The sequence below is a fragment of the Sorex fumeus genome, unplaced genomic scaffold (genome assembly GCF_029834395.1).
Source record: "Sorex fumeus unplaced genomic scaffold, SorFum_2.1 ptg000033l, whole genome shotgun sequence".
NCBI classification, from domain to species: Eukaryota; Metazoa; Chordata; class Mammalia; order Eulipotyphla; family Soricidae; genus Sorex; species Sorex fumeus.
This window is the reverse complement of record NW_026606090.1, coordinates 2,232,753-2,304,841: the sequence shown is the minus strand read 5'-3', so window position 1 is coordinate 2,304,841 and position 72,089 is coordinate 2,232,753. Positions and strand designations below refer to the sequence as shown.

Here is a 72,089-nt window from a genome sequence, read left to right as displayed (position 1 = left end):
GAGAAAGGAGAGGCCGACAAAATCTCAAGGCCGAACTAGGCTGCCACAATGAAGGAAGACAAAAATGATCGTCTGTACTTTCAATGCACATACGCTAGCATCAGATGCATCCATCGAGGACCTGATGGTACAAGCGCAAATGATCAAGTACGACATCATTGGTCTGACCGAGACAAGAAGGCACAAATCTCACCATGCCATTTTCGACACTGGAGAAGAATTGTTCCTCGGAACATGCGATAAAAGAGGTGTTGGAGGCGTCGGTGTCCTTGTCAACACAAACTTGGCCAAGAGCATTGATTCATTCGGATGCCTAACAACCCGAATCGGACGTTTACATTTGAATAGATGTGGCTCACTGCCTGCAGTTTCTATCTTCGTTGTCTACGCACCAACATCTCATTATGATGAAAGAGAAATCGAAAAGTTCTACATGGAGCTAGAGAAGTTCTATAAAGAAGACCACACCTTCTACAAGATCATTGTGGGTGATTTTAATGCCAAGATAGGACTGAGAAGATCAGCTGAAGAACTTCACATCGGGACCTATGGCCTAGAATGGAACGAACAGGGTGAGAGACTGTCTGAGTTCATCATGTCGACCAAGACCATTCATGGTAACTCACAGTTCCAGAAGGCAGAATCTAAACGATGGACATGGGAGTCTCCCGGTGAACGATTCCACAACGAAATAGACCACATCATATTCAATCGACGGTTTTGCCTGACTGATGTCACTCTTGTCCCAAAATTTCGAATGGGATCGGACCACCGTCTCCTTCGTGCAAAATTCTACTTCACAGAGCAGGGAGAAAGGGCTGCAAAGTTCAAAAAGAGAACTCCCAGAACGACCACCAACTGGGAACTCTTTGGCACTATTGTGGCAACATGGGAAGATGCCATTGTTGACAACATTGACGAGGAATACGATCGACTGGTTCAGCACCTCCATGAATGTGCGAGGAACGCCAAGAGAGAGATATCCACAAAAAATCGCCTATCTTCTAAAACTCTTGAGCTAATTCGCCAGCGTGGTTTGGCGCATGGCTCAGGAAACCGCAAGCTAACGTCCGAGCTCGCAAAGCAGTGCAGAGATGCGATCAAGGAAGACCTCAAAGAGAGAAGAGCAGAAGTACTGGTAGATGCGGCAGAAGCCGGGAAAAGTATTCGTTATGCCCGCCTGTCCTTCGCCAACTACAAGACCAAGATGACTGCCCTCCAACATCCTGATGGATCCATCACATCCTCCAGAACGGCAATGGAGAAGATTATCCATGACTTCAACTCAAATCTCTTCGATAGCCATGTCCACTTGCTGACATACCAAATTCCACAGGATGGATATGTCGTTCCCAACGTTCTCCCTTCCGAAATCCAACACACCATTTCGTCGGTAAGGAAACAAACAGCACCCGGCCCAGACAAGATCAGACCTGAACACCTGAAGAACCTGCCGTCAGTACTCATCAATACACTGGCTTGGCTCTTCACTCGCTACCTGTCTGAATGCAAGGTTCCGTCCCAATGGAAAACCAGCAGGACCGTATTACTGTTCAAGAAGGGAGGCATCCATGACATTGGCAACTATCGCCCGATCTGCCTATTGTCTGTCATCTACAAGTTGTTCACTCGAGTCATCCTAAATAGGATTGGCAGAACACTAGATGAAGGACAACCATGCGAGCAAGCAGGCGACCATATCCACACAATAACCAAGCTCATTGAGGTTTCTCGGGAGTTCAAGATGCCGCTCTGTTTAACGTTCATTGATTTAAAGAAGGCCTTTGATTCTGTTGAGACGGAAGCGGTCATTGAAGCCCTAGCCAATCAGGGCATTCAAGCCCAATACATCAGGATCCTCTGTGAGCTGTATTACGGATTCACTACCAGGATCTCACCATTCTACAAAGAAGTGATCATTAATGTCAAGAGAGGGGTGCGGCAGGGTGATACCATTTCACCGAAACTCTTCAGTGCCACCCTCGAGAACATCATGTGACCACTGGAATGGGAAGGAATGGGAGTGAAGATAGATGGTCGCCAACTACACCACCTCCGCTTTGCTGATGACATTGTTTTAATAGCACCAAACATCAGCCAAGCAGCACAAATGCTGGCCGAATTTGACCGTGAGTGTGGAAAGGTAGGACTACAGCTGAATCTTACGAAGACAATGATTATGAGAAACAGCCTTGTTCCTCACGCCCCATTCGCTCTCAATGGAACGACCATCTCCGAGTGCAACAGCTATGTGTACCTAGGTCGAGAGGTCAACATGACAAATGACCTGGCACCCGAGCTGCGCAGGAGGAAGAGAGCGGCTTGGAACGCCTTCAAGAACGTACAAGAAATAGCTAAGAGGACGAAGAACCTCCGGCTCCGGGCACATCTCTTTGATTCCACTGTTCTTCCTGCATTAACATATGCCTCAGAGACCTGGGCCCTACGCAAACAAGATGAGAACGCTATTCAGGTCTCCCAAAGAAGAATAGAAAGAGCTATGCTTGGAATATCACGTTTCACTCAAATGAGAGAAAAAATCCGGAGTTCTGACATCCGTCGACTATCAAGAATCAGGGACGCTGTCTCATTTGCCATGGTGTCGAAAATCAGATGGGCTGGTCACGTAATGAGATTTAAAGACGACCGCTGGACTAGAGCTGTTACCGACTGGATTCCAGGGGATGTCAAAAGACCGCGTGGCCGCCCACCTTCCAGATGGTCAGACTTCTTCGTGAAGATCATGAACGATCGGTTTGAGGCCCTTCATGTTCCCGGAGCGAACAGATGCCATTGGGCTATACTAGCACGCGACAGGGAGAAATGGAGACGTTACTGGCGCCCGCTCGAGCAAATCAACGACTAACAGGAAGTTAAGTGATTAAGTGATTTAAGTGAGCCAACATTTATAACTTATTATTAATCGAAGTCCATATGTTTCTGATATTTTCTTCATTTTTATTTAATGTCCTTTTTATTTTCTAGAATCTTATCCAAGACACTACATTTAATCAACACATCTCTGAGATACATCTTGAATATGCTCATTTCTCACATTCTTAAGTGTCATTTTATGACAGTTTTGATCATTTTAAGAGTGCTAATCAGGTCATTTGTAGAATGGTTCTCAATTTGGAATCTGTCTGCTGAATTTCTTATGACTAAGTTGAGATTTTGAGTTTGGAGGCTCAGAGAACCACAAATGTAAAGGATCATTTTATCTCATCATGTCAGTGTATTCATGTCAGGTCTCCCAATGACGTATCACTGTCAACTGTGACCTAGCTATCTGTCTGAGAGAAGAATTTTCAGGTTTCTCTATTGTCTTTCCTCTTACTTTTCCATGCTTCTGTACTGCTGTGCTTTGAAAGGAAATCCCTGTGCAGAGTCCATTTGAGGAGAAAAGAGCCAGGTTCCTTCCAGTCCTGCTCAGAGAGGTGTCTTTTCTTCTCTGTTTATTAATACTTGATTCCCATGTCTGACCAAACATATCGATAAGCCCATGTAGTAAAATTCATTATCATAAGTATTATCATAAGTATAAGAATGACTTGTGTATATCTACTTTACACTTTGGGGTTAAATCCAAAGCTACGTTAAATATGTATTTGTTAAAAAAGTTCTAGGATTCACCATTGGGAACTTTTCCTCTGGACTGCTGATTGCCTTTAGCAGGATCCCAGAGAGCTAGCTCTTTCCTGCTACTGTATGAGGATTCAGTCAGAAATTGTGACCTGTGACCCTTCAGAGGACCGCCCTAGAACTAGACCTGCTGGCGACCAGATTTAGAACGTTCTTTTAGAACTGTGAAAAATAAATTTCCATGCTCATAAAACACCCATACAGTATGGTCTTGTGACAACCTGCACACTTTAAAGCATAAGTTAAGATTTGGGTTTCTGCTGTGTTTTTTGTTACTAGGGTGTCCCTTCATCAAGATTCTCTCAGCAGAGAGAAGTTCATTTGTATGTATTAATGGATATATGCATATTGACAATTTTCTCTATGTGAAATCACTTGTACCTATATTGCAATGAACATAAGTCTCTACTGGAATCTATAACTCTCTAAGAATATGACATGGAACATTCTGACTGCTTCGTTTATCATGAAACTCCCTTTCCAATGGTGAGAAAACCACTGTCCTCCACCTGCCATACATTTACATCATTGTACAGTGTACCCATATAGCAACGCCAGAATGGCTAAAAATTATCCCCATGGAAAACAACTTTACCAACTGGACTACAGTATTCATGTACAGATGCTTTCCCTCTTATTCCTATGAGCTTCATTAATTTCCAAAGTGAATAGCTCAGCACCGCCCTATAGATGAGTGGATAAAAAATACTGCAGTGTACAGACATAACATAATACTAACCAGTTATAAGAAAAGATGAAATCTTGCATCTCCTTACACTTGGATGAAATCGGAGGTTGTCGTATTAAAAGCAATGAAGGACAAATGTTGAATGATCTTTCTTATATGTGGAATACAAAAACAAAAGCAAAGGGAATAGACAACAGCTAATAAAAATAAATCCTGAGATTCTGCCAGTAAGACTGAGTCTGCCCAGCAGAGTGGTTGGGGATGTGATTGAGAAGGGACCTAAAAACAAAGGTGCAGGGATGTTGGCACCCTGCTGGTGAGAGTGGTACAGCAATATTGTATGATTAAACCATGAATATTAACACTACTATAAATCACAATATCTCAACAAAAATCTACAAGGGAAGTAAAATTATAAATATATAGAAAATTGAAAAACCACAACTTAACACTACAACTTTCAAGTGCTGTATTTGAACATTTAAATGAAATGGCAAATTGTAAGGGGCTATATACATTGAAAATCTAACTTAGGAAAAAATAGGAAAACTAAGTAGGGCACAATCAATAAATAAAAATAATTAGTGTCCATGGACTGGAGCAATAGCAAAGCGGGTAGGGTGTTTGCCTTGCACGTGGTCAACCTGGCCAACCCAGGTTCTATTCCTCCACCCCTTTCGGAGAGCCTGGCAAGCTATTGAGAGTATCTCGCCTGCATGGCAAAGCCTGGCAAGCTACCCATGACGTATTCGATATGCCAAAGACAGTAACAACAAGTCTCACAATTTGCTATGAGACGTTACTGGTGCCCACTCGAGGAAATCGATAAACAATGGGAGGATAGTGCTACAGTGCTAGTGTCCATAGTGCTCCAAAGGATAATGGAACCAGATGGCTCACAGGTGTGTTCATCAAATACTCAAGAAGCCAATAACTTCTAATATCATATAAATTGTTCCTGAAGATAGAGAAGAAAAGTTTCTCAGTTATTTTGTGAAGCAGAGATAACCTTTATAATAAAAAACAAAAGCACTATAAGAAAGATAAATTAGAAGGTAATTCTCATTCTAGGAATGAAAGAATAAATCCAAGATGAATAGCTTATGATTATCATAATATTCTATATATAGCTTTGTAAATAGCTTTTATACTCTGCACAATTATATAAAATAATATTTTTAAATGCATATAAAATTAGGACCAGATGTTGATATTAGCTGTATATTTTATCTTCCCCCAAATGCAGATACAATATCATTTTTCATACACTCTCAAAAATTATTTTCCAATTCTAATGTACTCCTCTATGATCCTTTGATGATAGCATCATTTTACTTTTGAACAGTCATTTAATTTAACCAGAATCTGGAATGAGCACGAAATGGGAATATGAAAGACATTTATTCCAGCTCTCTTCAGAGGAAAAGGTCATGACATTTAATTCCCATATGATCTAGTGCTGAACCTGATTCTGGACCCCCTTTCATGCCTGCCATTGTGTTACATCCCCAGACACCCTCTGAACACTTGCAACATGCAAGGGAGAAAGCTCAGGGTGGCTTAAAGATGTCTGTCATTTTCACCTAAGACAGAGCTGTTAGGGAGTTATTGGTGCAAATCAGACATTTCTAGCCTAGCACTCATGGAATATAAAATAACATAATATGAGACTGACTGACACCCAAGGACAGTAGACACAAAGGCCAGGAATATTGCTCCATAATTGGAAGCCTGTCTCATGAGCTGGGGGAGAAGGCAGCTGGAATAGAGAAAGTATCACCAAGTCAATGATGGTTGGAGGAATTGCTCGGGATGGGAGATGTGTGCTGAAAGTAGATAAAGGACCAAACATGATGGCCTCTCAGTATCTGTATTGCAAACAATAATGCCCCAAAGTAGAGAGAGAGAGAGTATGGGGGAAATTGTCTGCCATGGAGGCAAGGGGAGGACTGGGATGGCAGGGGTGGGGGGATACTGGGGACATTGGTGGTGGAAGATGTGCACAAGTGGAGTGATGGGTGTTTGATCTTTGTATGGCTGAAACTCAAACATCAAAACTTAGTAATTGTTGCTCATGGTGCTTCAATAAAAAATTAAAATAAAAAAATACATCTTTAGTCTCACCCCAAATGAGAAACTATGGTTGAAACACATATAGAACAAAAATTTACTTTGAATGGATTTGGCTTCCACTCTCATTAGATTAACTGACGGTAAAGGTTTATGGGGTGACTGTTAAAGAGATTCTGGAGAATGACCTGATTTTAATGCCACATTTTGGTCACATGGACCCACTGGCAGTTTCCACATAGAATGACAGCTTTACTTGAGAAATGTCAACTTGATTATATGGAGCCGAAATACAAATCATCCCCCAAAGCATTCAACATAAATGTTAACATAAAAATCACTTAAACTGGGATTTAGCAATGTTTCTTTAAACTAACATTTGATTATATTCTTCGAGTTAGGTGCATTAGCCCTTAAGCCATATTCCATATCAAGGGTGAACTCTTCCCAAAAGAAATTGATGACTCTAAAGAAGGAGACAAGGTCTGGAAATATTTTACTTGTGTGAAAGAAAAAAAATTCTGACACTTGCTAAAATGGTAGGGCAGATTTTATTTAAAACTGAAAGTGTTAGGACTACTACATCAAGGGTTTCCAGGAGTGGTGAGAGATTGGGCTCAACTCCAACTACAACAATGAGAAGTGAAGATTTATAGCCTAGGAGCAGGGTAGCAGAAGGGATCAGGAGATGAAGTGCTATTCAAGTTTGGTCATTCTTACCAAAAATACCTGAAGGATCCTCGAGAAAGGAAGAGAAAGGTGAGGGTGAAGAAGTTCGGTCAGTTAATGGAGAGTTCTCAGGTATGCAATGTGGGGGCTTCTGGCAGAAGTGACTCAGTGGTATTCTTGTAAAACTGGGCCCTAGAAGACTAGACCCTAAAGATATGGTTTTTAAAAAATACTTATTTGTTTTGTTTTTGCTTTTTGGGTCACACCTGGCGATGCTCAGGGGTTACTCCTGACTCTGAACTCAGGAATTACTCCTGAGGTTCTTGGGGGGGCCACACGGATGCTGGGAATCGAACCGAGGTTGGCTATGTGCAAGGCAAACGCATTACCCGCTTTGCTATTGCTCCAGCTCCAAAGACGCAGGTTTAAATGGTACAGCTGAGTCTGAACAGTGTTAGGTCAAGGAGAGGCTTTGTACTTATTGGGAAAGGAAGTGCAAGGGGTCTAACGGAAGGGATGGGATACAGCATGGAAGGGGTACAGGCCAATGCTGTCTATTTATACTGATACAGACTAGATATATCTGAGGAGAATGTCTGGGAAGAACCAATTTTAAAGAGAAAGATCATGCTGATGTGGATTATAGATCAAAATGCCAAGTTAAAAAAAAGTCAGTTCCAAACTGTGTACTTAGTACAATTCCATATATGATCAGAACAAATGTGTTCATAAATATTAGTTTATGTATAGAGAGGAAGAAAGCATGGGAATGTAAACAAAACTGATAAAAATAGCTTGCTTTGGGGTGGGGATGTAGTTCAGTGATAGAATTCAGGCTTCATATGTATAAAGGTCTTGGGTTTTAAAAAAGTCCATTTTTCTGGGAATGAAATTAGAGTGAAGTCTCAAGTCTTGTGTTACATATTTTAGTAATATTGTAATATTGTAATATTCTTTAGTTGTAGGATCTATACCCAACCATACTCTGGGACCATCAGAGTGACTCCAATGTGCTCTGGAAATCAAAGGGATCTAGCCCAGCTAGGCACGAGTTCGAATTCTACCACTTGAACAATTTCTCAGAAATGTAAGGGTGGTTTTTTTTTTTTTGCTTTTTTAGGTCACACCCAGTGATGCTCAGGGGTTACTCCTGGCTCTACACTCAGGAATTACTCCTGCTGGTGCTTGGGGGACCATATGGGATGCCGGGGATTGAACCTGGATTGGTTGTGTGCAAGGCAAATTCAACTGCCCTACCCACTGTACTATCGCTCCAGCCCCAGTTGTTTTATTTTTGTTCTGTTTGAAAGCCAGTTATAAAAGAGTTTAGGGGGCCCCTTATGGCAATGCTCAAGGAATCATACTATGCTGGGAATCAAATTTGGTGCTCCAGCCCTTCGTGCTATATTCCTGGATTATCATTATTTTTCCCCTGTAATGAGGAAGAAACCACTTCAAAAGTGGAAAGGGGGCAGCAGGTCCCTCACACTTCCCAAACGTAGACCTAGAAAGAGTTCAACCAAAGTTTATCACCAGAATTCATGCCTACCTTGCCAGTGCACACCTTACCCACCATAAGGCACTACCTGAATCCTAGTTGTCAGCTCCTCTTTCCCCATACAAGCCACAGATGTCACTAACTTTCAACCTAAAACTCAGTCATTAGTGGGCAACTCCTGAAGTGTCAAGTCCTCAGGAAAAATCTGTGCAAAACAGAGATTTTAAGTGATGGGGAGAGTATCAAAAGCAAATACTCAATGTGCTCACCAAGCAAGCTCTCAATTCAGTAAGACTCCAACCATTCTTCCAAGTAAATTCATCCCAGTGTTTTGCATAGAAAAAGCAATTAGAGAATCTTGCAGGGAACAAGAATAATTCGTGTTCATGGCAGGGAACAAGAATAATTCGTTCTGGTGCTGGTTTTATCATAACCCCAAGTATCTGACAAAACTTTGTGATGTGGAAGAAGTTATTAACTTCTCTGACCCTTTGTACATCAGTACAATGCAGAAAATAATTTTTAAAAAGTATAATATATGTATATATATCATAAGGGAACTTTGCTTAGGTAATAACTCTTATATTAGAAACTAATATATAATGAAGTCCCCAAAAATGTGTTATTAGCAGAACAAGGTATGTCATATCAAAACAAAAACACCAAGAGAAAACTCTGCAAATGTTAAAACACAATGTTTATTGGTATCATATTACAGACACATTATAGCAGATGTAAGCATCACAGCAACTTTTACATAAGACCATACATCAGCAACTTCCCAGCAAGGGTGACATGGAATAGTATAAGACAAAATTAAAGAGGAATACTTCTATACAGTAAGTACTTCTATATTAGCAACCCTTTTTGAATGACTTCTTTATGTTTTCCCATTCTCCACAGTGATCCATGCTGAGTATCATTTGTTTCTAAAAGTCTGGACTAGGTTTTGAGTACATTTGAATTCTGTCCCCCCAGGTTTTTTTTTTTTACCAACCCAGTACTGCTTTGTTCTCCTCTGGTGAAATTCTGCTTCTCTGAAAAGGGGTCAGACTCATACAAGTGCAAGTATGAAGCCATCTGCATTGTGAGCGAGATGAACCCAGACAGGACTCACTCTGTGACCTTGAGCACATTAGGCAATTTCTTGATTCTTCAAGTTCCTTGCCTTTTCAATGAGAAAATAACAACTGTCTTCATCTCAGGGTCGTTCTGAGGATTGAATAATGATATTTCAAATTCCTGGCACTCACTGTGTGCTTAACGGTGGTTAGTTTCTTTGCTTTCCCAAAAAAAGAATCTGAGAGATCATCACCCTTCTCATTTTGCAAATAAGAGAACTTAGTTTGCTGGGAAAGGGTGGTGTGGGGAGGGGGGTGGGAAACATGTGCAAGGCCCCAATCTTTCAACTGTTGTCCTTTCTCTTATTACTCTGGTGGAGAAGAGGAAACAGTGGAATCAGAAAGGATTCTTTTCCTCTTTTTAATATAGGTAAGCCACCAAGAGATATTTCAAGTAGGAGTAACTTTTATGAAATGCAATAAGCAGTCTAAGAACTGTTTTAAATCCTCAGATATTAAAAACAGAAGTTCTGTTCTTCCAAGATTTCCATAGCAGAACATAAGTATTTTGTATGCTTTGGCACCAAAAACTCCAGAACTGAGAAATTATCTGCACATTTCAACTTAGGCCTCCTGGAATGCTTTGCCCATGGAGTTGGCAAAGGAGCTGGCCTGCAGTATTGAGTGGGGTCTGGTGTGGAGAGCATACAGCTGGGTGAAAAGCACAGCTCTCTGCTTTCAGTCTAGGAAACACACAAAAAAAAGGCCAGCAATTCAATATAAATGCCATGAATCTTACCCTGATTTTCTCTGTCTTCTTTTCCCCATACCTAAAGAAAACTTATGGGTAACCCAAGAGAACCTTTGTCATGTACATGTTGAAAGACAGGAAAAATTGGGCAGCCTACAATTTTGATGTTGGCCTCTTTACTTGAGAAAGAATGGCAAATTTTATTCAGTGGGAAGGAGATATTCTATACTGCTATTTAAAACAATTGGCCAAAAAGGCCTGTTATTTCTTTAAAGGCATGCTTTAAAAGTGATATGTTTACCGAAATAAAACTGGTAGAATTTTATTTGGTTATTTTTAAAAGATATGCCGCCTCCACTCCTCTCCTCTTCTCTCCCTCATATTTACTTCTCTAAATAAAGATCTTAAAAGATCCAGGTCACTCAGGCAACTGTGTGGAGGCCACAATCCATGGAAACTCAACCACTGGAAGTGAGCCATATCTCTGACTCAATCCAATGTTCTGGGCAAATTGCTCCTTCAGTTAACGGTATCTACTGCTAAAACTATTAAGTGGTTAAGACACAAGGTAGTCCTCATACAGTATAAATCTACAGAAGGGCACAAAGTGGGTCAGACACATGCAGGGTCCTATAAAACTTCTGTGACATGTTACGGCAGCAAAGTGCTTCCAGCAACAGCCTGTAAGTCTGGTGGCTTTTGTGGAAATTCTCCAGCCTATGTGATAAAAGTAGCTAATACGTTGATCATGTTTAACAGTCCTGCCTTCGTGTTATAGGAAGAAGCAGATGCAACAGCAAAACCTCTAAATCTTGTATGTATTAGTAGACTTGATACTATTTAGTCTAAACAATCTTTCTCAGGAGCAAAACTCTATCAGTTATAAGTATAGATATTGTGTGTTCTTGTCAAGTACATCTTAAAATAACTATTTATACAATCTAGTGCCCAGAACTACTATAGATAAGAAGAGGCTATTTGAAATGCTGGAGAGATAGTACAGCAGTTAGGGCACTTGCCTTGCACATGGCTGACCCAGGTTTGATCCTTTGTGTCCCATATTATCATTCAGGTCTGGTAGGGGTGATCCCAGGTTTGATCCTTTGTGTCCCATATTATCATTCAGGCCTGGTAGGGGTGATCCCTGAGTACAGTAGAAAGTAAGCTCTGAGCACTGCTGAGTGTGGTCCCCAAACTAAGAAAAGTAAAAACAAATCTAAAAGGGTATTTGATTATTTCCAAATTAAAACAATTTAACTGGATATTAGCAGGTATTTATGCAAATAAGGAAGAAACTGGAAACACTTGGAAAATGCTTCTCAACAGCAGTTTCTGATAACAATATCAAAACAGAGCAGCACATTTATAACATATCTCTAGATATCTTTTTTTATTTTCTAGGTTTTTCTGTCTGAATCTCAACACCCATAATAAGAATCAGTCCTCTATGAATTATTTGGTTTGTACTTTTTGTCTCGATTGAAAATTTAGGAAAATGTTAGGGGGGGAAGTATTTCAAATTCTGAAGTCTTGTGACATAACCACATTTTGTGGGGAGGTAGGGTGGCAGTTCAATAGTCCCTCACTTAAAGCCTCTAGACTGTAATTCTAACAAGCTTCAAGATGTCTCATACTTTCTGGAAATATCTATTCTGTCGAAAATGGAATGATGAGTTATATTCATTCTTCTTTTTTTAAACTGAATCTTTTTTTCTAGTACATTGTGCATTTTCTGTATTACTTCCTTACCTAACAGTTGTGAGATGGCCATAGGTATCAAACACTTCCACCTTAGAACCAATTTTTTTTGTAGTATCAATAAAGAGTCTTCTATTTCTTTGACCCCTTGAAATAATATTTTAAAACACCTTTGAAACAGCTATACGGGCATACAGACAAAGCAAATCTAAGTAATTTCATCTTTAACTTTAATTACTAAGAGCGTTTCCAAGAGGTTGAGGAGGGGGTGGAGGATTGTAAATAAATAGAGCTGAAAGTAATTTTGCCCTGATTAACCGTTCCTAGAAAAGAGGATGTCTATCACTTTGATATAGTTTTAATCGAAAGATGATGATCAAGACCAACTTTTGACTGTAAAGTCAAATATAAGACAAAATCTTCAAATCATAAAGCTATACTATATTTCTCACTTCTGTTGATCTCTCTGGATTTACAAAGAAGAGTGCTGAAACTATACTACTTTCCTTCATGTTGATTTCCTCTCATTCTTTCTGTCTTGCCCACTTCCTAATTTCAAAACAACAACAAAGCTCAAATCCTAAACTACTATTTTTTTACTAAATTTCTCTAGGGACAATACAATAATGAGTGTGCCTGATGCTTCCCAGGTCCTTCAGACAACTACAGAGGACAGCTGAAATCTGCCAGTAGTCACTTCACTCAGTCCTGGAGAAAAAACCAAAGTCAAGTTTCCAGCTGATTTTATATTTATCACACCATATCAAAATAAGGAAGAAATTGTCTGGAGGTGCTCCAAGGGACCTCCTTCTTCAAATTATATATTAGTTTTTGTTGTGTTTTGTTTTCTTCTGTTTTGCTTTGAAGTCAGCCAGGGAAGAGAGACAAGAAGGGAAGGAGAATTAGATGATCGCTCAGAAAAGATCCGGAATGGTTTGGAGGCCACTAAATCCCTTGAATTACAATAAAAATACATGCCTGCATGGTTAGAGATTCATTGAACCCCTTGAATTTTGATTAAAAAATATGCCTGTGTTGCTGGGTCTATGGAAGCTTTAATTCTAGTTTTTTGAGAAATTCCCATATTGTGAGACAAGGACAGAAGGAAAAGGAGGATTGGTCCTGGTTGAAAGCCTGCCTCGGTTGCTGGGGGGAGAAGGCAACTGAGACAGAGAAGGAACCACTATGGCAATGAGAGTTGGAAATGATCACTCTGGATAAGAACTGCATGTTGAAAGTAGATAAATGAACAAACATAATATCCTCTCAGTATCTGTATTACAAACCAGAATGCTCAAAAGGGTGGGAGAGACAGGAAATGAGAGGGAGAAAGAGAATGAGAAAGAGAGAGAATGAGAGAGAGAGAGAGAGAGAGAGAGAGAGAGAGAGACAGAGACAGAGACAGAGAGAGACAGAGAGAGAAGAAAAGGGCTCGGCAGGTTGGGGGGTGGGGCGTGGGAGGTGGTAGGAGTGAAACTGGGGTTATTGATGGTGGGAAATGTAAACTGGTGGAGCATTGAGTGCTAAAACATTGTATGACTGAAACCTGATCATGAACAGCTTTGTAACTGTATCTCATTTAAAAAAGCAAAATAAAACTATGTGCAAACCTGCATGCAACATACATGTTTTCATAGAAAATCTCTGTACATTACAATCAAGAACCATTATTCTGACTTCAACTCTAAAATTTACCAAAGTAATTTCTGATATTTTTGTTGTTCATTTTGGTTTGTGGGCCACACCCAGTAGAACTCAGGGCTCAGTATTGGTTCTGTTCTCGGGATCACTGCTGTCGTATTCAGGGAATTGAATGGGTGGCAGGGATTGAACCCAGGTTGGCTGTGTGCACGGACACCTGCTATACTATCTTTTCAGCCCTTTTATATATTCTTATACAGGGGCTCATATATAATTTTTTAATTGAGCTCACTTCATTTCACTTTACAGAATACTAAAACTAAATACTAAAAACTGTTATGTTTAAATGAATTCTTCAAATAAAGAATGCCCATGTCTTTTCCAGCAGTTTAATGCATTCTTCAATGTGTATTTTTTAAAAATCAGCTATCATGGAAGCTTGCCTCTCGAGCAAAGGGAAGAAGGCAGCTGGAATAGAGAAGGGATCACTAAGAAAACGATGGCTTGAGGAACTGGTCGGGATGGGAGATGTGTGCTGAAAGTAGATAAAGGACCAAAAATGATAACCTCTCAGTGTCTGTATTTCAAACCATAATGCCCCAAAGTAGAGTATGGGGAATGCTGTCTGCCATGGAAGCAGGGGGAGAGTGGGAAAGGGGGTTTGTGTGTGTGTGTGTGGGGGGGTGAACCGGAGATATGGGTGGTGAGGAATGTGCGCTGGTGGAGAAACGGGTGTTTGATCATTGTGTGATTGTAACCCAAATGTGAAAGCTTTAACTATCTCATAGTGATTCAATGAAATTTTAAAAAATCAGTTATCTGATAAAGAATATTGTCTATTATAATCTTTTGTAGTTTCTGATGAGCTTTAGATTAAAAAATGACAAGGCTAGAGCTGGGGAGACACTTCAATGGACCAGAGCAACACTTTCCATGACAGAGCTCTGGGTTCTATTCCCAGCACCACATGGTCCCCTAACGCCACCAGGAGCGAGACTGGGCTGGGAGTAGTCTCTGAGTTCCACAAAAACCAAATTTGTATGTCCATGTATAAGTGTGTGGTGTGTGTTATGGGTTGTGTTATTAATAAAGCAATTACAGTGTTGTAATACTGCTCTTATAATCTCAAGTTGGTGCAGCATGCAAACCTATGGGTAATTACTTTTCTCTCTGATAGTAAGAAAATAACTGAATTTTTTGACAGGTTTGTAGTTGATAGGTATAGCTTATATACATTGCTTTAAGGAAATCTTAAATTTCTTGAAGAAAAAGTTGCTTTGGGCCTGGAAAATAGCAAGGAGTTGGAGCACACATTCTGCATGCAGGTCTAGTTTTCAGCCTCACATAGATCCCAGAGCAGTGCCAGATGTGGCCCCAAACATAACAACAACAACAACAAAACATAGAAAGGGCAAATTTTTTAAAACAAATCATTTCAATAAGAGAAAAGACTTTCTTTTGGAAAATATTGCTTCAGTACTTTTATTTCTCCTAAGGAATATGTGATTTATATTCTGGTGAAGATATTGGAGTCTGGGCAATCCAATAAGATAGATGCTTCACATAAGATAACTTAATTTTTATTTCTTGGGTCTTAAATTTCTTTTTGTACTTAAAAAACAAAGATAGTGAACTTGAACTAAATATCCTCAAAGATTCCTCCTACCTTAATATGGCTATCCTTCCTAGTATTTTTATTAATTTAGAATAATCTTTTTTCTCCTGAGTTCACATAAATGCTCCTAAAATCCAAATGCATTACTACATAGAATATTTGGTTTTTTTAATCATTTCTTTTCTCTTTATTTATGAGTGATAAATTTTACAATGTGTACTAAATTTTTCTATAACTTAAAAATGTCAAATTTCACTGGGGCTATGAAAGAATTCTCCAGGCTATGTAGAAACCAACATCACAGCTGTCTGAAAAGTCAGCTTGGTTAAGTTAACTTGGCCTGGTTCCCAGGGTTTTCCAGGCATTAAGCAATATCTGAGAATTAAGTTCATCACCTTCAGAAGCTGCACTAACTCGCTGAATCACTGTAGCCCCATTCAGCACATTGCTCTATCATAATGTATATGGGAGTAATATGAGAAAGTTGATTCTCCTTCCAAAGGCACCACATTCATAACTGAGGATATAACATCTCTGGGATGCTGTCAATTTAACATTCTTCTGCTAAAATTGATTGGCTACATGACTGTTGGATACATGTTTTTAAAAATGTTAAGAATATATAATAAAATTCTCCTTTTCTTCGGGGGTGGGGGTGGGGGGTATTGGGACACACCAGTAGTGCTTGGGGCTATGTAGTACCTTGGACTGAGCCAGCATCAGTTACATTCAAAGGAAGCACATAAACCCCTTTTGGCGGAGATGTATTACAATTATTTAAATGCTTCACTATTTTGTATACACTTGCTCAATTTTGTTCTGATACCTAAACAGAAGAGTTGTATAATACATTTCCAAGGGGACACTTTTTTTCTAAGGTAAGTAGAATACCTTTCACAGGAAAATCAATTGTTTTACCTGAGCCACAGTGAACATATACTACACAGGAAAGCTGCTGATACAAGACCCCCCTATGGAAGGGGGGCTTCAGAGGTCATTGTACATGTTAAAAAATTTTATATGTCTTGGACTGGAGAGATAGTACAGCAGGTAGGGCATTGGCTTTGCATGCAGCTGACCTGGGTTCAGTCCCAGCATCCCATAGGGTCCCCTGAGCACTGGCAGGAATAATTACTGAGTGCAGAGCCAGTAGTAACCCCTGGGCAATTCTGGGTGTGGCCCCACAACAACAACAAAACTTTTATCTGTCCTCACTGTGGTCACAGAAACATGCTGTCATTTAGAATGATACCATAGCAGTCTACAAAGACCTATGGCTCATTGTTGATATTATGCAATGTCATATGTTCAAAACTATCACAGCCCTATTTTCTAGATGGGAAATGAAGACAAAGGGAGCTAGTAGACTTTTCTAAAGCGAATCCACTAAAGTGACAGTAAATTATTTTTCTGAATCCTGGTTCAATATTCTCATACCATAGCATGTATTGAACCTGTAGAAAATGAAGCCATAAAAACTGCCCGTTGGTTGAAGTTTTTGATAGATGATTTGTTATTATTGGCCTAAATTTTATCTTATAGCTAAATTATTTTTTATAATTCATGAAAAACCATAGTAGTAAGTAGCAGAAAACTTTATGTTGCAAAAACAGCAGCATCTGAAGTGTTTTCATAACTAAAGCCTTATTTGGTTGTTGCTATGTTGCTTCAGATAGATATGAAAATAATGATTTTACTAATATTCAAGCAGATCAGAAATATTTTGAAACAAATGTATATTTAAAAAATAGGAGTAAGGTACATTAATTGGTAAGTACTATTTGTAGAACATCTATCATGCAACAATTCTTGGTTTGTCCTATTCTAAATCCATGTGAGTTTGCTCACATGCACAGAAGTGCTAGCTCCTCTTCAATGTCAAAATACAAATTGTAATAACCACCTCTAATACCACAGTCACTTTAGAGTTATAGCATGCCTTTTTAAGAAAAGGGTCAATGCTGATGCCAAGTTACATAAGGTGCAGTTTGGAGGATAGAAGAGAAATTGAATAAACCAAGGGAACTGTTAGGTAAATGAACAGTATATAATCTAGTATCTTTAATTTTATGTACATGAATATAATGTATGCCAACTTTGTACATGAGATACATACAGTATTTAAACATTTTACTCAACAGATAAGAATTTACAATAGCAATATAACAGACTAGAGGACAGTCCACTTAATATACTTAAGATTAGATTTTTGCTTTAACAGGAACAAAATTTAATAGTTTACAATCATAGAAACACTGACAATTAAAACATGACTTTATAAAATAATTTATATATATCCTAGCCTCTATAGAGAAGAATGATTTGCATTTGAGGGTGTGTGCAATGAGTGGCATATTTTTAATTTTTAAGTAAATAAAATAATTTAGAAGCAGTTCATGCAGTGGTCAAAGCAAGGGATGGCAGTTCCTTCAAGATGTGTTCTAGCTTTAACATTGAGGGGCATTAGACACACACTAGGTACCACTAGGGCACACGAGAACAAGTCTCCTCCAACAATGACATATAAACATCAATATTCACAAGCTGATACCCTTCTTTCCATGGGCCAAGTACAGGTCACAACTTCTCTCAGCTGTGGGAGTAGTCAGTTTGTCCTCAAAGTGATTTCATGTCTATTCTGGAGTTCTACGTCATACCTCTCAACACAGGTAATTAACAGAACTTTCGGGTTTTCACAACCTTACTCTGATACTTCACAGAGTGACCCCCATGTCCTATGACATACACATCCAGTAGGTAAGATTTTCCAGGCTGAAGACCTTTAATTGTTTCTGTGGTCACTGCTTTTTGCAGGTTTTGACTGTGGAAATATTTACAGAGGACCTTTTCTGATTTCTTTCTCGTATCTGGTCCTAGGCATTGGTTTTGTTCTCTTTTCTTTTGATCTTCATTGTAATTGTCATCCACTTCCTTTTTGTAGATGCAAAATTTGTTCCTTTCCTGAGTGCCCAGCCAGGCTATGGTGGCCGAGGAACAGGTGCGGAGCTTGTCAAAAGCCTTGATTCTTGTGTCTTCGGGGAGTGCGGGAAAGGACTGCTTACTAGGCCTTGTGGTTGCTAGAATTTTCAACATGGAAGCGCCTTTCCTGTTTCCTTTCAGTCGAATGAGATATTTTGCTTTTGGTTTTCCTCTGAGCTGAAACTGCCGAATGCCTTCCACATTCTGAGACAGAAGCAGTTTCCCGTCTCTTCTCACCTGGATTTGGACAGCGTCCAGACAAGAGTGAATAAAGAAGGTAACTTTTTGATGAGAAGATACTGGAGCAAACCGGAGAAACTTGGCTCCTTTCCTTTTCACAAAGACATCCGTAACCTTTCCATCCTTGAGCTCAACGGTCTTCTGTTTTGCCTCTTCCTTGGTCCTGGCAAAGGTGCCCACATAAGCGGTACTCATGTTGGTGTTGCTGTTGGCCACGAAGACATCAAAGTAATACTGTGTGTCAGGCTTCAGATCCGAGACGGTGAAGAGGTTCTTGTTTCCTATGCAGATTTTCTGAATATCCACCTTGGGCCTAGAATAGATGTGCCGTCCCAACTTGGGAGGAGGCTTGGAGAGGAAGCTACGCTCTTTCCCCAGGTTATCAGAAGGAAATCCAAAGTGGGCAAAGTCAAAGGGACTAAAATCCAGACCAGGTTTGGGTGCCAGCATAAATGCATCGTCTGCACTCAGTTTTGCTTCCACTGCACAGAGACTTTTGAAATTATGCTCTTTGTTGATGACCACACAGTATTGGATGGGCTGTTTCAGCAAAGAGGCTGTGGGGCTTGGTTTCCAGGCCAAAGTGATGGTTGTGCGTCCCAGAGAGGTCACGTCTACTCTTGGGTCATAAGGTAATTCGGGGTACGGCTGATCAGACTCTGGTGTTGTGGTGGCGTAAACTTTGAAATGTGTGTCTTTTTCTGTTGAAAGAAGCTCTAACTGATATAAACCAGATGGAGAACTGGAAGATATGAAATATTCCACATCGTTGCCTTTGTAGGAGAATAGTTCTGTCCCTTCCTCATTAAGGATCTGCTGTTTTTGCTGTTCCAGAGGTTCTGGATCTCCTGGAAGACACAGAAATACAGATGACAAATCAAGACCTGTGCTGTCCTTGCCAATCTTAAACTATGCTTTTGAGACTTTCTTTTCCATTATAAAAATAATTCAGAATCTCAGAAGAAAATTGGAAAACAGAGAAAGGGAATCATGTTTTTAAGAAACATTCCTCTATGAGCCACTTTGGTTTATTTCCTTCCAGTCTTACCTTTCACATATTTGCATGCAATGAATATTGGTTTTCAGCCTTTTCCTACATATCTTTTCCTATATATCTTTTTTCTACATATCTTTCAGCCTTTTCCTATATATCTTTTATTTTTCCTATATATCTTTCACTCAAGCATGTGTGTTCTGACAAAATATCCACTTATATTTTTAAAAAGTTTTATTCATTTAGGGGAGGGCTTCCCCAACTCTGCAGGTATAACAGTTCTGTAATTCTGGGTCTACCAGAGCTACACTTGGTGATGCTCAGGAGACCACTGGGTATCAAAAATTGAATTAACCTTGGAGACTCAACTTGGGGTTCTGTATACAGGGTATGTATTCTAGCCTTTCACACTGCCTCCCTGGTCCAAAATTTCATTTTCAAATACTGTTTTTTATCACTAATATTATGTTATCAAAGTAATTCTGTAGGTCAATTTTTACCATTCTAAAAAGACTCTTATGTTTAGTAAGGTTTCTCAAAATTTATATGGTTTCTTCAGCATAGATTCCAATAAATGAAACTTTAAGTTCTTTAATCTTTATTGCCAATCTGTTTGCCAAAAAATACTATATAATCTATATTGTGTGAAACATTACACTAATTTCAATTTTGTTGTCAGAATGGGATAATCTAGTTAAAATATAGAATAGAAAGCATGAGACAAGACCAATACAATAAAGGTCTTTGGTGTATAGCCCAAATGCTTTGAAACAATATGGGGAAGCACTGAAATCAAACTAATGTTCCCTATATTTGTTACTGTTAGTACTGGATATTGCACAGGTAATGATGTGTAGACAAGTTTTCAAAACCTGATGCAAGATTTTTAAGTCAAAGAGGGAATGAGCCATTTCCAGCTTTTAAGTGTTAGGTAGAAAATGAGATATACAGAATTTATATGTTCCCAAACCATGAAACTGACAATCATCACAGTTACTCATTTTCTCCAGGTCCTCTCATCCTTCTACAAATGACCAGTATGTCCCATAGTGACAAGGTCTCCTCATCACTGCCAATTCTGAAGGGACCAGCTTCAATGCTTCACCATTCAGCTATGATGCGTTGGCCCTGAAAGGGAGCAGCATCACTCTAGGGTCTCACATGGGTGCTTCTAATTTATCTCTTTGGATTTTGTTATTTTCTTTCCTTCTTCTGCACATGTGAAAATTTGGAGGGCCACACTCAGCACTGCTCAGCTTGGTGCTCCTGGGCTACTCCCTGGTGGTGATAAGGAGACTGTTTTTGCTATCAAACCCAGGCCTTCTGCATGCAAAACATGTACTCCAGCACGTCAAGCTATCTCACTTGCCCTGCGTATTCTTTTTTAAATGGGCAATTTTTATTGAAGTGACATTGGTTTACAGTATTATATAGATTTCAGGTGTACATGACTATATAATTCGTCAAATTAGCATCTGTAGGTAGTACACTAAACTTGTCACTGAAAATATAAATCCATCCCTGACTATATGTTTCTTTTTTCATATGGATTTACTCATCCCTTTCCCCTTCCCCTTTGTGAACCACTGATTCTATTTCTGATAGTCTGAAAGGTTTTGTTTTATTTAATTCATTTACTTTGTTTCTTTATGTATTGCATGTGTGGAAATACAGTATTTGTCTTTTATCCATTGACTTATTTCACTAAACATAATTTCATTTAGGTATGTCCATGTTGTTGGAAATAACAGGATTCCCAATTTATTTTTTTGTAGCTACCCATGCCGTAATCAATATGCTAAACAGTGTAACAACAAGTCTCATGATGGAGACGTTACTGGGCCCCGCTCGAGCAAATCGATGAACGATGGGAGGACAGTGCTACAGTGCTACAGTAGTTGAATAGAATTCTATTGTGTAGATGTCATTCACTCATTTCCCCATGGGCACTTAGGTTGTTTGTACTCTTGGCTATTATGAGTATTGTCACCATGGTCATGAGTACACACGCTTTTTTTCCCCCTTAGTTACATCTTCCTTAAATGCTTAACCAATCCTCCTGCTGATATATATTTTTTAGTTTAGGATTTTCAGAGGTACTAAATGGTCAGTTTGCTTCTCTGCGTTTTCACCCTTTATTCCCAAGGAATATAAAGTTCTTAACCTTGCCTGCATAAATTAAGAACTTTTCAGTCCCAATGTCTACACTACACCCCACTAAATAAGGGACATTGGCAAACAGGATCCAGGCCTTAGATCTATTTGAAGCTCTCAGAAGTGTTTCCAAAGTTCATGCAAAACTACACACCTCAGCCAGAGGGATTCATTCATACTGTTCCTGCTCCTATTCTTTCAGTTCCTTCTTCTGACCTTTTAGTTTAATCAAGTTTAAAGTTATCTTAAGCCATGCCTCATTTCCCTCCTCTCCATCCCAAACCTGTAGCTTTATCTATGCTACCTGTTCTGTGTTTTTTCCACTAACAAGAGGCTATTTCATTAGCTTTTGGGCTCTGTATTGAAAGTGCTGGGGAAGACCTACAGCACCTTACCTGAGCCTTCGCCACTGCCCTCCTCTGGCAGTTCCTGCAAGGTCAGTGTCCACTCCAAAGGCGCATCACAGGGTGTCACAGTGACTGACAGCGGAGTGTTGTCCTCTTCAACCACAAAGAAGTACCTGTGCGAAAGAGGACCAGTTCAGACAGAGATCATGCATTAGAACACTTAAAATCAAGACCCAGAAAAAATGGACTTGGTTGACTTTTTTGTTCACTGAACAGAGCAAAAGAGCAGACCATTAGGCATAAAACCTGGCTGGTTATTCCATCAAATACTTTCAGCATTAATTGTAGAAGTTCTGCAACCAGATTTACCATGAGCAAAGTGTGAAATAATGAAATGATGCTGAACCAAACATAATTTAAGAATCAACAACTACCTGTTCCAGCGTGTTGTTTGACATAGTTCCTCCCCTGGAAAGTAAGTTACAAGCCAGAAGAATTTCCCAGTATGGGGGCCCAGAGGTACTGTGCTCTCCATAAATTTAGTGTTAAACTTGTAAGTTATCCTAAGGGCATTGTGACATAGTCACCAACTATTTCTAAAGATCATTTTCACAGCAACAGAATTCTAAAGTGTTGGTCTTGGAAAAAGTAATACTTTATTTGCTTTTAAAAAAAACAAGCAAACAAACAAACAACAACAACAACAACAAAAAAACCCAGCTTTCCCATTCCATAAATTTGGGAGGTTAGGCCATACCTTGGTAGTGCTCAGGGGCTATTCCTAGCTCTGTGCTCAGGAGTGACCTCTGCTGGTCTTGGGAGACCATAAGCAGTTTGGACCTGGGTCAGTGAAGGCAAGGCTCTTGTCTTCCAAAATTGGGGGTGAGGTTGGGTGGTAGCAGAGGGGGAGGAGGGGGGAGGAAGATTTTTTCCCTTTTTTCAAACTTTATCTAAACACTGTGGTTTGCATAGATGTTTATAATAAATTTGTTTGAGGCATTCGATGTTCCGACACCAATCCCACCACCAGAATGATTTTCCCTCCACTGTTGTTCCCAGTTTCCCACCTGCCTCCCAAGCCTGCCCCTTTATCAGGCACAAAATAATTTATTTTATATTGCTTGCTACAATAAAAAATAGATAATACTTTAGTAGCACTGTAGCACTGTCCTCCCGTTATTCATTGATTTGCTCGAGCGGGCACCAGTAACGTCTCACAACAAATTGTGAGACTTGTTACTGTTTTTGGCATATCAAATACATCACAGAGAGCTTGCCAGGCTTTAAGTGTGGGCGAGATACTCTCGGTAGTTTGCTGGGCCCTCTGAGAGTAAAGGAAAAAAATGTTTTTAAATTGTTACATCTCACTACTGGGTCAAGAAAGCCTGTTTGTTACTATTAGTTTAGCCTTATGCATTACTGTTTCTGTTTTTGTCTGCTCAGCTTAGTTGGTATCTATGCTACTTTCCTATCAGTGTTTCCTACTTTCCTATGCTCCAACTTACTCCAAATTTTTTGAATAGAAGTTACTATCATTGCAATGATATTTTTAATTGTATTTTTAATTGTAAATATATGTCCATGGTGGAAAGACAAACTTCTTTATCATTTTTTCTGACATTAATATTTTCAGATGAATAGCCTAGTGGTTTGTATGCGTATGTGGGGGGGGGTGGTCGTGCCATACTGGGAATTAAACTCAGGGCTTTACATACGCAAAGGCACATGCTCACCACTTGAGCCATATAACCCAGTCTCCTCAAAGTATTTTGTAAGGGCCTGGAGAGACAGTACATCTAGTAAGGTCCCTGCTTTGCACATGGCCCACCTGGATATGAACTCTGGCACCCCAAATAGCTCCCCAAGCCCCACTGGTGCTCAGGAATGTTCAATGAGCACAGAGCCAGAAGTAAGCCCTGAGTGCTGCCAGGTGTGGGCTCAACCTTCCCACCCCAATTTTTTAAAGGGGAATGAAAATATTGCCTAATAGAGCAGTATCATACAGTCTTAGTGGACAAAACTCAGATGACTTAATTATCTTTCAAAGTTTATAATCTTGTTAATGAGCAAATGATGGTTTCAGTTCTATCAGGCCTGGAGTAGTTCAAAGGTTCCATGGAAAAGAAGAAGGAAATTTTACCTCCTGTAAATTATATGTCCTGATATGTTTCTCTAGTTTCTCAATATTAACTAGACTCAGTTAGTACTGCTTATATATGGTAACTCCCAAGTTTAAATGATCAGTATGAAATTCTAGATAAAGTTTTTTCCCATCTTTACTGAGATAAGATGGAAATTTTCTAATTTAAGATATTTACTCAAAAAAAAAAGAAGAAGAAATTCGAATGGCAAAAAGGCACATTAGAAAAAAAAAGATATTTATTCCAAAATCTTGATTCATCTTGATTCTCTCCCCTACATAGGTTTCTTCCTAAGTCTATCCTCTCTCAGCAAATGGCAGTTCCAATCTCCCAGGACAAACATTTTAGAGTTATGTTTCCTTTTCCCTTTTAACTCCATACACACTGATCCAGCAGACATTTTTTACTCCAACTTTGAAATCACATTAAGAATCCATCATCTGGCCCCATTTTCCCTGTCTACACCTGATTCAAGCCACCATGACTTCTACAGGGCGGTTCTCGCATACACAGCAGAGCATAATTTGCTCAAAACCCTCCAAGAACTCAGAGTAAAAGTCATATTCCATACAGTGATTTGACTCCCCAGTTAATCTCTACACAATTTTCTTGATGCACTCTATCCTCCTTTGCTCAGCTCCCTCTTGTCTTTGAAACAAATGTCAAGTGCTAGATTCAGGACATTATGGCTTATAAATTCCTGTGTATCTTTTAATTTTTCCATCTTCACTGATGAAGATTTGAAGTCCAAAATATGTGGTGCAGGTATAGAGCAAGGCTCAGCTACATGCAAATTAAGCACACTAACTCCTATACTATATCTCTGGACCCAACCCTTAATTCTGATTTGATTCTCTTATACATTCCCAGAGTGTCCTAGACTTTTCATGTTGGGTCTTCATTTCAATTTGTGAAGGTATAATTGTAATAGTTTTTGATTAATGCCTTTTTACCCTACATGAACCACTTGGACATTTTCTATATAACTGTATTATTAGCACAGAATTTGTATGACAGATACTTAAACATTTTTAAGTGAAAGAATTATTAATTCAATTAAAAGAGCCCCTAAAAATCTAATATCATTGTTACTGTTCTAGCTTAACAGTACTTAAACCTATCTGTTTCTATTCTTACAGAATACAAACTGGAAGTTTACTGCAACTTATCTAAACTGAGTCTAAAAGATTAATTTCTTGTTAGGGGCATATTTTGTGAGTTTACTCATAATGAAAGCAGTGTAGAGGAAATACCTTTTTGGTGTATCTCGAAAGAGATAGCTGTTAATTTCAGCTCCATCTGGAATTACGGATGAATCATGGAAAAATGTTTTGTCCCGGATTTGCATCTGAAAAAGCTCCTCATCTCGTGTGGGTAACTTCTGGGTCCTTGAGCTGAGTGGTAAGAGCAGCCATAGCAGACACCAGTGGAGGGCCACCATCCTGGAATGATTAATTGCTTAGGTTAGTTCTGAAGGCAGACACTTGGATAAGCTGCAAACTTTCTAAAGGGTAACATTGTTCTTGAATACAACTTAGAATTCTCTTTTCTTTAAACTCTTTTCATGGGATTGAGAATGACTTCACTGCAACTTCAGATGTTATAGAGATCTTGAAACAAAAGAACTCTTGGTACATTATCTCCCCTGGGTCTCCAGAGAGAAAGAATTTCAATTTCCTTATTTCAGAATCTTGTATGGTCATTGTAGATATATACAAACCAAAAAATATGTGATAGTTAAAAATTACCACTGCACACTTTTTTCTGCTTAAAAATTCAACTAAAGATTACATATAAATATTGTTTTTATTTTCAAAATTATATTTTCATAAATCATAATTTTTTAAAAAAATTACAAACTTTACTCCCTCAGAGGTTAAGCAACTAGTCCAAAACATAAATTGTTTTATTTTACTGATGTCTAATTGCAAGAGAGGAGTTACTAATATTTCTTTCACCTTCAACCCATTTCACCCAAAACATTTTCATAGGTCCCCGTAGATAAGTAAATAAAATAAGTATACAAACTAAACACTTACTGATAATGAACTATAAATAAATTTATTTTAAAACAATTTTTAAAAAATTCATGCCCCCAAAACTCAGTGATGTGACCCTGTATGGGGTCCTGACTCACAGTTTAAGAAGTTAGGCTGCATAGATCATAGGTCCTGGACCACATATCCAAGAACTAGTGCTATTCCACAGGTTGAAAGGTTGAAAACCACTGGTCTACCAATTTGGCTTTAACTACTGGTCCAAGGATCAGTATGCAGTACAGATGACAGCTGATAGTGTCAAAAGATTGAAGAATGCTGCTATCGATTACCTGACTCCTCTTCAGTACTTATAAAAAATTCTACCATATTAAGCAGCATTGGGATTCCTGTTTTCAGATCAAGTGAGACCACTGAGAAGCTGGACCATTTGTCACTGCCTTCCATCCAACAGTACTGTCCAGTAGGATGATGTGGTCTAGGACATACCTGTTCCCCACTGGAAACCTTTGGATGGCAAGTTGTCTTCCTGACAAGGTCTAGAGAGAGATATGTTTCCTCTAAGCATGGGGTATATAATTTTTCCTCCAAGAAAGAACTATGTAGTATTGTTTCCCATTGTCTCATTGACAACATACTTCAGGGAATTCAAGCATGAGAGAATGTAGTGTACTTGAGTACATTAAATAGCAAGCTAATCAATTGCAAATATTTGCCTTAATTCGAAATGAGATGAAGCCAGTTCTATTTCCAAAGACTCATGACTATAGCTATGAGGTCACCTCTACTTGAAACATCGTATGACTTCAATTTTTTCTTTGAGTGACATCAAAATTATATTCATACAAATAAACACACTTTTGAAAGGAACAAGCTTTTCTTTCTTATGAAAGAGAGAAGTGGTTTCTTTACAGTGACCTTGCTCAAGAAGTTTATTTAATTTATTTTTTCAAAAGTTTTTTTTGGGGGGAGATAAGGGGCATGTATTCTGTAGTTTTTCTTACAATGCATCTACAGTGATTGTGAGTATTTGCAAAACAGTTAAATTCACTAACTTAACTAATCCATTACTGCAGATTAGGAAATATTTTTATTAAGAATAAATCTCCTTTCAGTTTCTGGCACCACATATAGTCAATCCCCTGAACCTCTGATCCTAAACACAGAGCCAGGAGTATATCCTAAGCACAGCTGGGCATACCTCTCCCCACCAAATAACACAACATGAAGAGGCCTCTTTTTATAGAAACAGAAGGAAAGTTACAAATCCAGGTAGATCTGACTGCAGAATGCAAAGTTTTAACCTCAAATATATCTCCAATAGAAGCCATAGTTATTTAACACAAGAAGTTTTATTGTTCAGTTGGTTTTGCTATTTTTTTTTAATTTTTAAAAATAATTAATTTTTTTTATTAGTGAAACACCATGAGGTACAGTTATAGACTTACAAATTTTTGTGCTTGGGTTTCAGTTAAACACTGATCAAATACCCATCCCTCCACCAGCGCCCATCCTCCACCACCACGGGTCCCAGCATCCCTCCCACCCCCCATTCGCCCCCCATCCCACCCTGCCTCTGTGGCAGATGAAACATCATGAGATACAATTAAAGACTTACACACTTTTGTGATTATGTTTCAGTCACACAATGGCCAAGTACCCACCCCTCCACCAGTGCCCATTCTCTACCACCAATGTTCCCAGTATCCCTCCTGCTACCCCCATCCCATCCTCCACTGCCTCTCTGTAGGCACATTCCCTTTGCTTTTTTGAGAAGTACACCACACCCTCTACTGCTCAGGGCAGACTTCTAGTGCTGTGGCTCCAGGACCATGTAGTGGGGTTTGAAGAGGCCCTCCTGCATACAAAACATATGTTCAGTCATTTTAACCATCTTCTGGGCTCTCAAAAGAGGTTTTTATTTCCCATCCTTACTTCTTAATTGGATTGCCATTGAAGAAAAAAAAACTTTAAATAAGATCTGAGAAACAAGTGTTTAATTTTTGTTCCTTACTAGACATGTTATTACAGATCACTCCAGACCTTAAATTTCTTTTTGGTTTGTTTATTTTGGGGGTGACACCCAGCAGTACTATGGATTTACTCCTGGCTCTGGGCTTGAGGATCTCTCCTGAGCTTGGAGGATCATAGAGGGTCCAAGGGATCCAAAGTACAAAGTAAGTGTCATAGCTACTGTACTATCACTCTGGTCCCCATTTTCTTGGCTATTTTTATTTTGGCGGAGGGTGAGGGAATGTGGGAGGGGGGTGGAGTTTAGGGCCAAACCCAGAAATGTTCAGGGCTTACTCCTGGCTTAATGCTCAGGGATCACTCCTGGTGGGTTTGAGAGACCAAACCCAGGTTGGCTGCATACAAGGCAAGCACCCTGCCCAGTATAACCACTCATCACTCTGGCCCTAGACCTCACCTTTCTTGAAGAATTGGATGGATAATTGGGGTTCTTCGTGGTGAAAAATAAGTATTGGTAAAGGGAAATGTGTTTGATATTTGCATGACCAAGACTTAAACCTGAAAGCTTTGTAACTTTTCCCACAGTGATTCCATAAATAAATTAAAAAAAAACTTTATGAATTTATGAATGATGACTCTGAGATGTGGGCAGGTTAAAACATATAGTAAAATGACAAGATGTGACAAATACAAGTCCTTTAAAATATGGTAAAAATGTCTGTCATGCATTCTCACACCAGCTACTTAGTCACTGAAAATTTTGTAAAGTAAACCATTCCAGATGATAAAATTATGCAGAATTAGTGTTGGGGGAGTATTTTCCTTGGATCTCTATATCTTTTTTTTTTTTTTGCAAATCTAGGAAGCAAAGCCTTGATTGTCTTTCTTGTAGGCAATTATTTCCAGGATGTTTGGGTAGTAAATAGCCTTTGAAAGATAAAGCCTCTTGAGCAGAAAGCAAACATGATTACTCCCCATTTGAAAATGTTTAAGGACTGGAGAGATAGTACTGCAGTTAAGGTGCTTGCATTTTTGTATGGGGCTGACTCCAGCACTATGTAATGTGCACTTGAGCACTACCAGGAAAGATCCCTGAACACAAAGTTAGAAGTCCTGAGCACAGCCAGAAAAAAATATTAAAAAAGAAAACTGTACTGCACTGTCCACCCGTTGTTCATCAATTTGCTCGAGAGGGCCCAGTAACATCTCCATCATTGTGAGACTTGTTACTATGTTTGGCATATCGAATATGTCATGGGTAGCTTGCCAGGCTCTGCTGTGTGGGCGAGATACTCTAGGTAGCTTGCCGGGCTCTCTGAGAGGGGCAGAGGAATCAAACTCGGGCCAGCATGGCCAGCCCCATTCAAGGCAAATGCCCTACTTCTGTGCTATCGCTCCAGCTCTCTTCGGCACTATATATACAAGAAAAGAAAAGAAAAGGCATGGATTTGAAGCTCAGGGACCCTTCATTGTAAGAAAAAAAAAAACCCAAAACTATAGGAGGGATTATTGTGCTGGTTCTGTCTTCCTTTAGAAATTGTGGATTAGGGAGCCAGTGGACAAATATAATGTTGTGGATGCTGCTATTGATCTGATTAATAAATTCTGCTATTTCTGGACAGAAGTCACAAGTGAGTTAGCATTCATAAAACTAAAACAGCACTGCCAAGAATCTGCAAGTAGAATAAAATCTCAAACTCTTCACAGCTCTTGACACTAAGCTTTTCCTCACTAAAATGTTCTACCTGACTGAACATAAATTGCCTCTGATGGGGAAAAGACTCAGCTTTATCTTCTGCTTTTATAATTTAAAACGTACAAACAAAAACCCTTATTGCCCTACTTAAATTTTTTTTAAATTTTTATTAGTGAAACACCTTGAGGTACAGCTGTAGACTTACAAATTTTTGTGCTTGGGTTCAATCATACAATGATCAAGTATCCATCCCTCCACCAGTGCCCATTTTCCACCACCACTGATCCCAGTACCCCTTCCACGCCCATCCCTACTTAAAATTTTAAGTCATGTTTTTTTGTCTGTTTCAGAAACTTTATAACCATTTTAACTATCAAGTCAATTATAGGCAAAACAGATCCTTTTCCCAAAAAAGTGATTAAAAATCATTAAAGCTCCAAAATACAGAATTCTGTAGGTTCAGTTTCTAAAATATAACTTAATAACATGCAATTATTATTGGGGTTATGTAGGATAACATTACTTTGTCCTTTCTCCCTTGCCACAAGCTTAGGTTTATCGGGTCACACTCATCAAAGTGCTCCCGAGTCACTCCCGCTCTTTTGTTTATCTGTAACCACTTCTCTATGCTCTCTTCTCCAAACAGTTAATCAGCTTATTCCCCTAATCAGTTTATGTTAATTTGTAAGGTCAGATCTTTCTAGGGCACTGAACTTGTATTGTAAGTTAATATTGCCTTTCTCCTCTCCGTATGTCTTCTGAATAGTTTACTTTAAAGCAATGTCCTTTTGTATAGACACACGAAGACAATATTATGCTTTTGTAACTTGGGATTTAATTGGCTTCAAATATTATCCATTCCAGGGCATCTGCTTTCTCAACTTAAGCCTCAGTTGCCTCACTTCCTAGCGCTCCCAAAAGCAGGGTTCTGACGAGGGACTGGATGGAACCAGGGCAAGCGGTAAGCTATGTGTTACCCTGGCATCGAGATAGGCCTGGCCAAAGTGCCACAATTCTTAACTGTAAGTTAAGAGCTTGATCATGGACAAATGCTGTCATGATCCAAAAGTAACGACGAGACTAGGACCCTGCTAGGGATAGGAAAGACTAATCTGGCCTGAGCACTGTAGTCTGAGATCAGGATGACCCCAGGAGAGCAATTCTATTAAGCTTAATGCATCTCTTACTGTGTCCACACAAAATGATTAATATTATGAATGCTTATATGTCTGTTGTACAAGGTGAGGAGAAACACACCCATGGGATTCCACCCTTGGGTGGGTCATCCTGCTGAAAGAGAATCTGTCCTAGAAGTAGCATCCTCTGAGGGAAAGAACTTTAACCATATTGATTGTGACCACACCTATATGTAAGCCCAGCCCTCATGGTTTTGTGATTTAACAAAACCAGTCTACTGTAAGAGTGAGCTGGGGGATCAGAGATCCAGAGCCTGAGCCAGAGGGAGAAAGGGGTTCCATATCAGGGGCTGGGAGAGAAAGAGAGACAGACAGGAGTGAACGGGGATGAGGATGGAATAAACAGCATCTGATCAATCAACCAGCGTGGCCCTTGCTTACTCTGCCGTCTGTCCTATGGCCCAGGCAACCCTGGCTGGGCCAGTGGCCCTGGGGCTCCCCCGAATCTGGGCGGCCAGGGGGAGAGCCATCAGGCCTCTCCCCGGCCGCCCCTCGAGATTTTATACAGGTTAAAACTTAGTTATTTGTAAAGTTAATCACTTTTCCCATTTCACTGGGTTACGGGCAGTTTTTATTTCATCAAAACATACTTAACAAAAGCCTCAAGTTCTGTGCCTAATTTTAACAAAATGTTTTCATCATTTATTCACTGATTTAAAATTTTACTTATTGTTTAAAGGGTACTTTAGGATATCATGTTATTTCTCCCCATCAGTAATATATTATCTCTCAGACATTCAGCTTAAGAATTAGTCATTCAAAATAAAAACTTGAAAATGCATTCCTTTTAAGAAAATTCCTCGGGTAAGCCAATCCAGAATCAGAGTTTTCTTCTAAGATTACAAAAGTGCCCTCTAATGGCATAACTTATCCTCTCATTTCTTTTTCTTACATTTACCTATCTAGAGCTTATTAAGTTGTCATATTTAAATTAAATAGCTTTTCTTAGAATTTCTCAGCATTATCTTTTTCATCTTAGACAACTGGTGGATAATCTGAAAATGTGTCTATTCAGCAAGAAATTATAGATATCTTTCTACAATCAAGGCTCTAATCCAAACAGAAGTAGGATGTTGCTAGGAAGAAACCAAATATTTTTATTTTGTTAGGCAAATCAATCAACTTGGTTGCACAATTTTATGCAAACCCAGAGATACTAGACAGTGTCATCCTGTGACTGAGAAGACTGACTTTGTTTAGTGAAAGTTGTGATGAATCCAGATTTTCAATGCTAATCGAAAGCTGATATTGCTCATGTTGTTGGAGGCTTTCGTCAGATTTGGAACACACCTTCAGATCCTACCAAACCAAAGTGTGAAGAGACAACTGATCAAGCAACTTGATGCCTCAATGTTTAGAAAAGGAATCATAGTGATGTGAAATAGTTTTATTCTTTGGAATGTCAATATGTCCTTGATTAAAAGAATTTTTTAAAAATTTTTATTAGTGAAACACCATAAGGTACAGTTGTAGACTTACAAATTTTTGTGCTTGGGTTTCAGTTATACAATGATCGAGTACCCATCCCACCACCAGTGCCCATTCTCCACCATCACTGATCCCAGTATCCTTCCCACTCCCCATTCCCCCATCCCCTGTGCCTCTGTGGCAGGGCATTCCTTTTGTTCTCTCTCTCTCTTTTTGGGTGCTGTGGTTTGCAAAAGTGGCAATCATGTTTGGTCTATAGTCTACTTTCAGCATGCATCTCTCATCCTAGGAGGATCCTCCCAACACCCTTTATTTGGTGATTCCTTCTCTATCTGAGCTGCCTTTTCCCCTAGCATGTGTGGCTGGCCTCCGAACCATGGAGTGAACTTCCTGGTACTTATCTTGGCTATTCTTGGGTGTTAGTGTCCTATTTGTTACTTTATGTTCCCCGGATGAATGCGATCTTTCTATGTCTATCCCTTTCTTTCTGACTCATTTCGCTTAGCATGATACTTTCCATGTAGTACCACTTGCATGTAAATTTCATGACTTCATCTTTTCGAACAGCTACATAGTACTCTATTGTGTAGTAGTACCAAAGTTTCTTTAACCAGTAATCTTTTCTCGGGCACTTAGGTTTTTTTCCAGATTCTGGCTATTGTAAATAGTGCTGCAATGAACAAACAAGTTCAGATGCCACTTCGACTATACTTTTTTGCGTCTCTGGGATATATTCCCAGGAGTGGTATTGCTAGGTCAAATGGAAGCTCAATTTCTAATTTTTTGAGAATCGTCCATACTGTTTTCCAAAAAGGAGAAATTACTTTTGAAATGATAGTCATGGGGCTGGAGAGATAGCACGGGTAGGGTGGGTAGGGGTAGGGCGTTTGCCTTGCACACGGCTGATCCGGATTTGATTCCCAGCATCCCATATGGTCTCCTGAGCACCGCCAGGAGTAACTCCTGAGTGCAGAGCCAGGAGTAACCCCTGTGCATTGCCAGGTGCAACCCAAAAAGCAAAAAAAAAAAAAAAAGAAATGATAGTCCTAAAAGGCAGAGAGTCTTTGGTACTGCAAATTAAATATGATACATTTTTATCACACACATACACAGAAAGAGAGGGAGAGAGATGAGAGAGAGTGAGCGAGAGAAAGACATGGGGGGGATTTAAAGTCAAACTATTTAGAAAAATGTTATGAGTTCAATAAATTGGTGTAAGAGTCTAGGTGAATATGCAGTGGCTCGAAAGCACTATATATATGTGTGTGTGTTTGTGTGTGTGTGTGTATATATATATATAAAAATATATATATATATAGAGAGAGAGAGCACTGTATCACTGTCATCCTGTTGTTCATCGATTTACTCTAGCGGATGCCAGTAATGTCTCCATTTGTCCCAGCCCTGAGATTTTAGCAGCCTCTCTTTACTCATCTTTCTCGTTGTTGCCATATTGGAGGCTCTTTCAGGGTCAGGGGAATGAAACCCATTATTGCTACTCTTTTTGACCTACTGAATACGTCATGGGTAGCTTGCCAGGATCTGCCAAGAGTATCTTGCCCGGTTCTCCAAGAGAGGTGGAGGAATCGAACCTGGGTTGGCCGGGTCTGCCTCGTGCAAGGCAAATGCCCTACCGCTGTGCTATAGAAACTATTTTAGTATTTTAAAAATAAAGAATATTTTAAAATCATTTCATTATTTAAAATGTTAATTAAACGTATTCACAAAACTGAAGTGAGTTTTTATTCTAACTAGGAAAATATTTCAAATCACCAAAATCTTGTCTTTAATATTTATAGACTGCTATTTAATTATCGTAGTTCACTGAGGTAAGGAATTTGCAGATTGGCAATAAAAAGATCCTTCAGGTTTAAATGTAACTGTCAAAAGCTCTCAAAATAGAAGGTGTCAAATGAAGTAAAGGCATTGTCACCTTTCTCAGTATTCAGTTGTCAAAACAGTGGCTAACAGCACTCCCTACCTGTAAGTAATATGATCAAAGCAAAAATCTTTTGTCTCTCTGCCACCCACCACCAAAGCATGGCAAGTTCCTTCCAGAAACATGTAGACACATTTGTTTAAACCTCATTAAGAGGTTTCAGAGATATCACAGGGCTTAAGGGATTAAGGGGTTAAGGTCTTACATGTGGAAAACTCCATGGGGAAAAACTGTCATCAAGCTCTTACTGATAATGCATATGATAAAACAATAAAATCATATTTATTGTATGGATTAAATGTCACACATACTGTATACAATTTAAAATACCCACAGTGTAGTATCATTAAGATTCACTTAAAAAGTATCCAAAGCATAAATCATGTGTAGACCACAGACATGAATAAATTTACAATGACCAAAAAGAAGTATGGGCATTCGGAATTTACTTGCAGCAAATGCATCTGGAATAAATGAAATCTAATGTTTAATTACAGGGAGTGGAAAGTATATGATTATAATTTAGTGAGGATAATTTCAAGGAATGGTAGGCCACAGAGATTTCTGTTATTTTCTTTTCCTTTTTAAGTGCAAATATTTAGTCTTTTAACTTCTATTTTTAAACTCAAGGGCATTTATTTTTGCTTGAATCATCCACGCCACATCTGATAATGAATTTGAAGTTTTTGATGTAGCTGCAAAGAAAACGCAGCTTTGGTCAGGGAAAAGGCCCCTGTGTCTGCTGAGACCTGCTTGCAAGCCTAGGAGAATCAGTCTGGGCACATTAATAATAGAACGAATACTTAGCTTAAGTAAACAGATTCCTGAAGGCAGAGATTTGACAATTAAAAAAATCCCAGAAGCTGTTCATTTTGTTTACTTTTGCGAACAATGACAATGTTTACTGGTGCTCGTTGGTCCTTTAATGAAAACAGAATTATCGTCTCCTGTAGTTGAGCATTTCATGAAAACAGCACTTTGAGGTTTCGTAGGCTTTCATATTTCAAAACAGTGACGTCAACTAGGTGAGCAAAGAGTTTCTGATTTACCCTAAGGAGCAGAGTCTGGTACACTAGAGCTCATATTCCACAGAAACTACAAAATATACAAGTTTCTATAGTGTCTGCCTCTTACTAAGACTACAGTCCAACAAAACAGAGCCAGGGTTAAGTACAGAATATATGGACCAAGTTCTAAACCTGGCTGTTATTACACAACAGTGGAATGATGCGCAAGGGTTTTCAAATTCATTATATCAGATACTCTATGGGTTAGACACCATCACATGCATTTCAGTTGCTATGATTCCAACCTCCTATATCACTTCTCTAAGGGACTGCCAACTTTCATTCTAAAAGGAAATTAAATTAGCATGTAAAAGCAACGTAAAATTAAAACATGCCAAGAATTGGAATAAAGTTTCCATTTGGTCATCGCCTCCTCTCTGATTCTCAGGGTGTGTAGTTCATGGTGGGGCTAAGGCTAGAGCACTCTCATTTTAAAGATAGCCAAGCCTACAGAATAAAACAGCTTGAAAGCAGATTCAATTTTAAAGTAAGTAACTCTGTATTCCTATCATCAACATGCCAATAAATAGATTAATGGATGATGAAAAGGTCAAAATGATGAACGACAGATAGTAGTCACGGACCTAGGAACCAGACTCATTTTACTAAAGAACAGATCCTCTTAAATTCATCTGATAGGTGATCAGAAGTTATGCTGGAAATTTAAATACCATTTATAAGACGAGGCTAGAGAGATAGTAAAAGATAATTCAAAGTTATACTGGAACAAAATACCAAATGTCTTCTTCATGTGAAAAGTTTCTCAGTATTTTCAACTGAGATAGCTGGAATAAATTCCACCATCTTAAGGGAAGCTAATAACTCCTGAAATAATGAAAACCCCTAAGGAAGAAATAATATGCTTGGTTGCTTTCCTTGCATTAGTTTGGCAACCAAGCCTTATTTCCTGTTGATCTGAACAAAATGAAAATGACTTCCTGAGCAATGTTCCCCAAAGCAGTGAGCCAACTGCACACCCATCCGATAGTGACATTTGGCTATGATGAAACAGAGCAGAATTCCAGGAGCATTTAGCAACTGCACACATCAGCCTTGAAGGTGTATAGTGTGAGATAATACACACCAGAAGAAAGGGGTTGCTCAGATAATAAATGCTGAATAGGATTACACTGAAAACATAATAGACTCAGAGGAAACAGAATAGGGGAGACAAAATAACCAGAAGAGGGGAGATAGAGTTTGGAAGATCTTTCAGGGAGCTGAGATACTGCAGTCAAACTGTATCAGGAACAGCCCAAATAAAGGTGGGGGTGTGGCTCAAACTGTATAGGATATGCCTTGCAGCGTGAGGCCCCTGGGTTCCACCCTCAGCATCACACATACAGGAAGAGTCAAATAACTGTTAACTGAGCAACTTTAATGTACCTAACACTCAGCTATGTGCCAATAATCCAAATTATCCTTTCTCCTAGAGGTATTCACAGTCTCTTAAGAAATAAGGGAGAAGCCAGGGAGATAGCTCAAATGACAGAGTGCATGCATAGCACGTCCACGGTTCCAAGTTTCATCTTAAGCACAGCAAGGCTCCTCACCTCCAGCACAAAAGCAAATTCTATTTTTACAAAGAATTAGAAACACTTAAAAAAAGCAAAAAGGTAATTGTGATTGCTTACTAGCTTCTTTCTTGATGAATTTCTAATGGATGCATAATGTAACTTGGGCTCTTCTCTAGTTCCAAGATAAGAAAGAACTAACTAAGGACAGAAGTAGTGAAAAACCAATACTTTCATGAGTACGTATCTAACACATATACATGTCAGTACATGTCCTGTACTGAATAGTCACCATGGTTGATTGGTCTAGGGAGCTTGTCACTGCTGCATTTAACACCATAGAATATTGGTGTGAATTTCTAATAGCATGTAAATCTAGTCCAAATCCCCTTGGAAATATGAGAGACAAGTTACTGTAGACTTACTGGGAGTTACATCTATAGTATATCTATGGGGGATTAATATTTTAGTTATTTTTGCCAGGAATATAACTGTTCACTATTATAGTCCACTATTTCTAAGGATGCAAGAATCAAAATCAAGAGAATAAGAATTTGTTGAAAACTGACTCTACACTCCAAACTAAACTGGGTAATATGAAGGTTAGAAAGAATTATCTGAAGGATTTATTTATAATTTGCTTATATAAAGACACAATTTTAGGCAGTAACTCCAACAATGTCAGTATATTTACTCATATGCTATTTTTTTAAATTTATTTATAATGAGTTTTTGCAACATTGCAAGCCTGCCTCTAGGAACTCTGAGAACTTCATAAAACCATGTTTTATTGGGGTGATGGACATACACAGGTATATCAGAGAACTATGGGCTGGTATTCCCTGCCATGAAGAGAATTATAATAGGTCTTGTGAATAGAGTGTGCTCATGGTCAGACTGAATATTCAGAGGTTTCTTGGGAAAAACAACATTGATTATAAGATATGAGCCTAAGGAAGCCAATAAAGTACATGGCCAGGAAAGAACATTTGGGGCAGAAAAGCAATTGGAACAAAGCCACAAAGGTTGAAAGAGCTTGGAGTGCTGATAAAAGGAAGGAATGGATGTGGAACTGAGTAGGCAAAGAGGCAAGAGGAAGACAAAGGGCAGACCACATAGAATTCTGCAAACAATATTAAGTAGTTTGGAATCACTTCTGAGCATAACAGAAAGCTCTTTAAAAAGGCCAGGTAAATGATCTTATCCATGTCTGTGAATTTCTTAAAAGGAATGTCTATGACACAGAAAATGGATTTTAGAAAAGAGATCATTGCAAAGACAAAAAACAACCTCATCTTCAAAAAAAAAAAAGCAGAGTATCTGAAACTATTGTGGTTATTTGTGGTAGAACTGCTGTTGTCTTCAACTTAGTAGATGAGACAGAGTAATGTGTTTTTTATATCTAGATAAGGTCACCAGATGAGCTGGAGATAGAAGTGAGGGTAATAGAAGACTCAAAGCTAAAATCTTGATATAATCTTGAATATCTTACAATGAAAAGACAGCTTCAAAGAAGTGGGTGGGGAGAAGTAAGTAATGAAGAGACAGAAGAAAACAGAGAGAAATGAATTAGTCAACTATTTGACATATTCCCAAGTAATACATGAGCTGTGGGTCATCTTAAACAAAATTTTTTAAATATCACTTATATTAAATAAGGCATTTAAAAAGACAAAAAAAGAGAAGCTGATATCTTTTCATAATGAGAAATACAAAGGAGCCCAGCCACAGTGGGAAAGAAAAAGATTGTGGGTTGAAAAAATTTTAAAAATTTACTGATTTCAACTGCCTTGATGGGAAATGGGATGTGCAGTGGGTGGATGGGAAAGTAGGTAAGATAGGCTTGAGAAATGCAAACATATACATCCACACCACCACACACTCAACACTAGACATCTAGACATCTACATACCAAACACATACACACACACAAATACATACCCCCAATTGCTTCTTTGAACTTTTTATTTCAAATGAAGGGTTTCAGAAAATTTGAGGTTGACCAATTTGTCCAAAGTACCCAGAGTTTGGAAGAAGAACCAGTATAATAGTTCTGGAGAGAATTTTTAATGATAAATGAGCTGGAAGTTAAGGCAGACAGATATGGAAGTTATGAAGGAAATATGACAAGAAAACATTGGAAGTTGGCAATTAAGCACCCAGACCTCTTCACAAGCTGTGTCCACATGGATAGGCTAAATTAAATTTATAAACTTTTTTTTTACCACATCTGCCAACTGCCACGTACCTGATGGTATAAGGTACTTTTCTGAAGAGCAGAACTGTCAACAAAGAAATCTTCAAGGTAAGGAGAGAAAATGAAGAAGGGAATAAGAAGTTGAGTTAGTTCAAAGAAGAAAATACTAGAAGAGGACCAAGTACAATCACAGAGATAGATAGGCGGGAAACAGTGAAAGCTGACAGGTAGAGTTGTTCAGCTAGATATCACCCTGTGAAACATAACATTCAAAAAGAGAAGAATCACCAATCTCTTCAGATACTTTTTTGGGTGGGAGGCCTCCCAAGTGGTTCTAAGAAGGCTGAAGCTGGTGGTTCAATGCACAGGTTTAAGGATGTGGCATTATTCTAGCAGTGCTGGGGGTCACTGGGGCCACTTAATGTTGCTAAGGGGCCTCTAGGGCTACACTTGGTGGTATTCAGAAAGCTCTGGAGTGCTGGGAATAAAACCCTGATCTTGCACATAACCCATCTACTATCTTCCCAGCCCCTCTTCAGACATTCTGCAATAAATTTTTGAGCAGTGGACCAAAGAGAATAATCACTGCCATTTTGGAAGTCAGATCTTTACTTATTTTGTTAGTATGAGTAAGTACAAAACTAAAAGATTAAAAGAAAAATCAGTAGCAGGAACAAAAGATTCTAAAAAGGGTCAATCTCCTCCATCTACAACCATCTTGAGTATTTAGACATTTTCAGCTACCTCAGGGAATATGTATTCCTTCTCAAAGGGTCTTGAAAGATTCAAAAGGCTTTTTTAGTTCTACTGACCATAGGTACTTCAATAACTCAAGTTCAAAGATTTTCCTGTTCAGATGACAAACCTGGTTTGAAAAATTCCTTGGTAATTCTGCCAGCTATGTCTGCAGAACACATGGGCTTCATGTACCATAAAGTTTTGATCAAAGAAATCTTTTATAACCCAGCTTCCAGTGATGTAATATGAAGTGAGACCCATCAACAAGGCTGTGACAACAAAAACTTTTTAAAAAGAGCCAGCCTGATGGAACTACAGAGTTCACTAGCTGATTCCCCACATATTTACAGGACACTCACTCTGAGTCAGTAACTGGCCGGTTTAGTGGGAAAATAGCCATGAACAAGATGTGTGACCTCCTTCTGTGAGCAGAACTCATGCGACAGTGGGTGTGAGAGGCAGTGAAGGGCTCTAGGAGATAGCTAAGTGACTTAAAACATTTTCCCAGCAAGCACAAGGTTGTAGTTCAAATCCTGGTGCTGCCCGCAAACCAGAAAGCACCAAGGACAAGTGTGAAATTTTTGTTGGGAGTAAAAGAGAGAAGAAGAGAAGCAGGAGAGGCAGAGAAGGAAAGGGAGTAGGAAGGAGGAGAAAGAGGAGAGGAAGTGAATCAGAGAAAGGGAGAAAGAGGGAAGGAGAGAGGGGAGCAAGAATAAGTTGACAAGTATCCAGAAGGAACCATAGCTCTAAGGTGAAAAAGAAATAAGCTGATCTCAAGCAAAGGGCATTTCAGAGGGGAAACGGGGAGAAAGAGACTTCTAGACTTGTGGTCCGGAGACTTTCAAGCTGAGTCATCAACTGACTCTGAGAATGTAAGAAGGGACACAGTGGCACACCACGAGACCACAAGTCTCACTGAGGTCCTGCAATCACTTCAGCTACAGGGTGTTGAAGGCAGGTTGACAAGATGGATGTGGAGCTGAGACAGCTTGAAGTTCCATTATCAGATAGCGGATTAGGTGTAGGGAGTCCAGCAAGTCCACAAGGGTTAGGATATCATCCCAAGGACAGTAACTGGAATTCAGAAATATAAAAGACAGTGTCATCAATGGAAAAGAGCAGTTTGAAACAGAGGAGGAGTCTAGCAGAGGACAGCCAGCCACTTCCTAGGAAGGAAGGAAGGAAGGAAGGAAGGAAGGAAGGAAGGAAGGAAGGAAGGAAGGAAGAAGTCAGTCTCCCTGGGAGACCCTCAATAGGACTGAGAAGTGTGGACTTCACTTAGATGGTGTGTTATCTAAGCTTCCTGTACACTGTCACTGAGTCAGCCAGTGTTTGTTAAGTGCCTTATTTGGGACCTCTTTTAGACCTGACACTGGTAAGATAGGACGAGAATTTTCTGGAGAAATCAACAGATTCTTTTTTGTTTTGTTTTTGTTTTAGGGACACATAAGACTCAGGGGACCATCAGTGGTGGCTCAGATCAAACCTGGGTAAGCCACGTGCAAGGCAAGCGTTTCACCTACTGAATGATCTCTCCAACTCTATGGTACTTTTGATTTCACTTGAATTAGAGATATTTTGGGATTTCTCTTGTCTATCAAAAAAAAAAAAAGCCTTTCAAGCAGCTTCCATAACCCAAGCTTTCTCAAGCAAAAGTTCCTTAGGCAAAAATGGCATTTTGTTCATCTTGATCAATGGCATTTCATTCCTTAGGCAAAAATGGTATTTTATTCATCTCAGCTTATACTTTTCTGAGTTCTTGCATAAAGTAGCACTGAAAAAACAGTTGGTTAACTGTATCACTTTCAAGAAGTTATAGCAGGAAACAAGATAATTTGAAATTTCATCATTGTTATTTCCCATCCGAAAAATCACTTCTGGTCTGCACAAGTTAGAAGTAGGGGCTGTCAAAACCTCAATTCAGATTCTTAGTTCCAGATCCATTTTTCCTATGAGTCCTGAAATGACTAAATAACTCAGTGTTGTTTTCTTCAAGCCATACGCAGAGGTCAGGCTGGATGGTGAATCTGTGCCTTCTTCCTTCTGCCAGGCCTGCTTCACACCACCTTGATTGTGGGTAGAATTCTAACCTGTTTCGAATCTCAGTTTCCATGTCTACTGACATAAATTACCTATAGTTCTAGGTAAATCTGCTAAAGTGTTACCTGAGAGATGGAATGGAAATCAGTGCCTACCTAAATTACCTCAGTGGAACAATCAAGAGCTTGCAAGTATAGCCCATGTCCTAAACCACCAACATTAATCTATATGCATTGTCTCTTTTCTCTCTTCAAATTTGTTCTCTTCTTTTTCCATCCAACAAACCAATGCTGCCAAGTATCCACTTATTGCATTTCACCTATCTTCTCACTCTTTTCCCCATTTGTCATCAGTTATTTTGCATACAATGAATATTTCCTCATAAATAAGGATATTCTACTCTTCTGATTAAAATTAAAAAGTCACAAGGCTTCACAGGAATAAAAGGGCAAAGTCCATGGTGCAAGAGTTCCTTTATACATTCATTTCCTTAAATTTCCCCACACTCCACCTCCCATGCCCAGTTCCAGTTATATGCTACTAGGTCTTTCCAAAGGCTACCTCCTGGTACCTTTTCTGCTTCTACAGGGAGCTAATTCCCTACCATTCTATATCTACAATCATTGTGAAATTTAGTTATAGATGTTTCCATGCTCATAACTCTGCAGCATATAATTTCAAATTATGTGATATTTTGAGATTCCCTGATAGAAAGGAGTCCTTTCTACATCTACAATTGTTTTAATGCTGACCAACCACACAGCCCAATACCAAACAAGCACATGTTCAAAATATTCTGTGAGTTAATAACATATAACTTAAGAAGATAATAAAATCTAGCAATTTGCCCAAAACATCAGCTAAATAGGGAATAAATGATGGGTATGCTTGATCATTCTTCAGATGTTAAATTTAGAATAGATTATTGTGTGAGCCCTACAACATTGCAATGTGTATCTTCATATGATGGCAATATTACCATATAGAGATGGTATGAGTTGGGTGTTTCAGAAGCTGGTAAAAACAATCATATGGTACATAAAAATACAAAATGGGAAGGGGGAATGTGTTCAGTGGCAGAGTATATGCCTTGCATACATAAAACCTGGGTTCAAGTCTTAGCACTGCAACACACACACACACACACACACACACACACACACACTTTCTCAGTAGTGTGGGTCAGAGCTTTAGTATAGTAGAGAGAGAACATACCCAGGTTCAATTCCCAGAACTCTACAAGGTTCCCCAAATCCTGCCAGGAATAAGCTGTAAGCTTTGCCAGGTGTCACCTCAAAACAAAGATAGTCCTCGTAGGACTAATAAACTACTACTTCTCCTTCTCCTCTTCCTCTTCCTCTTCCTCTTCTTCTTATTATTAGGCTGAAGCGATAGCACAGCGGGTAAGGCGCTTGCCTTGCATGAGGCTGACCCGGCCAACACAGGTTCGATCCCTCTGCCCCTCTCGGAGAGCGCAGCAAGCTAGCGACAGCATCTCGCCCACAAGGCAAAGCTTGGTATGCTACCCGTGATGGGTATTCGATAGGCCAAACACAGTAACAAGTCTCACAATGTTACTGGGCCCACTCAAGCAAATTGATAAACAACGGGAGGACAGTAACAGTGACTATTATTATCATTATTTTCTCTGAAAACAGGTAAATCTTGTTTGGCTGTGGAACATTTTAAGAACAGGAATAGTACAGAGCTCAGGACCTCTCAAGTCTAACACACACACAAATCACTCAGCTTAAAAGGCAGGCTTGATTCAATCCTGCTAGGGTAAGTCTAGAAATGAGAATGTAGAATTCAGGATCTATACTGTGAATAGCCAGGTTTCAGGTACGAAGTATTATGGTTTTTATCTGCAGAATTTTCTGGTTGCTAATTTTCATTCTTTATCTAAGTTTAATATTTTAAACATCTATAAAATAGCACACACCTCTTTCTTCCTTTCACTTTTAGAACTATTTTATCAAAATCATTTTAAAATTTCTCTTCTGTCTCCATTTCTGTCTCTCTGTCTCTCGTCCCCTTTGCAGTGCTGGGATAAAACCCAGGGCCTCATACATGCAAGGTATGTACTATATGAATGAGTTACTTCCTCAACCCCTTCCTTTATTTTTCATTAAAAAAACACATAGGTTTATTTCCTATAGAGAATATTTCTTTATCTTAAAGCACAATTAATATATTGTTCAGGAAATGAAGAGTTGCACAAGACATATGTTACACCAAAACTTTTAGTTTGTTCATATGCCTAATGAAGTTTTCAAACATTATACTGATAAGAACTTATCAAGAAAAAAATCATATATTATAATGGAATACGAAATGACATTTGATTACATGAATTCGGTCCTGTACTCTGTCAAATATTTAATGGTTCTGAGGCTCTTTTTTTCTGTTAGTTATTTAGATAAAACTATATTAGAGTCTGACTGGTACCAAAGAGGATTTGAGCTAGATTAAGTGCTAAAGCACAGGACAAAATCAAATAGCAATTTAAAAACAACTACAATGAAGAAAATCCAAACCCAAAATAGATGAGTGGAATACATGTTCCATGAAATTTAAACACTTAAAATGGTTAAATCCTGAATTATTTCCAGGAAAAAACTTTAAAAAAAGAGGCAGGGAAGGGGCACACAAATATGAAGTTGTCTGGTTCTTGCAAACAGAAATGAATTAAAGTAACGGTTTTAAAATATTTGTTTCTCCTACCATCTGTCTTATAAAATCCAAAGCCAAGCCCAAATTGTAAATTGAGAGCATCCATGCTGAAGCAATGAGCTAATATTCTCCAAGGACATCACTCCTTGACAATCTAGTAGAGAATGTGGAAGAAAGGATAATTAATATAACAGTCTCTTCTTTCTCTCTCTTTCTCTCTTCTATCTCATGTCTCAATATCTGAGATTGGTTCTTCCTTATAGACGGAGTTCCCTATTATTTTAGGATTTATTTATTTTTTCTGTTTTTCTGGTTTTGAGTCATACCTGACAAGTGCTCAGGACTTACTCCTGGCTCTGCACTTAGAGATAACTCTCGGTATAGCTTGGGAGACTATATGTGGTATTAGGAATTGAACCCAGGTTGGCCACATCCAAGAGAATCACTTTACCCATTGTACTATCTCTTGGGCTTCAGGGCTTAGGGTGTTTGCCTTGCACGCAGCCAGCCCGGCCAGGCTGGGTTCGATTCCTCTGCCCTTCTTGGATCTGCCCCTCTTGGAAAGCCTGGCAAGCTACTGAGAGTATTCAATATGCCAAACAAAGTAACAAGAAGTCTCACAATGGAGACGTTACTGGGCCCACTTGAGCAAATCGATGAACAACGGGAGGACAGAAAACAAAAACAAACAAACACTGTCCTCCCGTTGCTCATCAATTTGCTCGAGCAGGCCCAGTAACGTCTCCATATTTTTGAGACTTGTTGTTACTGTGTTTGGCATATTGAATATATCACGGGTAGCTTGCCAGGCTTTGCCGTGCAGGCAAGATAACACTTGGTAGCTTGCTGGGCTGTCTGAGATGGACAGAGGAATCGAACCTGGCTCAGCCAGTCTCGCTGCGCGCAAGGCAAACGCCCTACTGCTGTGCTATCACACCAGCCCGGAGGACAGTAACAAGAATAAAAATTTTTCATTTATTTTTTGGTGAAATTTGTGACTCTTTTCCACTTTTCACCATCAAGTGTTCATCCATTCATTTATGCAGAGGACAGTTAAAAATTTGCCAAATTAAGGAAAATAAACTGCATCTTAAAGGAAGAAAAATTTGAGTTGGTTAAGTTCTGACTGAACAATTACTGGCTTTGCACTTTGAGAAAGTCTTTCAATCTCTTTTGAGTCTCAGTTTCCTCATCAACCAATAGAAACAATTATTCCTAAGATTCATGGTCACGGTATCACAGTCCTCCCATTGTTCATTGATTTGCTCGAGCGGGCCCAGTAACATCTCCATTGTGAGACTTGTTGTTACTGTGTTTGGCATATCGAATACATCACGGGTAGCTTGCCAGGCTTTGCCGTGCGGGCGAGACACTCTCAGTAGCTTGCTGGGTTCTCCGAGAGGTACAGAGGAAACGAACTCGGGTCGGCCATGTTGGATGCTTGCAAGGCATTCCTAAGATTACCAGGACATTAATATCTGTTATGGAAAGGCTCATTTAAAATTTTAAAAGTCTGATGTCCCATCGCTGCAACCATGTAAACTCATCCACTTGTCCAGCTCTACGGATTCATAACTAAGTATTGTAAGAGATGTAAGCCAATCTAATAATGGGAGTACACCAGTCTCTTGATTGAAAACTCTGGGGTTTCTTGGGAGTGAGGCCGGTTGAGTCCACGCCCTACTGAAACCCTGGCAGACACATTTAAACCCCCAGCTGTTGCCATACCAATGGCCCAACTCCACTGCTTCACAACTAATTTCTGCAGACAGCAAATTCTTCAGGATGAGAATACTGGAGTCTTTCCAGAGTGGGAGCACTTCCAACCCTCCAATCCTGAGCTTCCAGAAGCCCCAGCAGCTATACTGACAACTCATAGCCACCACTATGTAAACTCATCCACCAGCCCAGATCTACAGATCCTCCAAATTCCACGGTACTAACAGCTCAGTAGGAACACACCTATAAACAAAACAATAACACAAAAGGCTCAACTAGCAACAGTTTAGTAAACCCTCATGCAAGGACTTAATGATCCCACAGTGAGATAAAACAATTTTCATAAATTTTCTTTCATTGAAGTAATTTTTTATAATTTCATAAGCCATTCAGTTGTAACAAGCAATATAAAATGGATTATTTTGTGCCTATTAAGGGGGCATGCTTAAGGGGGTGGTCGGGAAAATGGGGACAATGGTGTACGAGAGGTCAGTCTGGTGGTGGGATTGGTGTTGAAACATTGACTACCCATAACAGCTGTAATATAAACAACTTTGTAAACCATAGTGTTTAGATAAAGTTTAAAAAATTAAAATTAAATTTTCTTTTAATTTAAAAAGTTTGAGTCAGGAGACAGTACGGCCCTTACACTGAGCCTCTATCATCAGGTGGCTGATGATCACCAGCGGAGCCTCGAGGGTCTTCTGAATACCATTTGGAAGGCTCCCAAAAGTGAAATAAAAATTTAAAAGATTCTCTTTTCCTACAGGATATAAACAAGCACATCAAACTAGTCACAAAATTTATTCAACAACAAACGGCACTTATTTTGGGTTGCACTTAAAGGTAGGAAAAAGGAGTTTCACCATTATAGTTTTCTCACCATTAGGTAAAATGTTAGGTTCTTTTCTGAGAGACTGACTAGAAACAGAACAAAGAACAAGCTGTTAGGCGTTTAAAAACATATTTGCAAACGTTGTAGGACACTCTTAATATTCTCTTTCTTAGTTTTTATATACCATACATGAGACTCAATGTTGTTCGATAAATAAAGCTAAATTAAAACTGGTTCAAAGGTGAGTGTGCTTAGGCTTTCCAGGCACTAGATGTAGCAAAGGATTTAAGATGCACGTGTTGAGATAAGAGAGTGGAGGATTAGGTTTAATTCCTGGGATGTTCTGCATTATTATTTCAGGATTAAGAGATGATTGAAGAATGGGACATGCAAAAGGCAGATGATGTGGACAGATCCTACAGTCACTTTTAAAGAAGAGTGTATAGCAAATTCTCATGATATCATACAAGCATAAGAACCTATGACATTAAGAGAGATAACAGCACAAAATACTGATCTAATAAAGGAATTCAGAATCACAATTATTTCGTCCTCCTCTCCCGCTCTCTTATTTTAGTACACAGATAAGGGTGACTTTTCTTCTTTGCTTTCTTCTTTTTATTTTATTTTTCTGATGACTTTTTTCTTTTTAAAAAGATGCATTAAGTAAAAGCTGTAAGCTGTGTTAGGGGTTAACAATGTTCAGTGGTCATTACAAGAGAGCCTGCCAAGAGAAAACGATGCTTAGAAACTGCCTCTTGGTTGTTTTCAAAGAGTGAATAAACTTTTCACAAAAAGAAAAAAAAAGATTTTTGGGATTTTTTTTCCCTATTATAGACTAACTTCGGTGGCTGAAATGCTAGTATGGGTGTGAGTGTGTGTATAAAAATACTTTCACTAGCTGAACTTTTTATTGTGTTTTAAAGGGTTTTAAATTTTCAGGATATTAGAAATCTCCTACCTTAAATGCCTATACTAGCTGATTGTTGTACTGAGAAGTACAATTTTCTCAATTTTTAAAACATTTATTCTAAAAGCCTTATAATAAATCTAACTTCAAATCTTCCCTTTCAAAATGTCACAATATTAATGTAATATTTGTACAACTGAGTCGTTACTAATTACTGATCTAAAAAGGGATTCTGTAGCTTACTGATTTATTTTAGTGTTGTATCTATCTCAACACATAAGTGGAATATGTTTCAATATCACAGATCTTATGCCTCTAATAAAGTTAAAACTCATTTTTCTTACTTATTGGTTTTATTATCATATCATTGAAGAACATATGTTTTATTATTTTCTTTTTCTAGACAGCTAGTCTATAAATATGTTAAAGACATCCGCACTCCCCCAACCCGTCACACAATGTATGCAACATACAGATCAGATGCAACAGATAGTGTATCTTAGGGCAGTTTAACCCCAAAATGTGAACGGCTTGTCAGTTGGACTAATTAGTAGAAAGGGTCAAGAAAGAAAAGCCTTGCCTTCAAGTATTAATTCCACGACTATATGGAGACTTAAAACAGCAAAGTGATAAATAGGTTCACATTTGACTAAAAAATGTGTAAATGTTGGTTGTGGGTATGGGGAAGTTTATAGCAGAACTTACAAAATAAGAAGACCAGAGATTCAATATAGGGAGTACTGACCTGGGTTCTATCCCCTATGCCTCCTGGCTTCCTAAGCATCATTTGATATGGCCCTGAATGACCCTAAGAGCTGCAGGCTTAGTGGCCCTGGTGATCTGGTATGACTGGGCCTGAGCAGCACCACATCCTCGGGCCCTATCAGTGAACCTCAAGCAGGACAAGTATTGCCAGGAGGAGTTACGGTGTTTCCAAGGCTCCTAAGTGCTACCTGGGAGCTCCCCCAAACATAACTAAATTAAATTTAAAAAACAATAACTTTAGCCTTCTAGAAATACAGGTGTAGGGCATTATTTATTTACTTCCCCTAGCTCTTTGTGAGATTTCTAACAAGAATATCATTATCCTGAAAGGCAAAATTCTAGGCATAATTTTTAATATTGATTTGAAAGTGGAAATGTTTAATCAATTGCCCCTAAAAGATTTCCTAAAATGTTAACACATATAAAAAAATAGACATTTAGCACATATGATATTGATAATTAGGGTCTTGTAAATTTAAGTTTAATGGTATTTTTAATTACTATAAAATTCTAATTAAAACATGTGTATGTGAATTACTTTGTCATTCTATTCAATTTAAGAGCTGTAAAAATTTCCTGGGGCCAGGCCAGAGTGGTAAAACAGTGGGGAGGGTGCTTACCTTGCATACAGCCAACCCAGGTTTGATCTCTGGCACCCCATATGGTTCCCCAAGCCCATAGGAGTGACCCCTACTTGCAGAGTCAAGAGTAAGTCCTGAACACCACCAGGTATGGCTGAAAACCTAAGACAAATAAATGCTTTTGAAATTTTCATTAATCTTGCTTCTGAAACTATAGTTAGTCTTTATTTTAAAAGTTTTTGTTGACAATAGCTATGACATGTAAACCACCTATTTATTTACAGACAGATGAACAGATAAAGGAAGATTTGGCTTACATATAAGTAATGGAATACTATTCACCATTTAAAAAGGACATCCTGCTATCTTGACAAGAGGGTTAAACTTTGGGGAAATTAAGCAAGTGAAATAAGATAGAGAAATACAAACACTGTATGATATCACTTACATGCAGAAGTTAATTAAAAAGAAAGAAAAGATTGGGGCTGGAACCATAGTTAAGAGGAAGGGCCAACCTGGATTTGATCCCCAGCATCCCATATGATCCCTTGAGCACCATCAGAAGTAATTCCTGAGTGCAGAGCCAGGAGTAAACATCCTGAGGTATGGCCCCCAAATGAAAACAACGGAAAAAAATAAAAGAGGGCGGGAGCAGAAACAAATCAGGGATTTGCAATAATCAGAGGGAGGCAGGTGGATGCAGGAGAATTAGAGAATTCGACGGTGTCATAAGAGACAACATTCAAGTTATGGAAGAGTTGTGAGGGGTCTTCTCATGGTGCTTGGTGGGCCAAGTGGTGCCTCATATTATAAAACCCAGGATCATGCGAATGCCAGGCATGCACTCTAATTCTTTGAGTCATCTCCCCAAGCCACAAAAACATTTTTCTATTTTTCATAGACCTCTGAAACAGTGGTTCTCAAATGTACTTTGTCTTTTCAGACACAAATCTTAGTAACACCCCACTTGGAAATTTATATTTAATAAGAAAACAAAAATTTCTCCCGAGAGCATCCAAGGAACAACTAACAGCCCTCCCTGAATCATTCCAGTATCCCCAGTGGATGCCATCACCCACTTTAAGAAACACCTATGTAAAGTGCTAAATGTCTGTTAATAAATATAATTTTAGGGAATATTAGTAAAACTAATATTTATCCTTTATACAAATAGTGAAATAAACTTTAAGGTATTTTCTTCTCTCACTATAATGAGACACTTTCTTATAGAGAGGCTATCAGATACTGGGTACCTGTTCAGTCTGAATTTAGAAGAAAGGAAGACCTCCACTTCAATTTTTTACTGAAGACAATTTGAAATATATGCATATATTTATATATTTCCCTGGGTGCCCAAAAACACACAGCAGAAACACCATTTGCACGCCTATGGTTCATTGCAGCACTATTCACCATAGCCAGAATCTGGAAACAATCTGAGTGTCCAAGAACAGGTAAATGTGTAAAGAAACTATGGCACATCTATATAATGGAATATTATGCAGCTGTTAGAAAAAATGAAGTCATGAAATTTGCCTATAAATAGATGGACATGGAGAGTATCATGCTAAGTTAAATGAGTCTGAAGGAGAGACAGATATAGAATGACTACTTTCATTTGTGGAATATAAATATATATATGTATTATATATAGTAGAAGACTAATAGCCATGGCCATGGAAAACAGGAGTTACGAGGACTGGTCAATGGTTGGAACTTACCACAGTCGGGCGGGTGGGGGGAGGTTGAGGGTAGGTCACGATCACGATCACGACCACCCTGTTGTTCGTCGATTGCCTCGAGCAGGTGCCAGTAACGTCTTCTTCGTCCTAGCCCTGAGATTTTTTTAAAAAGTGCCATATTCAAGGCTTTTTCAGGGTTAGGAGAATGAGACCCATCATTGTTACTGGTATTTGGCATATTGGGTATACTACGGGGAGTTTGCCAGACTCTGCCGTGTGGTGAGGGTAGGTAAGATAGAGAAAAGACCAGTATGACAATAATAGCTGGGAATGGTAATGCTGGACAAGATCTGAGGGTTAAAATCAGGTAAGGAATATTCTCAGTAATCTTTCAGTATCAATATTGCAAACCACAATGCCCAAAAGGGGAGAGACAGAGAGAGAGAGAGAGAGAGAGAGAGAGAGAGAGAGAGAGAGAGAGAGAGAGAGAGAGAGAAGAAAGGTGCCTGCCATAGGGGCAGGTAGGGGCAGGGGGGATAGTGGGAAGGAATCTGGGAACACTGGTGCTGGTGGAGGAATGGGTATTGGAATACTGTATGATTGAAATCCAATCATGAACAGCTTTGTAAGGGTCTAGCTTATAGTGATTCAATAAAAAAGTTAAATATATACATATATATGGACTAACCTTGTAAAGATCATATGTCTTTCCTAATTTCTCAACATCAGAGTCAAAGTTTGAATTCACACCAAGACAGAAAGAAGCAGGCTGCTTTATCTGTGGTCTCAGTTAATGATAACTTGTTCAAAAATAAAAATTTTGAGATGGCAACACACAGTATCAAACAACTCGGGGGAGTGATTCCAAATGCAGATTGGGAAGCTGGTTCTGTGTCTACCTTGTATGATAGTATGAGAAACTAAGAATCAATTTTGGAGGAAAAGAATAAAGAAAAGGCATATATTTAGGATAGGCTGCTGAAGAAGGAGGGTCAAAGAGATGCAAAGTGATACTTACTACTCCTCTCTAAAATTCTGTCTTCGGTTAGTTAGCATCATTCCAATCTAGTTTGTCTTGTTAATAACATGTTTGTAAAATGTAAATGGATCTCAGTCTACCTTGTTTCCCACCCATGGATATTTTCATACTTACAGGGGACTCTGGAAACAAAATCACTTCAAAAAAGAGAAATATTTTTGCAGGTGATATTTCAGTACCCTGTGAGGCTTAAGGAATATCTGTGGGCAACGGTAGCTTTCTCCATGCTTCTCAGACCATCTCTCACCCAATTTTCCTGTTACTTCATCTAGTAATATGTGACTGCTAGAGAGTTAAGCTTTTATCTCCCATTTAAGAGGCAACTTTATTTTTTCATATTACATGTGACAAACTTCAAAGGAGCATCCTAGAACTGAGATATAGGAGAAACACACGAAGGCAAAGAGAAAAAGGACCGGTCTTTTATGTTTTCTAGGTGTTTTAGCACTGTTATTTTTTATCTCTGCCACCAGTGGTTGCAACAACTCTCTCTCTAACTTACAGAATCCAATTCTGAATCAATCCCAGTTCAAGCTTTGAATACCATCAGTGAATTTGAGTTATTTTAAAAATTTCATATAAAATATGTTATTAATTTATGTAATCTATACATATTTATATTTAAATAATGATATATGCTAATATATCATTAATAGTAAAATGTTCATTATTTTAAACTTAATAACTAACAGGAGTAAGCATATTTACATTTGTATGTAAGTCTTTATTATTTGGGTACATACCGCAGATAATTTAATTAGGTAAAGGTAAGATAAAGCTGGAGCAATAGCACAGCGGGTAGAGTGTTTGCCTTGCATGCGGCCAACCCGAGTTCAATTCCCAGCATCCCATATGGTCCCCTGAGCACCGCCAGGGGTAATTCCTGAGTGCATCACCTCAGGAGTAACCTCTGTGCATTGTTAGGTGTGACCCAAAAAAAAAAAGCAAAAAAAAAAATTTAATTAGAAAACATTTTATTACTGGAATAAATTGCAGATTGTTACAAGGTGATACTGTAATAATCTCTACTGCAGGAAATAGGGTCACTTGAAAATACCTAAGTTGAGAACAAATCCTAATTAAATTAAATACTTTTACATTAGTTTTTCCATTTCTTCATTTAATATTTTCAAACAATATCACACTATTGTCCCCAATTTTTTTTGCCAATTTCCCACATCTGGTACCTTTTACTTATATAGTCTTAAACTTTTTTAAAAAAATTAAATGGGGGGGGGGCTCCCAAGCAGTGCTCAGAAGGCCTGGGGTCACTCTCAGCAATTCTTGGCCAACCAGATTGCAGTGGAAGGAAGGGCTTGAAGATGTGGGCTGCTCAAGATCTGTGGTGCTGGGGTCCTTGGGATCTTCAGAAGGTCCTAGTCAGGAGACCAAGTAGTGGGGCAATCAAATTAAGATTTTATGTCCCAATTCCTCGAATACATCCTCCAATTCCTGCCTATAAGTTCTTGTTCAGAGTTTCTTTTAAAATAACCATGATAGTTTCAAAAACACAATCTCACAATTTATAACACTTTACAAATCTTATGAGTTCAATTTTTACAAGTTATTCTTTTAAAAAGCTCCATTCCAGTCCCATTATTCTATTCCCTAGATCTCTCTCTATATAAGCACATTGCCTCAAAGAACCAGTTACAGTTAAGACAATTTCCAGTTGTTGATAAAACTTCCATTTAAATATAGTCCATGTTTTTGGCTTTGTGTTCAGATCGTGGAATAAATGACACACTTTCTGAGCACACAGCTGGAAGATGGTGTTTACCTTTGTTTCATGTTAGGGAGAAGAAACCTCAACAGACAGAAAGTTGTAGAGTTGCCTACATTTGGTTGGTTATCACTATTGTGACATTGAAATCATTCCAATGAGAGAAGAGAAACAAATATAAATTGATAACTTGATTTTTATTATTTGGAGGCAGTGTCTAAGAGTTCACTCTAAGGAGATGATTTCCAATCATACGTAATGGTAATCATGTTTTCATTGAGTTCTTTCCAAACTTTGTATAACCTCCTCATTTTTAAAAATGATTTTTTTCTTTTCTCAGAACTATATAAAATACAGAAAATTCTCTCATAATAATAATTAAAAGAAACACTTGGTAGGTTAATACACATTTTGCCACGTTTTAAAGAAAAGATTTCAGAATTTTCACAAGTGAAACTAAATATAAATCCTCTGAGAAATATAGGAAACATAAGGGGTCAGAGAGATAATATATGAAACATTGGGGGCTTTGCATATGGCTGACTCCAATTCGATCCCTGGCACCCCAGATGGTCTCCTGAATAGTGCCAGAAGTGAACCCTGAACACAGAGCCAGGAATAAGCCTTGAGCTCGGATGTCAACCAAGCCACCTTCCACCCACTAAAAAATAAAAAGAAAAAAAGAAAAATATATGGCACATAATGTGTTTTATTTAAATTTTCTACAGGGCAAAAATTAACAGATTAAAACCTCCAAACTATTTTCCAAATTATGAAAATAAACTGGTTACTAAAGGATTCATAAATTATTAAAAGACAAATGATATGTATGTAACCTTGGAAGTTCCTAATTTGTAAACATGAAGACCTTTAAAATGAAGTTTGAATTAAATCTATCTCAGTGAGCTCTTAAAAAAATTGACATTGTAACAGGAACCAATATCCAGCTGTTCTGTGGTCAAATTGGTCTCTTCATCCCAAAGGGAAAAATCTGCAGAGACTTAATGCTTGTTTTTATTCCATACTGATCAAATATTTTACTCTTAAAATGTTTAATGGAAAACACACAATATCTTTCTATTGGGGGTGACTAAGTATTACATATTTCCCCAATATTTTAAAAGCTAAAACATATATATTTGTTAGTTTGCAGGTTTCAGAAAACTGCCAGAAAGAAGAGGGAAAGTATAGATAGAGCATTTGGGAGATTTGGAGTGTGTTTGGCATAGGAGTAGCAAAGAAAACACCTGCTTTCAAAGTGGTTTCGTCGACTGGTAGACTAAAAAACAGCAAGTGATACATGAATCTGTACATACATCCAGACAAACACAGATGCACATTAAAATGGCCTGTTTATACCCATATCTTTAAATAAATTATGATCAACATTCCATCAAATAACACAATAAATTATTAGCAGCTTGGTTTTCTATGTAATTCTATATGCTTCTTTTATGGCAACAAAAATAACCATAAACTATGTTTTTTTTTCTTTTTTTTTTTGCTGTTTGAGTCACACCCGGCAATGCACAGGGATTACTCCTGGCTCTGCACTCAGGAATTACTCCTGGCAGTGTTCAGGGGACCATGGGGGTGCTGGGAATCGAACCCGGGTCAGCCGCGTGCAAGGCAAACTCCCTACCTTCTGTACTATCTCTCCAGCCCCTAAACTATGTACTTTTCCCTCTAGAAATTAGCATGCAGAGGCATGACTGCATGCATCCTAGATATCAATCTGCATTTGCAATGTAGTGGAAAATATGGCAGAATTTTACCTAACTTTAGGATTTAAATTGCAAAATATTTGAATATTGGGAGTATTTTAATCTAGAAGTCAGTTTTTAAGGCAAATAGTTGGTATGGTTTACTGTTTATTCTTTAAGTACAAGTTTTATGTAGTTGTTGCTTCTACTAAATGATTATAAGCCAACAGCAGGATAAATTTATATTCCAAAATAAATGTTTAATTATTCCAGTTATTGTTTCAAGGTCATATAATCAGAATATTTGCAGGTTACACCTGCTTTTTCTCTCTGGTGACTGGTTGATAGTAACAAACCATGTCATGCTTTAGCATGGTCATTAACAAGTTGACACCAGGTGACATGGGCTCCCCAAAGCAAAAACTGGCAAGAGAACAGGTAGTTTTATAAAAATAAAAGACGTGTGTGTGAGCATGGCTTGGTCACTAGAATCAACTACCTTATCATTGAGAAAACTAATGAAAGAGATAAAAAGAATTTTAGTGTGAATTATGAGGCATCCATACCACTCCAAATAATCTATTAATTCAATATTCTTAGTGCATTTCCAATATCTACTTATCCATAATATCAAAATGAAAACTGAGTTCTAGACCAACAGTAACTACATAACACAATTTTTTTTTTAAAGTTCTGACCTCCAGATAGACTAAATCGAATTTCTGTGGAAAAAGAGGAAGTTAACAATACAAATACACTTGATTTCTACTTTCTCCCCTGCCCCTACTGCTTCCTTTCAAACAACTTGCTAGAGTTTTACAACACACTTTGCCCACCCTTCCACAGAGAAGATCTGGTCAATAAATTCAAGGGAGAAAACGAAAATAGAAATCACCAGGTTCATGCAGCCGATGATTGTAAAAGTCACTGTGTTAAGTTATCTATCTGAAGACTGACCTACTGTGGCTACTTTAAATGCAGTTCCCTCAGCGTGGTATTGCCAAGGTTATGACATGGTGTCTTTAAAGCGATACTTTACCACATGAATGTTCAACACATCCAGGAAAGATTAATTGGGGGAGGGGGGTCTTCATTCTCAAAAGGATGTTTTCAAATATACATTTTGTTACTTCTTAAGAGATAAAAGCTGTATCTGCAAGTGATTAAAAGATGTTTTATATTCATGGTTTCATTTCTACTGCAATAAAGGCATAATTTAAACCACACGTAATTCATAGCAACTTAGGCCCATTACAGAGGTCTAGCTTCTTTTTTATGATAGTTACTAATTAAAACAGAGTGTTACTGCCATGCCAAACTTGTGTTTTCAACATACAGGTTTAATGAATAAACCGTCTTGACATTAAAATGAAAACAATACAGAAAAAGCTGCAAGCTGTTATGTTTGGACTGCAGGGTAAAGACTAAGGACATTCACTGACGTTAAGAATTGTGCAAAGAACGCGCTTGTCATTTCTTTCTTGAAGAAGTGGGAGATATTTGAGAAAAATCTGAAATGGTACTAATTTCTCTAACTCCTGGGTGTCTTGTTCCCATCTGACCCTCCCTACAAGAATTTAATCAGAATCACTTTAAAAGATAACCGATATTTTAATATAATCCTGAATATAGGTTTAGATTGAAAATGGGAATTGGGACCATAATTAATTATGTTTGCCAAGTATTCTTTTTCCCTTCAAACTTTAAGCCGACAGATTGAGGCAAATGAGGGCATTTCTTTAAGAGTGCCCTTTTAAAAGTTCACGGATTGAAACTGGTAAAAATGACAGTATCTTTCTGACATCTGATTAATCCCATATGCAGAATGAGACCGAGGAATTAATACTCTTTTGGTGTTTTCACTTTCGGAAACCACTTGTAATAAGAGACTGACATAAAATCAAAACCAAATATAAACACTGCCTTCAGCCTGGGTTACAGCCTTATTATCACTCTTACTAAACAATAATGAGGACGAATAAATACCGGTCGCCCTCGGTCCCTCCGCTCTGCACACATATTTGCTCTCGCATCCATCCATCACCTCTTTGAGGATAATAAAACAATTCAATCCCATCAAATCCTCACAAGCGCTCCCTCGGGAGGGATGTTTTATCTCCACTTCTGCCAGCCCGGCGAGGATTTTTCTTGTTTGAAGGGGGCGGAGAATGGCGCGGGGTCCTATTTATTTCCATTGACGACTCCCCGGGTTCTCACAGGCGCTCCGGGACCGGGTGGGAGGAGGAGAGGAGGGGGGTGCCGAGATTCCCTCCTTCCGAGAAGAAAAAGGGTTCAGGAAGCGAGACAGGAGGCGGCGGGGGGCGCCGGGGGGTGGGGGCGGCGCGGGGACCGTGTGGAGCGAGCGAGCGAGCGCGGCGGCTCCCTGGGAAAGGAGCGGGATTCTTTCCCGGGCGCGATCCCCGGGACCCACAATGGGGCCGCCCCAACTTAAGTTGCTACAAAGAAAACGGCTCGTGCGCGGTGGGCTCGAGTTGGCGTTTTTCCGTCGCACGCCGACACGCGTGTGCCCAGGTTCATCTCGCGCTCAAGGTCTCGCTCGGGTTCCGGGCGCGCCTCGGGGCCGGACAGCGCCGGGCGCGGGGTCGCGGGACGCGGCGCGCGGAGGTGCCCGGAGCGCCCCCCGGTCCAGCCCGGGGCATCAGCGGCGCGGCGCGCGCGGGGGACGCTCAGTCCTCGCCCCGCGACCCCGGGGGCTCCCGGGAACCCCCCGGAGCACCGCCGGGAACCCCGCGCTCCCGTCCCAGAGCGCGTCCGAGCGAGCCCCGACTCCCGCGCGCCCCGGGGAGCCCCGAGACCCGGCGTCTCTGCACTCCCCGCTCCGACCCCCATCCCAGGACCCCCCGGCTCCAATCCCGGCTGACGCTCGCCCGCTGCTCGCCCGCCTCCCTGGACCCCTCCTCAACTCTCGGCCCCGTCTCAGACGCCCCCTCAAACCCCGCAGTTCCCTAGACTTGTCTGAGGAGAAGTGTGACCGGCGGGACGAGGGGTCCCAGACAAGCCCGGCAGACATCGACCCCCGTCTCCCAGGCACCCCGTCTCCGCCGGCCGTCGTGGGGAGCGCCGCGGGCGCGCGATCGGGGTCCGAGGGGGGGCGGCGGCGGTCACTCACCTTCGGGGAACGGCGGGTTCTCGTCAGGGCAGAGGCGAGCGCCCTCGTCCAGGCGAGGGGGCCCCACGCGCCGCGTCCCGGGCCCCGAGGAGGCGAAGAGACTGGGGGCACCGGGGGGCGCCGCGGAGGACGGTGGCGAGCGAGGAAAAGGGAACCGGCCCCGGGGCCCCCCAACTTTGCGAACTTGCGAGCGGGCGAGCGCGGGCGGCGCGCGGCTTCCGAAGTTGCGGCAAGGAAGTGTGGCGCGGGCGGGCGCGGGCGGGCGCGGGGGGCAGCGGCGCTCGGAGCCGGGACGGGGCGCGGGCGGTGGGGGCGCGTCCGCTCGCTGGCGGCTCGGAGCGCGGACTGGAGAGCGCCCCGGACTCGCGCCGCAGCCGCCCCGCCTGCCGCCGCCCTGCCCGCCGCGCCGCCCCCGCCCCGCGCCCCGGGCACGCGCGCGCGCTCCCCGCTCCCACACGCGGCGCCGCCGCACGCGCGCCGCTCCCGCACGCGCGCCTGCAAACACCTCACACACACGCACGCACACACACACGCACCTCACACACGCACACACACAAGCCTGCCTCCACACTCACCTCACACACGTGCACACACGCCTGCCTCCACACTCAACTCACACACACACAAGCCTGCCTCCATACTCACCTCACACACACGCCTGCCTCCACACTTACACACACGCCTGCCACCACACTTACCTCACACACACGCCTGTCTCCACACTCACCTCACACACACATGCCTGGCTCCACACTTACACCTCCCACACACACTCACACACACTCCTGCCTCCACATTTACACACACACGCTTGCCTCTACCCTCACACCTCACACACACACGCGTGCGCGCCTGCTTCCACACCTCACATATGCCTGCCTCCACACTCACACGCACCTGCCTCCACACTCACACCTCACACAAACGCCCCTTCACACCCACACCTCACACACATGCCTTCACACTCACACCTCACACTCATACTTGTGCCTGCCTCCACACTCACCCCTCACATTCACACACGTGCCTGCCTCCCCACTCATGCATTCTTATCTCCACACTTACACACACCTTCCTCAACACTCACATGCCATACACACACACCTGCTTCCACACACACACACACCACACTCACACAACACTTCTGCCTCACACACACACACACACACACACACACACACCTGCTGCTTAAGGACTCACAAAACAGCCTCACATTCTCACCATCTCAAACCCACAACACACACACACACTTTCTCACACACACTGAGCACTTTCTTACACAGACCCTCTCTTGACTCTTTGCTCTCTTTCACGTCCTTTCCCATTTCCTCCACCCCTCACTCCGCGCCTCACACGTGCCGTTAACAGGCAGGCCCACTGAGCATACCCTCGACACCTCCCTGCCACCATTGCGGGAGCATCCTCCCTGGCTAACAATGCTGACACCCTCTGGGAAGCCAGGCGCTGCGCCCACCGAGGTAACCGCTCTGGGATGACAGGGTCTGTATGAGGCTACACTTGTAACTACACTTGCAACTGCAGCAGGAAGCCGGGCTCAAGCTGTTCTTGCTGGAGCTCCACTTTCTACCACCACCTCGCGTCGCCCGAGAGCCCAGGGACTGGAAACTAGGAGGCCAGTTCCCCTCGGAAAAGCTGCGCTCTGGGGACAGTGTAGCAGCGGGTGGAGTGGCCGGTCACTAAGATAACTCGGTAATTAGGATAAGAAGTTGCCTAATTAACAGCAGGGAAAGGTCAGGGAAAAGAGGAGAAAAAGGGTCTTAGGAGACTGAATGTGGATTTGTTTTGCTAGTGCTAACCTCCTCTCCTGCAAATTCAGTTCTCAGAAGCTAGAATTTTTAATTCTCTGGATAGAATAGAGTCAAATACCAAAAACATAAAAAAACTCTCCTTCTTGTCCACAACCACAGCAAAAGGTGAACAAGAACAAAGCTTGAACCCAGTTTTGTTAAAAATTAGGATCTTTTTGTTGAAATATGGTCCCTGTGGACACTCCTGATATTCTGTGCCTTCTAGATGAGAAATTAGCAGGAGGTATGAATTAGCATGAGACCATATATACTTCACAAAATAGTTGTGTAAATGTCATATCGATTAAATGTTAATGGGGGACATTGAGATTACTGTGTAACTTTTTTTTTTCTAAATGAAAAAATAAAAAATAAGGTGGGAGAAGAAATTTCTGGATAACCGCTCAAAAACCTCGATCCAGAACTCCTGCACTAAGAAACTAGGACCCACAGCAGGTCATCGGGCATTCACTGTAAACATGGATAATTACCAACACAATGCTTTGTCTTGATTTAAAGGTAAGGCGAAGTGCTTATCTTTAATAAGCTCACAGCCTGACAGGGAGACCCTGGCATAAGTAACAATGTAATAAATGTACCTCTTCCGTTGGAGCTTGGAAAAGGAAGCAGCTATCTCTCCTTTAGAAGGAATTCTTGATAGAGACTTAAGGTAGAGTTCTGATGGATGAGGAAAAGAAACCAAATAGGAAGAGGGAAGGTCATTCCAAACAGAGAAGCAAGTTAAAAAAAAGGGGGGGGGGGGTTATAAAGGTGTCAAAGTCCATGGTGTGTCTTGTACATAGGAGAAGTTAGGTGTGGCTGGTTTGCAGCTGAAGTGAGCAGGGCAAGGTCATATCAAGCTACAAAGACATTAACAAGACAAAACTTTCCTGAAAGCAGATGATGGTTGACATGACACTAAAGGTTTTAAGCTAGGGCTGCTTTGAAGGTTTGTAAATGTCTTCAACTAGGAGTTTTAGAAAGATTCATCTGGTGTCATTGACCAGTAGGAGAGAAATTAACAGTGGGGAGGTTATTCCCAGAGGAAGACAGGCTTTAACAGAAGCATCAGCGGGGAATTTGAGAAAGCTCTCATGCTATTTAGAAAATGGAATAGTTAGGGTTTGGTGGTTGGAAGGTAAAGAAGAGGAGGCATAGGTGACACCAGATTTCTGACTGGAGTTTTCAGGAAAGCAGGTGATGATTCCATTTGCTAAGAGAAATAGCAAATAGAGAGGAGCTGTTCTTGTAGGAATGTAAATGAGTTCTGTGCTAAACTTATCAGAGTAAAGGTGCACATGAAGCATCTAAGTTCAGGGTCATATGGAAAACCTGGAGAATTCTCAGGAGAGAATGTCCAATCTAAAGGGATTCATCAGCAGCCTTCCTGGCCTGAGAGAGGAGGAAAGCAGCCAGGAAAGGAAAATTTAAGGATTGAGCATGGCAGGCACCAATGTTGTAAGGGGTGGGAAGTCAAGAAAAAGGAACCAATAAGAGGAAGAGTTAGAGGCCACTGAGGGAGGAGGACACTTAGGAGATGAGATGGAGCACATTCAGGGTGGTATGACCAAAGACGATAATGCTTAGGAGAGAACAGAATTAATGAAACCAAGGGATAAAGGGGCTGGTGATCAGGGTAGGATATGGCAGAGTAATGACGACAACCAGACCATAAGGCAACTGCTTCTGTTTTCAAAATATCTGTACTGGTGCCCTGAATCAGTGTAGTTTATTGTATGCATATAGAAGGATCCAGAAAAGAGCTGGTAGAAAGGCTTGCTCTCCAAGCCTGTGTTCTCCCTTGAGCATGTAGCTCACTTACTTGTCTCTATGTTTCTTTGTTTGCTTATTTCCACTCTGGACAAGACTGTGTTCTCTCTCAAGCACACTCTTTCCCTTTACATATTTCTAAATAAGCTGCAGTAAAAAACTATCTTGTGTCATCAAAAAAAGAAAAAAAAGAAAAGAAAAAGAAAAAATAGCAGGTAGAACTTATGTTCATTATGGATCTTGGTACATAGCCAAGATATGAAAAAACCAAACTGCCAATGGCATATGAATGGATAAAGAAGTTGTGGCATATATACACAATGGAATACTATGCAGTTGTAAATTATGCACCTTTGCTGACACTCAGATGTTAAGCAGATGTTAACAAATGTTAACAAGCAGATGTTAAGCAGATGTTAACAAGTCAAAGGGAGAAGGATAAATAATGGACAATTCCACTAATTTGTGATATGTAGACAAACAAAACAAATGAATAGATGATAGTAATAAACAATAACAAATCCTTTGACTTGGATTACAGAACTTGGAATGCTAAATGTGAAGGTGGGGTGGGAGGAAGTAGAGAGAAAGGAAGAGGTGAATTAGATAAGGACATTGGGAAAATAAGAATATTGATGGAAGGCACTTTGCTAGTGGTGAGATGCAGTAACTGTGCACATCACAACTGTACATTAACAATATTATAACCATGTTATTTTAACAATTGAAAAAGCACTGTAGCACTGTTCTCCCGTTGTTCATTAATTTGCTCAAGAGGGACCAATAATGTCTCCATTTTGAGACTTCTCATTACTGTGTTTGGCATATTGAATACATCATGGGTAGCTTGCCAGACTTTGCCTTGTGGGCAAGATACTCTCGGTAGCATTCTGGGCTCTCCGAGAGGGGCGGAACCGAACCTGGCTCAGCCAGGCTGGCTGCATGCAAGGCAAACGCCCTACCACAGTGCTATCGCTCCAGCCCAAGGAGCAGATAAAAAGGGAGCAACAATGGGAGAGGAGAAAGTAAACTTGTTTTCTTAGCAGTAATCTACATTTATTCACCTAGATAGTTCACCTAAAGGGAAGGTTGGAGTTAAGAAAAAAATATTTTTGCTGTAGTTGTGCTATTGTTCACTTTTTTATGTATATGAAACACCTGGTCTTAATTGCATGATAACCAAGGAAAGTGGTTGGAGAGGAAAAGACTACTCATCTAATACATTCTCTGAAGGTCACTTTTCTCCTCAGTGTAATGGTAGCAATACTTTATACCCCCATGGATCTCACAGGGTGAGCAAAGCGCTCACATGAGCTAGTGATGGGAGATAGTGCTTTAAGAGTGTCATTAGGAACAACTGATTCTTTAGACCTTAAAGTGACCTGAATTCAGCCAGTTATCACAGTCTTTAGGAAAAGCTCGCTAAGAACTCTGTGCAAAATATTTTAATGAAAGTTCCTAAAAATATCCCTGTGTTGAGCACAGGATTTACATATATCAATACACCCATATTCTCAAAAATGATGTCATTGGTAAGACCAGTGGTATCATGGATATTTATTTAAGTCTATAAATAATCTTCAGTGTTTTGAGAGTCTTAGTGATAGCCCTGTTAGGTAGAAAATGTGTCATTTATTCAGACTGTATTTAATTCTAGATTCTGTCAGTTGTTTGCTGAAGAACAAATAGGTTAACTCACCGAATATCAGTGTTATTTTAAAAATATAAATATTGAACAAGTTGCAACTAATTTACAGATAGTTTTTAAGTATTGTGCCATCATGTATGCTTTTAATAATTATGCTATCAAGTATAAGAATTATACCTGGTAGCATAACATCAGTATAGAGCATGTATTTGTGTCTGAATTATTTTTAAGTTAGAAAATTTATATTAAATCAATTGAAAGTAGAAAGTCCTAAAGGATTATAAAATTAAAAGCTAATTCTAGTCTACATATAATTACTTGTTAAACTTGTGTTTAAGGTAACAAATGTGATCTATGTAAAGCGCAGCGGTAGGGCGTTTGCCTTGCACGCAGCCAGCCCAGCCAAGCTGGGTTTGATTCCTCCGCCCCCTCAGAGAGCCTGGCGAGCTACCGAGAGTATCTTGCCCACATGGCAAAGCCTGGCAAGCTAGCCGTGATGTATTTAATATGCCAAACACAGTAACAAGAAGTCTCATGTTGGAGATGTTACTGGGCCCGCTCAAGCAAATCGATGAACAACGGGAGAACCGTGACCCTTAATGTGTTCATAATACCTTATTTTGAAGTATGAAATTATCTTCATATTAATAGTGAAATATTAATTTTCCTTTTGTAATGTATTGACACTTGCACAAAAAGTGTAGCAATAGTAAACAAAAATTACACCTTTTCATGTGTCAAGGTGGCTTCAAATATCACTAATAATGATTTTGATCTCCTTTGCCACAAATGTCTCTTTCTCTTCTGAGTATCTTTGATGAAGCAGTACAGACTATTCATGATATTAATTTTTAGACTTTGATTCTGTCCTTTTGATAGTCTAGGTGCTGAAATCAGAGGCAGACATAAAGTTCTGCTCCTGTACACCCATGTGTGGTATTTGTCCTGAATTGATTGAGTTGGGACTTAAACTGCTGCTTTATTCATCAGGAAACATATTTGTACTGAAAGAATAATTGACAGACAAACTCTGGTTTTTCAGACTTAGATATGATGAATGAAATGAACCAGTCAATCTATAAGCAGCAATTATTTTCAGTGAAAAATTAGAGCTTTGAGTAACAAATAGCAAATTTTGAAAGAATGTATCTGATACCATGAGTTTGATAGTATTTTATAATGATTATAATCTTCTTTAATTAATGTGGATCTTTGACTTTGTGCAACACAATATATTAACATTGAGAATATTTCAAAACGCAATGAATCAGTGTTTTTGAGTGCTCAATAACGAATGATGCTGTAAACTCATACAGGAGATGAAGACATATATATATAATCCAATGAATTTTAAAATTGTGTGAAAAGTGAACTGACAGTTTTCTGTTCCATATTAGAATGATAAGTACCAAGTCTAGACTAGCAAGATAGCTCAAAGAATTGCAGCAAAGCAGAAAGCCAGTGTTCTATTTCCCATACCACATTATCCCCTGAGCACAGCCAGGTGCATCTCCAGTACCACCAGATCTGAACTCAGAACTGTGGCATCTGGACTGCAGAGTTGCTGTGACTGGCAGTGACCCCTGGGTCACCAAGTCCTGCTGAGAAGGACTTCTTTCAAAATAACTAAAAGTAAACTGCCACTTGTTGAGTTTTGGTGTAGCATAAAAAGAATATCCAGAATTATTTCAAAAGCTTATTCCAGTGCCGCACTGTTGCATTTTCCAGTAACTTCTTTGTGTGAAACCAGATATCCCCCATTGATTTCAAACAATGCACAATTGAATACAAAAATAATAGAAGAATCCAACTTTCTTGTACTAAGCCAGGCATTAGAGAGATTTGTAAAATATGAAGCAATGTTACTTTTCTCATTAAATTATTTTCTTTGAAACTTATAATTATTTTCAGAAAATGATATTATCTGTTACTATGAAATATATTAGTTATTTTAAATGCTTAATAAATATTCTTAAATTCTCTATTTCAGTCATGCTAAATACCCACATAAATATTTAAATTAAACTCACATAAACAAAACAGAAACATTGGTATTCTTAATAATTTTTGAAGGAGAAGGTCATACTCAGTGGTCCTAATTGGCTTATTCTGGCTTTGTGCTCAGGAGTCACTCCTGGTGGTGCTTAGGGATTATATGTGGCATCAAGGATCAAACCTAAGTTGACAAACATCCTGTTGTCTCCAACCCAATCCTCAATAATTTTAAGATTATAAAGAGTTCCTGAGCATCACTATCATATAAAATAGCCCCAATCACTATAATGGATTAGCTACAACCTTAATTGTCCTTGTGCGCTATATTTCTCACTTACCACATATGTACATAAGCCCTTACATGCAAATTCTTAGCCTTATGGAGTGTTGTAGCTGACTTCTATATCTTGCAACAGAAGAACTGGGGTCAACCATCAGATAAACCATGATGTTTGTATAATAGTATGATAATTTATATCACCACTGACTCTGAACTGGACATTTCTTTGGAAGTCTATTTCAATTCCTTCTCTACTCTTATTCATCATGGTGGAATTTTAACAGTTCTTAAGGTAGTTCCCTAAAGCTCCTTCAGAATTAATAATTTTTTTATTTGATGACTCTTCTATACTTAACCAATGTGAAGTTAAAACATTAGACTTTAGCAACACTTCCTCAGTGTTTGTTAATTACCAACTATGTACTAGTTACTGTGCTTGATGATGGAAATAAAGACCCTTGCTCTCAAGAGTCTGTATTCTGGTGGAGAATCAGATAATGACCATGTGATATAATCAGGTAATTATGAAGTGCTGTGGAAGTTAGTGATGCAAGTGGAAGTGAAGTAACAGTTAAATGGAGACCCTTAACTTGGCTTAGATTGTGACCGTGAAGTTAGTGAGTTTGAAGGAAGAAGGAAGAGCATAGATTGCAATATATTCAAAAATGTTACAGAAATTTAAGTTTTAAAATGTATATAAGAAAAATGTATTTATTTTAGCGTTAGTTTCAGAGGTAAAATTGGATATTTCAAGTCTTAACAGTGAATTTAAGTACATTTAATTTGGACTTAGGATATAGCTGAAGTGATACAGCATGTATGTCTGTGGTAGTGAGTTTGATTCCTGATATTGTATGACCCCAGAACAGCTAGTAATGGCCAATATAAGGAATGAATTACATTTAAGTTGGAATTGTGATTACCTTACAAAATAATCATTGTTTTAAAAGATTAAACACTTAATTTAAAAAATCTCAAAAACAATTTTGCAGTGATTTTGATTTCCAGAGATTAATCTAGTTGACTGAAAGATTTTTAAAAATCCTTACTGTGTGCACACGCTAGAGGGAAAGACAGCTCAGATAGAGAAGGGAGCACCAAATAAAGGGTGTTGAAAGGTTCCTTTCAGGATGGGAAATGCGTGATGAGAGTAGACTATAGACCTAACTAGATTGCCATTCAATGTCTCTTTTGCAAACCATAGTGCTCAAAAGGAGAGTGACAACAAAAGGGAATGCCCTGCCACAGAGGTGGGGTAGGATGAGGGGAAGGGGGTGGGAGGGACACTGGGACTGGTGGTGGTGGAGAATGGGCACCGGTGGAGGGATGAGTATTCGATCATTGTATAACTGAAACCCAAGCACAAAAATTTGTAAGTCTACAACTGTACCTCATGGTGTTTCACTAATAAAAATTTAAGGAAAAACATTCCTTACTGTGGTGACTGGAGAAACAGCACAGGGGTTGAGGTGTTTGCTGTAAATGCAATTGACCCTAATTCAATCCCTGGCACTACACAGCTTCCCAGATAGAAAGTCAGAATAGCCCCCACTCACCACTCATCGCCCATTATGCACCTCCCCCCATTAAAAAACCCTCAAACTAAAAATCCTAACTTTGTTCAAGGCACTGAGTTTAGTGCCTAAAGCGTATTATTTTTCCATGAAATTCTACAAATAGAGTTGAGTCATATTTTCTTTTCTCCCTTTAGACAGCCAACAAATATTTATTATCTATTACTTGCCAGCTATTAAGGATTCATCATTAAAAAGACATATTTCTCCCCTGCCTTGAGAGAGTGTGCAACAAAATAGTGACAAATTACTTTCAAATATCAAATATCTCTTAATATCAGTCATCAAATGATGATTTCTAAGGGAGTGGTAAAAGTTATAGGATATAACCCAGTCACAGTTTGGAGCAGTTTAAATTGATGGAGAAGAAGGTAAAAAAGAAATACACCAAGAAAAAGTTCAGAGGAAGGAAATAGCAAGATTTATTCAGAGACAATGAATAGAGGAGTTTGATTACGATGAATGTGGCAATGGAATTTAGTAAGAAAGTAAACAATTGGAAGGTTGGTCAGACTGGAATGGTCATGTTAGAGAATTAGTTTTACACTTTAAGCTCTTGTACATGGGCAAAACCTAGATACATAAACTCAAAGCACTAGTACATTCCTGGTTTGTCTAAAGTAATTCTTGTTAGTATAATAAATATATTTCTCTTACATGAAATTACCTATTTGCATCAAAATAAATTGCCTTCTAAGTCATTGCATTTCCTGTGAGCATTTCTACAATTGATATATTCACTGTCATTGTTCTCCCATTGTTCATTGATTTGCTCGAGCGGGCCTAGTAACGTCTCCATTGTGAGACTTATTACCATGTTTGGCATAAAGAATACATCATGGGTAGCTTGCCAGGTTTTGCTGTGCGGGCAAGATACTCTCAGTAGCTTGCCGGGCTCTCCGAGAGGGTCGGAGGAATCGAACCTGGGTCAGCCAGGTCCACCCCGTGCAAGGCAAACACCCTACCCGCTGTGCTATCGCTCCAACCCAATTGACATATTTACAGCATATCATTTATATGATGGTAAAACTAACGTGCTTTGTAGTGCCAATCCAAAGAACTTTTCCCAGAAGTCTTCTCTGTTCTTGAAAAGAGATCCAAGACACTGATGACACTGAGTACCAACCTATGGCACCCTACCACTATTCTCTGATCAAGACTGGTTGACAAAATCAGTTTGGATCACTCTTTTCAATACCTCCCCCGTAACAACTATGCAATAGTGAAAACATTTGCTAGCAGAATAGTTTTGGGGGTATTGAAGCTACATTATTTAAAAAAAAATCTTTCGGAGAGCCCTGCAAGCTACTGAGCATATCCCGCCCTCACGGCAGAGCCTGGCAAGCTACCTGTGGCTTATTCTATATGCCAAAAACAGTAACATATTGAGTCTCATTCCCCTGACCCTGAAAGAGGCCCCAGTACACCATTGGACTACACTATCACACGACAGGGACAAATGGAGACATTACTGGCCCCACTCGAGCAAATCGATGAACAACGGGATGACAAGTGACAAGTGAGAAAAAAAGGGGCTAGAGAGATTGTATAGTATGTCCATGCCTTGCATGCGGCCAATCCCTAGAATCCCAGATGACCTCCCAAGTCCCACCAGGATTGCAGAGCCAGGAGTAAGCCCTGAGCATAGTTGGTGTGGCCTCAAAACCACATGAGAAAAATACTGGGTCAGACTCAAATATAAGAAGGGCTGAAATAACCGAGTGGAATGTTTTCTTAAATATAATAGGGAATCTGTGATTGTATGATTAATATGTTCTTGTAACTTGGGATCATTGAATATGGCTTCATTTTCTATATACCCTGGCTTGTTTAGAGATAGCTAAGACAATAACTCTTTCATGGAGAAATTTAGCCCAATTGCCTGATAGTTACAAGTCTGTGAGAGCATTTTGCCTTAAGGCCACACAAACACAAAGTCTGGTTATTTTTTAAATGTTGTGAAGCTGAGTGACATTAGATATGGTGAGAAAGAACATTGACTTCTGAATCAGAAATCTGGAATACAATTTTGTATATTATCATTTAATACTTTTGGGATTGTCTGAACTCAGACAGTTACTTAATCTCTCTAAAGCTCTGTTTTCTCGTCTACAAAATGGAGATAAACATAAATTTCCCTGACAGGGGAAATTTTTTAATTTATTGTTAGAATTAAACTGCCTTTAAATATATGGAGTGTCCGATATTAGGAAACCATTTGTAAATAATAAATAAAAAAACAAATAAAATGAATGAAATCATTCAGAGTTTTCTCATTAGGAAGAGAAAATTGAGTGATTTCTAGTTTGATAAAAAAATCATGATCTCTATCAATACTCTTATCATAGCAATATTCATCTAGTTTGTTCCAAAATGAGATAATATTCCAAATTTCACAGAAGGGGAACTTTAAGAACATAAAGGCTTGAACTACATCCTGACCCTGAAGCCTCTACTCTTAATCATTTTGCTGTGCTATCATAATTACTTGAACCCTCTTTGACTATTACCTTCAGATTCATTTTCCTCCTTTTTGGTGCTGCCATGTTAATAGGTACTTTTTATAAGAGGATTTTACTCCAGATTTTCACATGGTGGCTCTCTATAAAAACAAACTTAACCACACACTAAAGTATATTTATCCATCAACTCTGCCCCCAAACCTCTCAGATCACACACTTTAAAGAATTGACACATTGAGTTTGGCAGATACAATTGGTGGCTAACACTTGAATGTGGTTTAATTAATACAAATTAGAATGCTGCCATCAATATGATAAGTCACAGGGAAGGTAGAATAGTGAAAACTTAATTAGCTGCAAGAATTTTTTACTTGTAAAAAATTTACACTTCATCCTATGGACCATCATGGGTCCTTCTCTTTTATAATAAAAGTAGTTTGTTAATAAAAAATAAAGTATGGTTGGGAAAGTTAATTTAGTTATGAAACAATGATGCTTGAGGATGAGAGATGACCATTCCTCATGCTATTTGCAGTTCTGGGCCTGGAGAGCTGTGTTGGTAGCCTATGGATTCTAGGGTATATCTGCAGGGCTACACCCAAATAGTTGGGGTTGGGGTGCATACAGAGCCAGAAATTGAACTTGGCGTCTTGTACATGTCAGTTATACATTCCAGTCTTTCAGCTATTTTCCCAGGTATACATCATTTTAAAATACTAACATGTGAAGTTAGTTTTAAAAAGTATGGATATGATTAGTCTCATGATGGAGATGTTACTGGGCCCGCTCGAGCAAATCGATGAACAACGGGAGGACCGTGACCGTGAGGACCGTGATGATTATGTATACCTTTTATTTAACCACTTTATATACTTAAGTTACAAGAAACTTGTTAACCCTGAATTGACAACTGAATTACTTTTTTTTTAAAAAAAAAAAGCACCCCTTCATCCCTTTTGATACTTTAATCACTGTTTATTGACTGGTTACTATGAGCTTGCTACTTTTATTTTCATGTGTATCTCCACAAGAACCAGCACAGTGGGTATTATGATTCTTCTTTTAGAGTGGAAGCTACTGAGAGTGTCAGCACTTGTTATATTTTTTGCCAATAAAAAAAAAACCTAAAGCCAGGCAGTGCCTTTTACTATGACACTCTCCTCTCTTTTTGGAATGAATTCAAGGTAAGACCTCACGAACATGGAAAATAAACTGTAGCACTGCACTGCACTGTCCTCCTGTTGTTCATCGATTCGCTTGAGTGGGCCCAGTAACATCTCCATTGTGAGACTTGTTGTTACTGTGTTTGGCATATCGAATACGTCACAGGGAGCTTGCCAGGCTTTGTTGTGCCGGCAAGATACTCTTGGTGGCTTGCCAGGCTCTCCGAGACGGGCAGAGGAATCAAACCCGGGTTAGCTGGGTCGGCTGCATGCAAGGCAAATGCCATACTCGCTGTGCTATTGCTCCAGCCCGGAAAATAAACTAAATAATTTAAAAATTAGCCAAGTCCAGGCATATCAGTATCATTTTTAAACTATTTTTTTGTAGTTTGGCACACAAAAATTTTCCCTATGAGCAAGCAAAACTTTTCTTGACAGAATAACATCATTTTAAAGTTTTTAAAAGCTTCTCCGTGTTATTAGGTTCCAATATATTAAATTCCATATTGGATTATATCAGTTAACATTAGACTTTGTCACACTGCTACTTTTAAAACACCAAATCCAAGAAAGAAATATATTCATATTTACTTCATTGTGCCAAACCAGATTCCATTATAAATCTAGATCAAATATGAATCATTATCCTATAAAATTT

General features: G+C 39.4%; 1 protein-coding gene across 1 annotated transcript; it reads right to left on the bottom strand.

Moving 5' to 3' along the window:
• Positions 1-17,368: 17,368 nt before the first annotated feature.
• NDNF (neuron derived neurotrophic factor) lies at positions 17,369-58,953 on the bottom strand. The gene is made up of 4 exons (XM_056116773.1): positions 58,732-58,953; positions 25,442-25,630; positions 22,096-22,220; positions 17,369-19,400 (listed from the first exon to the last, which is right to left on the bottom strand). The coding sequence occupies exons 2-4, from the start codon at positions 25,627-25,629 to the stop codon at positions 18,007-18,009; spliced, it is 1,707 nt and encodes a 568-aa protein (XP_055972748.1). The 5' UTR covers position 25,630; positions 58,732-58,953; the 3' UTR covers positions 17,369-18,006.
• Positions 58,954-72,089: the final 13,136 nt, after the last annotated feature.

Excerpts from the sequence above, each read along its gene's own strand:
- NDNF (XM_056116773.1), bottom strand. The coding sequence starts at position 25,629 with ATGGTGGCCCTCCACTGGTGTCTGCTATGGCTGCTCTTACCACTCAGC. Across the intron at positions 22,221-25,441 it reads TTTCGAGATACACCAAAAAG|GTACTTCTTTGTGGTTGAAG; the intron begins GTATTTCCTCTA and ends TCTTTCGCACAG. Across the intron at positions 19,401-22,095 it reads GGGCAGTGGCGAAGGCTCAG|GAGATCCAGAACCTCTGGAA; the intron begins GTAAGGTGCTGT and ends TGTGTCTTCCAG.